Here is a 72,089-nt window from a genome sequence, read left to right as displayed (position 1 = left end):
AATAATCTATTTCACGAAGTCACTGCCGGCAATGGGAAGACGTGTTACCGGAAAAGGTAAGCAAAATCCGTGCAGTTGGTAAAGAAATTGGTGAAAGTCGCGTCCGCCGTTCCTATATCATGCTGTACCGTGTTGCGAAAGTCCTAATCACGAGTAGTTAATGGCACTGGCGGCGAGGATGAGGAACGTTGGTTTTTTGGTGGGGTGGTGGGGGAGGGGTTTCTTTCGCGGAATTGGACGAAACACAAGATGAAAGAAATTTCACGATTCACGAAAAGAAAAAAAAAAACGTTTCAGATGTATCGCTCGAGGTGTTGGCGGTTTGTAAGAAACCGCCAATGGCAACGGCGGGAAGGCGATTAACATGTTCGGCGGTTTTCCGAGAGAAGATAAACAGGACGATAGAAGGTAAACAAGGTTAACTCAGACTGCGCACGGCCACAAATCTGTCATTGCTCGCAGGGTAGCAGGGTCTTAAAGTTGGAACCTTGGGAACTGCAAACCATAGGACGTGCCGTCACTGTGCGCTTGCGAAAGCTCGTCCGTCTCACACTTGAATAGGAAAATCAGAAGAAACTGAAATCCGGCGGGTAGTAAAAAGGTGTACACTGGCTCCAGAAGTTCGTCATCTAGGTGTTTGCCCGGGCTCCGCTCCGCGTTACAGAATCACATCTCTAGAACGTGTTCCACAAGACGAATGAGCTTATTTGAGAGAATGATGGATTTGGCACGAAATCCGGTGTACGGTGGATGCAACGGAAATCTTCCCTGTCCCATTCGCCCGCCGTACATCATTTTATGCTCAGTGCGTGACGTGATTTCATCGCCCGCTAAAGCTTCCTTGCGACAGTTGTGTTTCACGGAGGGCCATACACCGATGACTAGTGGTTTTTTCGCCTCGCGACTCATTTCCGGCTGCTGCTGAGCGGTGCTGTAGGACATATGTGTACGGTTTTTTCCCCTCTCATTTATGGACCGCAGGATGTTTTACGCCAACCATCGGGGAGGACCTCTTTTACGATAATTTTTATGGACTGGAAGAGCTTCTAGTTGGCCGTAGTAGTAAATGGCAAGAGTCTGGAGGCGCTTGTCTGCTCTGGCACCGAATGGCAATGGTGAATCTGTACTCAAATGGAAATAGAAGGTGGTAGAAATTAAATGTTTAAAACAAAGAAATGTACCAGAATACTATAAGTTTTGATTGTATTCATGCATATCGATGTTGTACGCGCGGTATTAAATCAAACTGACCGCCAAACTAGACGCAGAGGATATCTTAGGATGCTTTGGCATCCTTTCAAAACTCTTGCCAACCTTAATAAGGCGAATTTTCTTACAGAAACAAATTACAAAATAGATAGAAATAAATTATGCCTTAAATACCTCAAATATGTGCGTAAATAGATTTAATGGCCATCAGATATTTGAATAAAAATATATTATGTTCAATAATAATAGAATAATGTAAATTTTCTTAAGTAAAGTGGGTAAAGAAATAAAATAATGTAGAATTACTGTACATGATACTAGGTGAGCGTGAAAATTGGAGCTCTATTTTAGTATTAAACTAATCAGGCGACCTAAAGTTACTGTAGCGCTGAGCAGTAGTGAAAGAAACCGTTTGAATTGAGAACCGGAAAAAAAACTAGCAAAGTGCATGTATTCATAAATCACCCAACCACCATTTTAGACTGACATTGGCTACTTGCTGTTGGGCGGCATAACCGTACAGTTTTTCCGTTTTTCCTCGTTCCGGCAGCGCACCGGCAACATTCTTCGGTATTGGTATCGGGCATCAGCAGCGTTGTTCTTGGTAGTGAAAATCCTTTTTAGCGCTGGTAAACGATGAAACGCGCAATGATGGCAACTATGTGTGATGGCGGGAAGGGCAGCTGGAATGTTTTTCATCCGATTCTGGAAATGATGAAAAGGCTTTTCAGTTCGATGAAGCCAAACGAACAGCCCTCCCGGCTCGGTCGCTGCACCGGGCAAAGATTCGCCGGAGTAAGTAGGCCCAAACGGTAGGAGTTATTTATGGAGTTGCTTTATGCTTGATTTCCAGGAGTACATTCGTTACACGTGCATTTTGAAATGAATGCGAAATGGTTGGTCGATTGGTGTGAATGTGAAGGTCGCCGTTAGTGTCGGTGACAGTAACGAAAATCAAAAATGAAAACACCTAGTATTTGTTCTGTTTACACAGTTGAAAAGTTTACCATTCTTTATTTATATAATATCGCTATAATTATTGATTAAACAGTTTAGTCAACATATTTTAGGTGATTAGGTGAGAACATTTTTAACCATTTACCTAGCAGCTTTAATTGCCACAATATGCAATAAACAATATTCAACACGAGGAAGAGGCTCGTGTTACGATGTTATTGTTCGTCTTGTGAACTGCCTCGTATTACACGGTGGAGGCAAATTTGGCAAATTCCCTGGGGTTTCAATTCCGCCAAATACGTTGCATACAAAGTGCAACAAAAATGTATCCTAAACAAACAAAAATGTATCCTCTATGTAAAACGACCAGCAGTGCTGCAACTGCAAGTGCAGTTAAATACCAATTGGTAATGAAAGAGCTAGTTAAACTTAAATTAATGTGATTAGCACCGTGTTAGCGGATTCTTGAACTGTTAGTTTTCGCCTTCTGTCCAGAAAAATCTCAAACTATGGGAATCCAAATCCGCGTTCCATGTGCGGAGCTCTCTTTTAGCGAATGTTATTTGCGTGTTTCTTTAGGTTTATTTTGAGAATTCGAACTCACATTGGGTGCCGTTGTTTGTAAACAATTAGGAAACAGTTGTTCGAACAAATCTGGACGTCCGCCCGCTAACAGGCTCCCGTTACTGTGAGACGAACAAGACGAGCCACGAATTGCTTGGCCGTGACCGGCCGAGGAACGAAGAAATTTGTGCGCAGTCCGACGTGTGGGCTAAATTTGGCGAGGTGTTTGCCGGGATTTATTCGGCTTCGTGCTAGGAATGTTTATGCCTGTAAACAGCGTGGATCGATATTTCTGGAGTTAGCCGACGAACGTCAGCAAAAATTATGACTGCGCTCAGATTTATGACCGCCCGCGCCGCTGAAGACGGAAAGAATCAATTTATAAAAGATGCTGTTCGATTGAAATGAATCACTTTTTGATTTTACTATCTTATGCTTTGTGGTGGTTCGAAAAACACAGTCATTTCGGTAGGCAGTGGTGAAACCCAGTGGATTCTTACTGCTTATTGCACTATATCGGTTTTCTCGTGCTAGAAACGTGCCCTCCAATCGGAAGGAGCTCGCCTGTAGATGAATAATTCATCTCAAGTCGGTTAACATGTTAATTGCAGATTGCATAATATATCACCAGCCGTGCCCTATTGTTTGACAAAGCAAGGGTGCTGTGCACTGTAGTATGCGCAACCCGCAGCCACAACTACCAGCGGGATGTTCAATTGAAAAGCCAATTGTCTCCCGTGCCACTAAAGCACGGGAGTAAGTGTGTAAAAGCTTTATGGGCAGCAGTCTAGAGAAACAAACAAACATATCCTAAGAAGCGGTGCATCTTCCGGCGAGGCTCATCTATACACGAGCCTCTGGCTGCCGTCCTTGGGGTTGTGAGGACAACAACGCGAATGTTTACGAGACGCATGTGTGCGCGTGTTTGTGTGTGCGTTAAGCTGTCCTAAGCACAAGAGAGCATCGGCCTGTGCCTATTTATCTAGTTAACGGCAATTTGCGCAACTCACCCATCGCCTAAAGGGGAGGGTGGCCACTAGAGAGCTACAGCTACGGCCTCAAAGGGAACCGTGAGTCCACCGCTCAATGAGAGACGGAGATTTTCAAAGGATGCTCGAGATTTGCTCGGTTACGGGCTGTGTCTTCGCTTAATTGTGTTTACGTAGGTCTTTTTCTCTGCTGCCCGGTCCAAGGAGCAGCGTAGGTCTATCCCCCCTTATTCGCAATCTGGTGCAGGGGATGTTAAGCAGATTGGCCTTTCTCGGGTGGTTTCCTTCGTCCGAACTCGCACGCTTAGTACCATATATCTGGAAGGAAACTACCGAAGAAATCCGTTTTGGATACAAACAAATCAGTTTCGGTCTTTAGTCAAGATTGTTTTTGTTGCACTGCTGTTGTTGCTCACCGTAGAGCGACGGCTTTTTTTAACCTCAGAGCAACGGGCCGTATTTATAGAGCAACGGTAGTTGAAAGGAATACAGACACAATGTGGCTATATTCTGATAGAAAACGCCACAAGATCAGAGTGAATAGAAAATACTTTTAATTCGATACGCCAATTTCGCTAGCATTCGTTTCTATTTCCGTTCCCGGCATGAACGTGCATGTTGCTCGTATCATATGTCATATACGTATCGTATTGGTATCATAGTATACGGTTACGGCATTTATTGAATTGTGAACATTTTTCGTCCTTAAAAATGTGCACAGCAAAATTCCTGAGTAACTTGCAATTTTGTTCTATGTCTATTAATTAGTGCACTGCTGCGCTCAAAAATATTGCTGTGAACTCACGTAGGACGAAGGAAGCTTAATTTACCCCCGTCGCTGTAGCACCGGTGCGGTCATTTCCATTTCAATGGCCAGGATGCTTGAGTGATTTTTTTTACTACCACCGGCAAAAGTGTCCGGCAAAACAGAGAAGCCATAAATAAATTAGGGTCTTCTTCGTCCTCCGTGAATGATGCTTAATTTATGGTTCTCTTCGCATTCAAGACGAAGAGGTTTCTAGAAAAGGAACCGTTGGGCATGAAGTAATCTGCGAGTGAGCTAGAACGATGAACATTATGATTGTGAAGTTCATGTTCGGTTCCATGAAAATTGCATTTGTTTGGCTGCTAATGCCGCTTAATATCACCTTCGTAGAGGTGGCTTCATTAATAACTAATGAAGTTGGTAGTTGCAACTTAATTTTATTTGTAACCGAAACCGAAGCTATCAGTCTAGACCTGGGCATAGGCAAGTGCAACAGGTCTTCTTGCTACAGCGAAAAGAATTTTTTTTTCTCGTAAACTTGATGAATGCTCGATTTTTCATGCGATATTGTCATAAAATACGAGGATTGTAAATACAAGGGAAGAAAATTGGGAAGCAGCGTGGGAAATTCGTATTTTCTCGACATTTTGGAAATCGCCGTCTGAGCAGTTGATAAAAGTCTTATCAGACCTAAATATTATGAAACACAGAGCCCCGGTGAAACACGCCGCACTGCCCGCTACCGTAATCCTATCCCAAACATAAGTTTCTAGTGCAAATGAAACCTTGCGTATAATTCTTCATGAGCGTCACTGGACGTGGCTTTGCCACGGTCGTTAGATCGTAACATAAAACAGAAGCTGGTGGCATCCTGGCCATGGTATTTTTTAGGTTTTTGCGGCTTTATCGCATACATCCTCCGGGCGCGTCACTTGCCATCGTCAACAGAGCATCGTTTTGGAGTCGTCGTGCTTGTTGGTAGGTGGTGCTCAGCAAAGTGCCTTTTCCCTTTGTCTGTTGATTTTGTTGACGATAAAGTACAGAAAAACGGTGGAAATATTTTGAAATAGAACAAAGTTTCGGACAGGAAACGGCCCGCAACTGGCTATCACGCCCGCATGATTTCGTAGATATATCTCCGCGAAATGGTTCACAAAGTTCCCCCTATTTGGTGCGTCTTTTTGAAGCTCTGCGATAATAGAAAGGGCGACCATCTTTTAATTCGGCAACAGAAAAAGCGCTGGGCAATGAGTAATAAAAATATACAATACAGACCATGAAAACAAATCAAAATGGCAACATGTTGTCTGTGTTGTCATCGTCAACGGTTCGGTAGATTCTGCCGCCCGTTTTCGAGTTGTTGACAGGTTGAACAAGAGTCATGGTATACATCACTCAGCGATAGAGGGAACATCTCGACGACTCTTCGTGCCAGTGCCGGCGGAACTAATTGGCAAATTGTTTGCATGCACAACAAAAAGGCTGTGGCCTGAGGTTAGGGTACTGCTGTTTCGTAAAGCTACAAAAATGTAATTACTTATCACGACGGGCGCATCTTAATTTATGCGACATTAATTACAATACGGCGATACGGTGGCCTTCGCGTTGCCGTGGCAATTGTTACTTCCAGCGGAGTGTAGCATATCTTTCGGGCTGCTAGTGAACGGGCCCATCATTACAAGTAACGTTGGACAGTAACAAGGACCCCTTCGTCCCTACCGCGTTACAACATAAGATTCGACTAAACATCAGTTTCGTCTGTAGTTTCGGGGTTCTTCTTTATTTCGTTGTAAAATCGTCAGAGTACTTTGTCTTCAACCATGTCTTGAAACACAAATGGTTTCTACGAAAGCACGTTGCATAACATTCCACACCGCCTGAGGCAGAATCTAATTGGTCTCTTGGATGGAGGCAACTTGGAAAAAACGAGCCGTTATTTCCATTGTAGTACATAACATAATGAAAGTATATATGCATAATAATTGGTTACTATTTTACTAAATCAATAAAGCTTTACACTAAGTTTGCGATAAACTAAAGATACTGCAAAGCAATTATTTGTTCAAAGTAATAAATTGGTCCGGAAATGCAAGGAAATACTCGCACCGCAATGAAGATTACTGTGCTTTACAATCACAATTTGGAAAAATTCCGCTCGCTCCGTAATTTGTTGTGATGGATTTTATTAGTCGAAGGGGAGGTTTGCAAAAGAGCCCGTTGTGTGGCCTACGCAAAGAGCAATGTGCAGGCAGTGTTTGAGCACGGCCAGAAGTGCGCATCGGATGAAAACGGAAATGGGCCGCGAAGCTCTTGTCCTGAACTGCACGGACGGACGAATGAGGAGGAGAAATAATTTTCTACAAGAATTCGCTCAACCTTCACCTTTAAGGACAGGCATTGCATTCGCATTTGTAGTCTTTGCATGATTTTCATTCATACCCGCATGGTGAGGTGTCTATCTCTCAAGTTCCGGTTTTCCATTTCTCACCATTCGTACCAGTACCAGTGAAAGTCTGGAGGGGTTGTTGTGTGAAGGCAAAACTGCCGCAAAGAAAGAGAACCGAGCAATGTAGGACGTGGTCCCTCTAGAAAGAAAGGAGTACACCTTGCCATGCTCACTGTAATACTCAGGTTAAATGGTAGTAACACAAAACTGTAGTTTAGCGGCCTGGTTTAGATGCTTTCTGCGGAAGGTTTTTAAGTGCTCCTCTCGTGCCACGACTTTTAGCGTTGCAATTTGCCGACGATGCTGTCCCATGTCGCAGTATCAGCACAGCAGAAGCATCACTTACTCGCTCACTGTAACCATATTGTGCTGGCTGGCTGTTGTTGGTCGCTAGAGTGGCGCTCTGTTTTATTTTCATGTTGTTTTAGTACTTTCCGTTACGCTTCAGGAATCATAAATACGAGCAGAGCGGCCCGCGCTATCTTGAACCAGGTACCAGCCACCGGCGGCCCCGGTGGTATTGTTCAGCCAAGATTATGTACTGCAAACGTTTAATGGTTGCAGAAAAACTGGCTTCATTTCGGTCGAAGGCTAGCGACGTGCCCACCACGTGGAGGTGCTAGCGAAGAGGGCACTGAGCGTCTGATTAATTATTCAGAAGCTCAAATTCATAGCCAACAACAGTGTTAAGCGATCAGATGCACGGAGCTTTGGTTGAATTCTGGCACAGGGTTCGAGAATAGGTGCCAACGGGTAGACAGTGTAGTGCAAGGACTTGGTGTTTGCACTGCGAAAAATAAAAACATGCTGAAGATACGATACGAAGACTAGAGCGTGGGAGTGGCCCCTCTTAGCCAGGTGAGATGCGAATCTCTGTTATGTTCGCAATAAATGAGTTTTTACTAGCTTACTTTCATAATAAATGTGCCCCACCACAGTCTGGTTCATCTTCATACCCGCGTGGAGACGATAGAAACGAGAAATTAGAAATTCAATGAGCCCTCCTTCCTTCAGACGATGCGATGTCGCTCTACACGAAACTGCATTGCGGCAATTTCGTATCCTAACTCGATCGAAACAGTGGCCAATTCCACCGAAAAAGCTTTGGCCGTTTATTCGCTTAGAATCAACAAGAAGCGGTGCAGTTCGGGGACGAAATTCTGCTGACCCAGCCGGCCGCAGCTAGGGGGAGAAGGAAGAAAGGGAAAGCTACACGGTCCTCTCAACATGTTGCAACGCTTTCACACGTACATACTTATTTCAGCAGGGGTATCCCCGCGTCAAGGCCGTTAGCAGCGGTTCCATCGGCCACTTCAGGGCCTGCTGGTTGCGACGGTTTGGAGCAGCCAATCGATACGAACCCAAATATTGCTAAAGTGAGAGCAAGCCGTTGTGGCAAAAACCACAACGGACGTGTCGTCCGGTGTCCGTCCGTCCGTCCAGCCTGCCCCCGTCGCTCCACACAGCACGCTCCTGTCGCTAATCGACCTCCGAAGGAGACCTTTGGCAAGCAGCCGCCGTTCGTTGGTGGCCGGAACTGTGAGAGCAGTGCCCAGGGAAATCCTCTCCGATCCTTGCCAACACCTTTTTCAATCGCTCCCAGACCACTCGCACTCCAGCACGGACGCAAGGACACTTGCAGCTGGCCACATATGGTCAAGGCAACTACACGCTAACACGAACTTCCGGTGGCGATTTGCAGATCATGCCGTAAGATATCGGTTACGCTCGGTGCAGAAGTGGCAGTAGTGGACAGTGCAACCTTCGTTATCCGTTGTGTTTTCGTTCCACTGATACAACGACAGGCTACCAATATGACTAGTCTTCCTGACTTGTAGAAAAAAAACCATACACACACACACGAACACACGATCGACTGTCCAAGACACGGAACCGACTTTTGTGCCAAACTGGGTCGACATAATCAATAAATGGTGCACCGTAAAGTTGCAACAGGATTTAATAGGATCGTTTCTGTCCCTGCTTAGGCTCCCTGGTTTAGAATGCATTTTCTGTGTCGACGCCGTCGCAGAACATGGAAACGAGATAGCTAAGATTATAGTAAAATTAGAGAAGCTTTGGTAACAAACAACATCTCAATGTAGCTTTTCCCACCTAAACATGAGGACTGTATTCACAAAATTAAAGTACTTATAAAGTTCTTTCAATGCTACTTTTTACACAGTATATCATCACTTCTTTAAACATTAATGAAATTGTGCAAAATATTAATGCTACTTGATTAATAATCTAAATCCGAAAGTACACGTGACTAGGCGTCTCCATAGCATATCATATAAATATTTCCGATAGTATCTGACTTCTTTAGATGCTAAACCAAACCAAAAAAAGGCACCAAAAAAGTTCAATATAATCACAATTTGGTGGTAAGCAATCATTATATAGTACCTTTTCTTTATACCCGCGAACTTCATCCCAGTAGCAACATATTTATAGCAAAACATAGTTCCGACCGATAACAAAATAGTGTTTAGACAAACGGAACACATTTATCTATATGCAAAGACTTTCAACACATTCAAACGCAATACTTTTACGCTAGCACTTCGAAGTAGTATCGAGTATTTAACAATTCATCTACAAAGTTTTCGCTATTTATTCTAAGTGCAGAGATGATTTGAATCGTGTTCAAAAAGCGAACAGTTCCCGACGGGCATTTCCGCTCGTCTGGTGTAGTTAACAACATTCATTTCAATTCAATTTCTAATCAAACCCCACATAATTGCCAGCGATATTTGGCACACAAGTGTGGCAATCTAGGCGCCATTTAGACCATCCATTCTGCACATTGTATATTGATAATCATAATTATCACCGTCCGTACGCACCGGTGGCCGGTGGCGGGCAAGAGAAATGAACTTTGACCAGGAAATAATTAGCAAAATCGACAATAATTATTAATCAACAAACTCTGGAAACGTATTATTTCCTGTCGCCGGTGGTCTGCGTTTGACAAGTATTTAATTTCGAATATTTCTATTTCGATACCGCATAGGCTCAGGGTTTGCAGTCCATCGTTTTATAACAACTTTTTATTATAAATACGGCCCAGTCCGATTTACTAAATAAAACAAAAACTTTTCTTGTCGTTTGTAAATCATGATCGTTGTAGTTCTGAAATAATTATGATAAAGAATTATCCAATGTTTTTATCGTAAAACATTTTTTCTTATAAAATACAGTATTGTTGATATCCACATATCCACTAAGGGCATTTTTTAAATGTGTTTGAAGAAAACTGACCTTTTGCTAACATTGTGACCACTGTCGGGGATTTCGTAAATTAGTCAAGAGATTTGGGACTTTTGGAACGCAAAAGCTTCTTGTGGTTGAATTAACGATGCTGAAATTATTCCCTCAGGAGTTGTCATAAAAAAACATTCGCATGCCATCTGTTTCCTATTTTCTTTTTTGTAGTTTCAAATCGGTATACGTCTTGTTAACTTTTGCCACACAGAGAAATATCTTTATCTACTTGAACTACAGTACAGCAAAGTCATGATCTATTTTTCTTAATAAATTTATATAAATACTATTAGAGAGCCCAATCAAATCACATGTGGTAGATAGTCATATACTAAAATATTTCAATACTTCAACTATAAATTGTTACTGCCGTTCGTGAATGGGGATACGTTAGCACTGTGTGGTGTACTGTTAATTTGCGGGCGTAGTGTGGTTCACTACGCTATTAAGCTCCCAACCGAAAGCGTTAAGTTGTGTTGAGCGTTCTTTCGTTCCGATGTTGAGGTTTGGATTATCTTTACGCTACACTCATAATCCGCAGATACTCTGTTCAAGATACAACTCATTTCGCTGTGTTGCCTCCAATTTTCGCTAAATGCAATTAACTTACCACCCAACCGACCAACCAACAAACCAACCGTATCGAGTTACTTGCCACAGGGTGGGAAGACTTTCTTCTTGCGAGTTCACTTTAAAACAGGTGGAAACGGCAAGTATGGCTGACGTGGGATTACGCTCCGGTTCCCTTCACTTCCGAGGCCCTTTTCTTAAGGGAAGGATGCGTAGATAATTCAATTTCGCCAGTTGCTAGTGGAGGATGGAGATGATATTTTTGTGGTGACGCAAATTGTACTTCTTCTATTACATCAAAGCTGGTTGAAGCAAAGCCGCGCTGACGTTGGTGGTAATGTTGAAGTCACTCTGATGATATACTGTTCTGAGGCCTAAAACACTAGGGCAACACTGGGCGGTGTGTATAGTTGGTTTCGTTTACGTCTTGGCATTGTGTCTGAGTCTTCCGCAAAGACTTCACGCTTCAATTCAGGTGTTCTTTGAACAGCCGACATTAAAATATGACGTTCGACAGAGTCTTTTAGGTTTTGGCACACATTACTTCGGCAGGTTTAATACACTTGCAGCCTGACAGCATAAACTGCAGCTTGAAAACTCTTTAAAAGTGGTTTTCATGCTCGTTCCGGTTTGGACAATTTTGTTACATTTGGCAACGGCATTTGGGCACATCACTGCAGAAGTCAACTTCATTCAGTCATCTGCTTAAACTAGACATGGCACCAATAATCTATACTTCTTCGAAGCTGTGGGTTTTTTGAACTCTGCGTATTATTTATTTTGATAACAATGTCATGGGCACTGTACTAAATTTGTATTTGCATTCGTTGCTTACAACCACCCAGGCCAACGGTCGGAACGCGTACATTTGAAGCGCGATTGTAAATATAATGAAATTTCATTAACTCCACCACGTGCCATTGTGGCTTCCATTGCTTTCGGGCTAGCAACAAACATATTTGGCGCACGCTGCTCGTGTGCCGCAGGGTAAACTGTTTGCTCGCGAGTGGAGATAGAGCGAAGCTTTCGTGTTTTATTTTTTTTGAAAAAAAAAAAACACATACAACCGCTTTACACTGGCACGGAATGTGAATCCAGCATTGCAGTCGATAGGTGTTTTGTTCTGGCATCGAATTTAATTTCACACATGAATATTTACCGGTTCAAAAGTTCAATTTACGCTCGTTTTCACATCATGCTCAGTGAATGTGGAAAATGAAGCAATTTTGCGAAGGGCCCTAGGGCTTCGGTATTGCGAGACATAGAGAGAGAGAGAGAGGTAGCGAGAGAGCACCAATGTTGGGTCGGATGCGCAGGAGTAGAAAGGATAGCGAGTTAAATTTTTCGTAACTTCAACAAACAAGTGATCACGTTTAGTAGAACCGCGTCGAAGCCATGGTGTGGTCTGTAACTGTGTACTCTCCAAAGTTCACTTAACTCTGTTTCAGTGGAAATCAATGTAGGTCAAAAGGAACGCAATCAGTGTCTGTCATCCAATAGCATTTGCGTTAACTATGTTGGATGAGTAAGCAGTTTTATTTTGATTATTTCCAATCGTTTTCAAACAATTTAACCATTTTTTTGATCATATATAATTGAAGAATCCAATGTAATGACGAATAAGGCTGCGAAAAAGCGTTATGTTGAACATATGGGTCACATAACAGTATCGAACCATGCATACAATGTTCTGTGGGTAATTTAAATACATATTGAAACTTCATCGACTCTTGACACTTTGCACTCGATAACGTGACAGCGTTGACCTGAATTTCTAGTACGGCAGTTAGTCAAACCAAATACTGGTGCGTTCTAACAGCCAGCTCGAAATCGTCAGACAGTGCAGTTTCACGGCACGTTTTTCATCATTTGCACTTTTCCTCCTCAATTGACTGATAATCCGTTTGTCAGTAATGGTTATAAATCAGACACGGCACAATTGGATTGCTTCCCTCAAACACTTCCACCAGTTCGGGCTTAATGGCATTTATGTTCGGTGGGAAATGGCTGCGGTGCAAATGAATCAATTAACGGTGAGCGAAATACCCATTCACTGCCAGATACTTACATTATACAGTAAATTAGTTTACAATGGTTTTGTGAGTTTTTGTACATTTTGTACATTTACTATCACTGTATTTGGTTGGCAGATATGACGTTTGCGGTGCAGCGAGAATGATGACATTAATTACCATTGGCTGGAATTAATTGTAAGAAAATATTTCGTTGCAGATTTTGTTTTGTTTCGTTTGGAAATCTTTGATAGTACGACTCAGCAAAAGATCCTGCTTTAGATTGAAAACGACTGCCCATTTTGTTATGTTCGAAAATTGCTTTGCATCGGTTCGGGCATTTTTGAACGACCCAAATGTCAGAAATTCGTCGCGTATTTCACACTTGAAACTGGACCCTGCAAAGGTTATTCTTTGCACCGTATTCTCGACAGGTGACGTGATGAGGTACAAAGAAGCCCAACGACTTTTATGGTTGGTTTGGCGAAGGCTCCGTTTTCCGTTTCCTTTCTCGCCGACATGGCAAACGTATCCTGCGTTTCCTTGATCATGTTCCAGTTGACATTATCGCCGAGCGCGAAAGCATCTGGATCAACGGCGAAACCCATCACTGCAAGGTTCCACAGTCCATCTGTACCGTCCTGTGTCAAAATGCCCTACACTGTACAATCGTTTCTTTGCCGTTATTTCTGACCAACATCAATGTTACGGCGGGATGGTGTTCGTAACCTCTGACGCACGGCACAAATAGCGTTTAAGCAACCATTAGTCCCGGGCGCTCGGCGAAGATTCGCTTCTGTTTGTGAGTCACCTGAGAAAAGCTTCCGCTGGCTCGAAGAAGATTATGGGGCGACTAGCCGCCAGTCAAAGCATGTTTAGTTGGTGGACAGCGCTCAGACCGGAGCAGGACAGCGTGGTACATGTACACATCTCGTAGCGGTCTCCACTGTGCTTATGGTCGAAACAGCGAGCTCGCCCGAAGAAAAGTGATGAATGGTTTCGCCACCGAAAGCGGACAGCTTGGGATATGGGTGTGAGTCATGTTTGTGCTCAGGATTAGAGGGTTTCATCGTTCTGTCCATGGCTCCTTTTTAGCCGTGCTGGTGGTCATTGTTCGTGCTGATGTGCGTTGTGTGGCCGCAGCCAACTCGGTTGCCGCAGGGAAAATCCTTCGAGGGGCTCGAAAATTAACGACGTCCTGGCGGCGTTAATAATAAATTTGATACTTATCCAGCCTAGATCCAGATTGCTGCTAGTAGTGCACCTGGGGGTTGTTAAGGTAATGAAGAGGATCAACGTGGCATCGTGACTTGCTGGCCACCGGGAAATGTCCGAGGCCTAATAGTTTATTGCATGTTTTTGCAGTTCTGCTTCAAGAATGGCGACACTTTAGTGTTGCAAGAAAGCTTAGCATAGTGAGAATGTATTTTATTCGTTTCAGTATATTCTTGATCAACTATTCGAGGAATGACTTCCTAAATATCTTTCGGTGGTTGAGTTTCTTTTTGTTTTGGACTCAAATTAATTTCCCAAATAAAACCAAATAAACCAAATCATGAAAATCTACAATCAAACCCTCTTCATTTTAAAGACTATTATTGAATCAACTTAGTTAAAGCATTTAAGACTTAGTAGAAGCATTTTAGATTTATTGTATAATTCTACCCTTCTCGTTTTTCGATTGGTTTCGTATGAATGAGTTTTTAGGTGAAGTTAGGTGAAGTTAAAGCTCGCTTAAAGCATTTATTGAAACGGTGGCATTTTGAGTTCAGTAAATTGATACGAATCGTAAGAGGAAGAATGTTACTGAATTTGTTATTGTCCATTTCCTATGCTTTTCCTTTCCTTTTTTCCTCTATTCTGGTTATAGACAGATTCAGAAAAATCGGTTAATAACCGTAGAGCTATTTTTGAGATAATAAATAAAACAAATATATAGGAAAAAGTAGTCGATTTTAAGAAACCACTTTCGCAAATGCTGGATGTATCATGGTTTCTTGAAAAATTGCAAAGTTGTTTTTTTATATAAAACAAAAAATCATTTTGTAGTTATTTACCTATCAACGTTTAGGTAAAAATCATGCCAGTAACTGTTGTAAAGTAAAGATAGTAAGTAAAGATACTGTTGTGTTATCTTTTGAAATAATATCTTAGTTGATAATAGTGACGGAGAGTCCTGGTAGGATAGTGCACATTGGTGGAACAGCATGACGAACAAACCAGAACCAGAATATGAAAAGCTCATTATCGTTATGTTAAATTTGTTTCGGTATTTACTCCTTCCAATTTACGTTTGAACAATTTTTGCACATGAAAATGGAAAATAATCATTCATTCGTAGTACTGAAAGGTGGCATCGAACTTTCATGAGCTGTGTTCTAAGTACTTTTCCTGATGATATTTTTTGCGTATGAATAATGATTGCCGTCTATTTGGTTCTGCGTTCCCCCTTTCTTGCTGAAGGATACTGCTTTGAAGATGGAAATGGAAAAAATCTTCGTTCGAGTGAAAATTTCCTTATTTTTCGTATGCTTCGGCGGAATTGCAGAACGACGGTAATGGCGCTTATTTTCGCTTTTTTATCTAATGATTTGACGCTCTTGTCTTCGTGTCAAGTCTTTTTTCCATTCCACAATATTTTTCCAGATCTGCGTTCCTGCCACGAAGCCGTACTATCGCAGACACTGGAGTTTCTGCTCTGGTCCTGTCGAATGATTGGATTCCTAGCCCGCACGACGCTCGATGAAAACCTAATAAAGATCGACTTTATTAATTTTGCTTCTCGCTTCAGTAGATGGCTTCTGAAGAGTGGAAACGGAAGTGAGAAAATGAATTCAAATGGCTGCGTAATAATAAATATCGTCTTGGGAAAAGTGCGCAGAGAGTGCCGAGTGCGAGTCAACATTAACAAATATTAACGCGTACTGCAGTGGACAATTTCAAGTAGGATCAGTTCAAGTTTTCATTAAAAGAAATGGGAGCCTCTACTTAAACGAATGTAGCATAGCCTATCATGTACCTTGTAGCTTCGTTTTAATACAACGCTATACTCTATGGGTGACTGCTATTGCTGTTACTACTCTTTGGTGATTGGGAATACTCTGATTGGGTGATTGCTGAGTATAATGAGAATAATTTCATTAAATTAATATTAAAAAAATCGGCAACGCTCTAAACCAGAGCAAGCCTACCAAATCACGCATGGAACTGTGGAAAGCAAAGAAATCAATAAGATGGTCTACGGCACAAAGACGCAATCATCATCAATCTAGATCCTATATCGCATCAACCGTGAGCAACGGACATTGAACACCAATGTTTAATACCTTTGTTGATTAACTCATCGGATTGCATGATTCATCGGATAGCACAGTTTTGGAAACTAAATGCTCTACGAGTATGTCATCGATTTGCGTTTAATAGCACGCAGAGCATGGCATGGCTTGAATAGCACAATGTAGAGTTATGATACACACCGGAAAAAGGGTTAACATCCGACGAGTGTTTCACATTTGAACGATCAACCGAGGTACGGACAGTTGGGAATGATGATGTACTGTTCTATGAAAGCAAAATCGGGTTCATTGGCGCAACATATGCTAATATGGCAACCATTAATGGAAGGTGTTCATAGAAATAAGTGTGAAGAAGATTGATATTGCCGAGAATTGAAGTGCATTTGTAAAAATAAAAAGAATGCGAATGTGTTATTGGATGTTGTCAGATGTAGTCGGTATTTATTTATTTATTTATTTATTTATTTATTGATTTATTTAGTATAACAATGGGGCAGGTATCACAATTGAAAGTATGGTAATTAGGATAACACTTTTTAACGTTGTAAGTAACAGATCAAGATTTATATAACGTTTGGCATAAATCTAAAAAAGTGCACCCAACAGATAATAAAAACCCATAAAATTGCTTCACAGCGCAAAACTCAGCATGGTAAAGTAATCAAGAACATATTATTGAGGATTTGTGCACCTCGTCACGTTTGCATAGACTCAAGTATCTTCTCACCCTGACAATATTTAACTATTTTGCCGACATTTTGTCCCCAAATTAGCATCATGTTGCTTGCTGCTCGTACGTTTACGTTTAATCTGTCCATAAACTGCAACAGCAACAGTTTTCCTTTAGTCTAATAACCCGGACATCACTCATACAGCTAAACCTAGAACATCACCATCGATCTGGTAGCGGCGGTGTGTCGTTTGCACAACGGCCTTACATCGGTAGGCTTGGGGAGTGAAAATGCAAAGGATAGACATCGCCTAGCTTCGCCGACGAAGTCGTGGGCTAATCCCCCGCGGAAACATTACAGTGCTGAGTAATGTCAAAACAATAACAATCCCTCTATAAACTTTATCACTGTCGATGTTGCGCTGCGGTAAACATATCCAGGATTAGTTTGAGCTAAATCGTCTACCCTTCAGCGATACAGATTGGCACTGCCACGATGATGGATGAGTCTCAACACTGCCAGCCGACATTCTACCAGCTATATTTAGAGTAGACAAACACTGTTTTACTATACTTTCTAGGAATTTGGCATTTAATGATATGGCATGAAAAAAAACTAAAGCACTGTTTGAAACTATTTCTATTATTTATTATTTATGATGTTATTGTTTAATATTTTACACTTTTGTATCATTCGCAACATAAATTAATACCTAATCTACAATAATACCTTCATGTTAATGTATAACACTCTCTTAACGTGTACTGCTCGCGTTGGTCTAAATGTATAAACCCTAAATACTCTAATAAGGCAATTATTGCAAAATAATAAATATATCAAAAAGTTGTGTAATATGGTTGTGAATTACAATTGAAACTTCACTTCCATTAGATCCCTTTTTACATTCTTATAGTTTACGTGTATGCACATCCTATATTGTTATAAGCATGAGTGAATCATTCGTATCACTTTCATAGAATCACTTCACCACTCCAGCGCTGCAGTCTTCGAGTTTTGCTGATATACGCAAGATGAGTTCTCGTTTAACTTTTCACCGCTTCAGAGGGCCACTCCATACAATTTTGCACTTACATCATCCGCTCAATAGTGTCACGAAATTTGTTGATTAAAAGAGGAATGTCAAAGTGCGAACCACGGTCCCAACGAGCAGCACCCGATTTCTATTGTTTCCATCTCCGAAGCCTGCTCCAGTAAACAAGCAAATACCACAAACTCGAGCACAGTTTTGTGGTATAATTTTAATTTAGCACAATTTTCCTCAAGTCTTCTACGCGGGGTTTTAAAAAAAATCAGATGGTTTCCGCATTGCAAAAAAGGAGTAAGGCAAACAGAGCTGAACGGACAACCGACCCTCGGGGCACAGCAGCGATGCAATTACAAGCAAAAAGAATCGGCTTCCCGCAAGTTCCATAATCGTAAAGAGCCCTAAATTAAAAAGGAGCAGCAGCTCCATTCGTGAATTAGTAATTGTTTCTACCTTTTAGAGTTCCTGTTGCTGTAGGGCGTATTTTTGGCTTGTGGGATGCCGAAATGGGACAACGACTGAAGTCTGAGACTTGAAAGGTATAATTTCACTGTAATATCGCAATTTTTGCTCATCCCCGCAGCTGTTAAAGGTGTCCTGCCGGAGCTGCCGGGCTTGTTTGTTATTAGCCCACAACTAAAGGCAGAAGAACAATAGCAGTCCTTAAGGGAAAGGCTGGCATGACTTTTGTCAACGGGCGTTGCTAAATTGAAAACACAGTTAGATGAAACTGAAGCGTGTCTTAGCAGGGCATGGCTAGCGCCACAATTTTCCCTATTTCAGTGTACTCTGACAGAAGAGAACGAGATTAATAATGGATCCGAACGAATAAGAAAATTGTCATCCCTACCTTCGTTCTATCTTGTCCTTGATATTTTTGATAGTGTTAAAGCCGTGTTACAGACAAGTTTTATTTCAAAACAGAACTCAGTTATAAATGAAATATTTATTGATTTTATCTACACCGTAAACTTTCCGTCAGTATTTATTTAAAAGAATTGAATCAAAAGTGATTCAGTTCAGACATCATAATTTTCAATTTGCATAGGGTTGTTTTATACTTTTACTATGCTAATCGACCGGCCTTAGTCCGGTTCTATGATAAGTCTCAGCCACTGAAACATCATTGCAAATCTATTGACGTAGGAAATTTGGAGTCACTTTTCTTCTCTTCTTTTCTCTTCTCGTCAAACGGCTCATCATCAAATGTATCTTACTTTCATCAACGAACGATGCGCTGCCCACGAAAGGACGTCGAATGAACCAAAGGCGTCCGCAAGGGGTTTCTTTTAGACGCCTTCTAGTTTTCCGGTAATTTCCAAATGATAAGAAACTGTTAAATAATTCAGTATGAGGCGTAGCTTGCAGACGCCAGTTCAAAGTTTGCAATATAAACAACTTCGGGCTGTTGGTTTGCTTTTTATTAAATGCTACCAGCGGAAAGGCGTCGAGTTTTTATAATCAAACAGCAATACGATTCTGACTTTTGATTATAATTCGATAACACTGTTATGCCGCATAATAAGGCCGCGATACGGATGCAGACAACTGTTGTGCTGTAGGTATGCAATAATTCTTGGCATATTCTTGAAAGGTTCCCAAAGAGAGATAAGCCACTCTCCGAGAAAAAGGGTTTTAAGGTTTTACAACATTGCTCTTGGTGCAAGTTACTTGAGTATATTTGTTGTTGGATTTGCACTCAAATCCTTCCGAGTACTATTTTATTTAAAAAGATGCACCAATGTTTGAAATCATTTGAGTTAATGAAAATATACAATACGACAAATACAAAATAAAAATACATAATAAATACGTTCGTCCGTTCAAATTGAAATCATCTGATTACGCAAAATTTGTTCAAAGTGTGCAAAATAAGTATCTCGCACTCTTGCTCCACTAATGCAACGATTTTCCATTCTTGTCTGCACACTCTCCATTGTTAAACATTGTCAAGTTGATGCTTTGAGAAAGGCAAGGTCAAGAGAAACGGCTCCTTTGTCTAAGAATTATTCATGATTTGATGTCAAATATACTAATCCAACGTGCACAAGAATCATCTTAACCGCCGGCTTCGACCGCTAGGCGCGCCTCTTTCAATCGGGTGAAATTCCACTAGCAGTCGATAATTAATTGACGGTTTCTATTCCGGGCATAGCCCATGATTTCGCCCTTTGGGTTAAGTTCTCGGTGTGTTCGTGGGGGTTCTAGAGCTCACGCTGTCATAAATTAAGTCAATGCCAAAGGAAAGAGTAAATAGTAGGGCAGAATGATCATTGATTTGCGATGGTTTCGCGATTTTTAAACGCTCATAAAATTTTGGCTATAGGAATCGTGGACTATAATAAACAAAACCAAATGTTATTGCGGATACAAAAAATGTCAGTGCTCCTTAAAATAACGAATAGTGTTAACTATGTAGAACACTTGGACAGGTATGAAATATGTTCACCAGGAAAAAATATATTAGATATGACAACGAATGACATTTCGTAATTTCGTGGTTCGTGTAGACTTGGCGCTTGGCGATTTGAAATTTGTTTCTTTAGGCTTAGAGACGAGGTTCCCATATTTAATGCTTTGTAATATTTCTGACCCAACTTCGTTTGTCTACTTCCAGTAATGAACATATAATTATAGTCTCCAAATCTGTATTCCTAATTTAATGATTCCCGTTAATTGCAAAGAAAAGGAATTCTCTGGCCAAATTGGACGAAACAAAAGGATAACTTAATATGCAGCCTGCAATTAAGATGTTAAGAGAATTGGACTATATTATTCATTCGAACGCCGTTTCCTTGGGCCTTCCCCGAGCAGTGCCAGCGTTAGTATGAGAGCATCGAAAAGTGAGACTCCTGAAGACACGATAGACACGATAAAAGGCCACAAGAGTCGGATTCACTGTATCTTTGGTGAGCTGTTTTAACCATTCATGACTACAGCGTACAATCTTGCATCTCCAAGAAAATGTCGAATTGAATGTGTGCAAATGTACTTGTGCTTCACGTTTTGCTCTTGCTTTCACCGTATATCTATAATATCGAAAATATTCTTCTCCTTATATTATCTTAACTTTGATTTTACCAATTCAACATTCTTCAGGTGAAGTATTAATTCTAGCTGACTATTTAAAAAATTATACTAGTGATCATAAAATAAGAAGATATTCAACTGACCTTAAAAAAAGCACATTAAAACAATAAATGAGGTATTTCGTTGAATTCCTTAAAGTGAAGTGCGCGTTGCATGCAAACAAGGATGCACAAACACAAACGCGTAACGCGGCAAACGAATGCTTCTCATTTGCCTACAATGAGGAACTACTTACGTGTAATTATGATGACCAAACGAAGAGAAGTTGAATGAAAAGGATAGGAGCTATAATTTCTAATAAAAACCAGTGACGCATTCCGTAGCACACAGGACGCGCTAGACATCAACAACTCTGACTAGTTGATGTCAATGCGACGAAAATGTGCAGTGAACTGCATTGGGCGATTCCATGAGTCGGAATAATTGATTAGTTAATTAAACGCTTGAATAATTATGAGCCCCTTAACATTGCGGCGTAGTCTCCACTTATGTGAAACATAAAGCAAAGGACGCAGCAAGAGCATACACAAAGCATCTCCAGCATGTTCACGGCAGCATGGCATCAAAGAGTTTTCGACCTTGACAATTTTTTGCTTATGTTAGGCGCGTATAATCATCATTTAAAACGGCAATGAGTCGGCCTTTTTCAAACGGAAATGAGTTGCAGATTCATGGCTAGTAACTATAACTCGGACAAAGAATTGATTATCATCCATCAACCTTCACCAGCTGATTTTGTTAGAACATAAAACAATATGAGCAAACCAATACTTTGTCGTATGTATTTTCCATAGCCAAGGGCTTCGACCGAAACACTAGCACCACTGCGAAATTCGCAACTAGTTTAGCATGTACGTGTAAACATTGAAGGTTTTGCTCGAACTAGAGCTCAATCTAATTATAATCAGTTTATCTCACTCATGGGAACAACGCCAAAGTGGCACGTACTTCACGTTCAGCGATGTTAAGTAAAGCAGAGGCTGATATCAAAAGCATCAACCGATACAGCGTTCCGAGGCAGCTTCTACCAGTAACTCACCTTGCCGTTAAGGATTCTTGGCCACGTGGAAAACTTGACCTCACTATGCTAATTCCGCGATGCCGTGTAGGCTACAAGCATCGGAAGATAATTGAAATTAATTTACCATTTTAACCCCAATTACTTCTGAGCCACCTACGACATTATGCGGTTGGTTGTTTTCCAAGGATGTTTTACTTGATGGCAACATCGACATTATGTAGAGCGGAGGAAGGAAGGAAGGACGAATTATGTGAAGGGCTACTAACAACGCAAAGGTGCTTAAACGTGTACACCTGCGGCTATTGTTTCAATAATTGTTGTTTAATAGTGAATGTTTTTCGTACGCTGGGCCGCTGAAAAATTAAAAAATTAATGACATTCAGACTTAGGAATCCTTTGTTTGGGCGGTTTTCAATTATTTCAAAATTTATTCAACTCAATTCGTTAACGATACAATTTTGAGAACAATTATCTTTCACTCCTTCTGATTCAAACTAAATCTAGCTTCAGTCCCTCTCATGAATCCCATTGTTAGAAGAGGAGCCATGCTAATCTAAGAAAGAACATTTTTGTACTTATTTTTTTTAATTTGCTACATATTCTTACATTTTTATCTAAACGTAGCACTTTTAAATGAACCACGAAATCAATAGCAAGTATTTAAAAAAAATAATTTCTATCGCTTCTCTGCAGCACTATTTCGTGCTGATAAAAGTGGCAAATACATTAGATAGTTTATTCGAGTTTATTGGAAATTCACTGAAATAGCACATAATTAGCACAGCCCATTTTTAACTACATTGATGACGAAGAATTTGACAAATTCAAATATGATTCTTCTTTATGCAAAGCACTGGACCGGTTCTCGATTCTTGAGCAAAGCAAAACCATCGCGCTAAAGTTTAACAACTACCTTCGCGACACAATCAAACGAAAACTTAAAAGATGAACATATCAACAACCTCCTCGATCGGTTACATTGTACGTTCATTTACGATTGGACAACCCTTCATTGAACAAAAGATGCGTAGCAATATATGAAAAACGTTTTTTGGCTGCAAACCTTACTCACAACTTGACCTCCCAAGTATCGCGGAAAGACTGGAAAGCTTCTGCGTTACGTGCGAAAATATGAGAAACCGAGCCGACATAAACCATGATCTCTCTATTGTTGCTCATACACAATTTTATTTGGGAACAGAGTTTGAGAGAGATTTTTTCGGCACATTTTATGTGGCAACAGTGTCGCAGGAGAGAATACCGATCGAAACGGACAACCTTTTGGCATATTCTCATTTTGAGGCTCTGATTTTCGTGCTATGTTTAGACTAGGCCAGGTTGAAATACGTCCTGGTTACTGATAATGTTCACGAGAGAACAGCCGGTTTAGGTCTTTGCAACAACATAACAAGCCGACTCCAACGCGAGAGTAACGAATATGCGAGCAATCCACAGTGAACTCCACGGAGAGCCTATGCCTTCGTGCAATTGTAGTCCTTGGCGTCGCAAACATAATGAACACCCGTGGCCAGACTACAACAATACAAAAGAATTCTAATGTAAACAAAAATTACAAAACGAACGAAAAAAATTAATATTTGATGCTTAAAATTAAAACAAACAAAGCCGTTAAAGCTCGTATTTCATAATTCTTGTGTATTCTTGAAAAAAGAAAATGAAACGAATAGAAAGGTAAATTATTATTTCAAATACTACCAAGCAAAACTGATTTGGTTTTCACATCAATTTCAGTAAAATCACAAACAATCAGATTTTTGGGATGTTTGTTCTCATTTTTCTTCGTTGGTAGGTCTTAATTGAAAAATCAAAATGAATCGTCAAAACATTTATAAAAAGCAAATGTTCTGTTTTTTTTTGCATAATCATGTGGCATAGTATCATTGAGCCTTAGTGTCATGCATGCTGGACGATGCATACAGAATTTCTTCACGAATTATTATTTATGGTTCAACATTCTCAGGAAACGTGAGGTCAAAAAGACTGCCGAGTAACCTCAGTAACTTTGTCAATAACAAGCAACTTTTACAAATAGTACTTATTCAAATTTCGTTATTTAGAAATCATTAAATCATCGTTCCCGAACAAACAACCATTAGCACATCGTGTTTTCACGGGCAACGCTTGCAACAGTGTTGACCACACACGGTCAAAAGCTTCATCCTTTTGTGGTCGGTGCTGGTTGAAAAGTAAAAAATAAATACTTTAAATCATTCCATATTTGCTCGTGTTTGGGTCAGGGTTTGTTTGGTCTGGTCCGGTGAAGGAACACTAAATCGTGAATGCTACTGTGGGCAAGCCGCACCGAAACGGACAGCAGATGACGAGTTTCGTTTGCATGGCATATTAACGGACAGCTTAGCAAAATTTTGACTTCCAACCCGTGGTGCCCGTCGTGTTGCCGCTCATTAACCCGTTCAATTCTGCTGGCAAGATGTTCCGCTTTATCCGTAAAATAAATACGATTCCAACGAGTTGCTCCCAAGCGTCGATGTCAGCGAGGGCAGCTTCCATTGAGTTTAAAGAGGTGTTCAAGAAAAAAGCCAATTACACTCCACCTAGCGCTGGTGGGAAGAAACGAACTGTGTGTGCGCCAAATAGGGTAGTCATTAAAAAGTACTTGCATATGGATGGAGTAAAAAAGGCTCCAAATTGGCTCCAGTTTCTTAATTATTCAATTAGCTCAATGAATTAGGTAGCTCAATTATTTCTCCATTTCGTCCTCTCACTATTCGATAATTTGCTTTCCTAATTTGTGAAATGACTTTCAATTAAAAAGACAAATTACTGTTTAATGGTAGTGGTACTTTTCTGGTAGCTAGTCTCATTTTGGTTGATATAAATTGTTCTGAACGAAATGGGGAGTATCCAGTGAAATCCTTGCTTCCGATTCTTCAAAAATATTCGTGCTACCAATTGAAAACTATGTTCAAGGAAGGTATGCTTACAGTCTGCATGTAGACGTTCGAAAACAAAATCGTGTTCTGGGTATTTGTGATGCGCAAGATTAATTTTCTTTCACTTTTATGGTCTCGTAGCGTCAGAGCATTGGACCATCTTCAGACCCAGACACAATTCTGAACTTCGTTGCATGTGCAGCAATTACGGTACAACTAACAGGATCCTATTTATATTCCGCTTGGTTTCATATTCGTTTGTCCGGAGCAGGTCACAACAGTAAACTTGTTTGTAAATACAAACCCAAACAGATGTGTTGCACATTTACAACCATTCGGTGTTTGTTTTGAACGCTCCCTTCTCATTTTCGTCGAAGATGACATTTCAATAAGCGCCATGTGTTCCATTAAATCTTGACCAATGAGAGAATCTTGCAGCATCCCTGTTGATGGGCATTGATGCTTAAGTTTAGAAATCAATTAGGTTAAACTTAAGATAAGGCTCGTTTCTAAGTATCTCTCTTGTGTGGTCGACGCTAGTGTTAGTTTCCTTTAGCTTAGTGTGATTTTGCCGTCCAGGCTATCAATACCGTATGATAATTAAATGGACAAACGTAAACGTTTTCAATGTCATTGCCAATATCACGACATGTTAAAAGCGTGTCTATTTTCGTGGCTGCGTGCTGGTCGTGCATGGTTCATTCGCCATGTGCGCCCCGCAACAAACATTCATTCGTGCATTCATGGTTAAGCAGCATCATATGCTCACGGAATTCTGCTGTTCGTCCTAAAAGGCCGCTCTCGGTCGCTATCCATCGCTCTCCACATCACGGTGCGATGCTCTCGTGTGCTCAAAACTCTCGAAGGAAAACGTGCGTTCGAGAGAGCGCCGGAATACCTTCGCATAATTTCTCGTAAGACCAGTTTTCCGCTGTGGCCGCCGCTCTTCAGTGTGTCCGTGATTCAGTATTCAGTACTCAGTTCAGTTCCCCCGTAAAACCCAAGATGCCGAGACGTGTGTGTGCTTCGCTCAGCCGATCCGCTTAGGAACCGAAGTTTTTGTGAACAATATTCGGCCGCAGTGCAGAGGATCTCGTCTCGTGCGCCATTAGCAGTGAATAAAAGTGTGAAAATCCGTTTCGTGGCCTATCGTGCCTGTCGAGTGTGCATCCTTTTTTTAAAGAATAGTTACGGGCAAAGGATGGTCCCATAGCATCCGTCGTTCCACGGTGCCAAGCAGCTTCACTCCGTTTCAACAATTGTCTCCGGTGAAAATGCAGCATTTTTGCGATGAAAAGCTAATAACGCCGCAACGCCAGGGCACGGCGCTCCGCTTAACCGGCTCCCGGTGCGGGTAGGTTCCCGGTTCAGACGTGTCCTGAATGGCGTCAATGTGTTGGCCTGCTGCTGCCGCTGCGTCGCATAGCCCACAGGACACCGTTTTCTGCCGGTCGCATCCTGGTCGGAAGGAGGGCACAGCTTCGGGCCGGAAGTGTTTATGTAATCAGTAAAGTGTGCGCTCGTGTCGGGTTATGTGTGCCTGGGATGAAAAGTGTACCGACGACGAATATGCTTGCAATCAATTGCGACATGAAAAGGAAAATGAAAGAGCAATAATCAAGCCGCCGTGCGAGCGCGTGTATGTGTGTGTGTGTAAGTGTGTGGCCGAAACGTAAGCGCATCAGAAAGGGATCCGAATGCCGGAATGGTTGGTCGGCCAAGTTGTGGAAGTATCCTCTCTGGCTGAAGTAGTGTTATCGAGTGTGCATACCTATGTGTGTGTGTGTGTCTGCCCTTGTGTGGTAGTGTTGGTGTGTCTGTGTGTGTGCATCAAGTTGAACCCGGGCACAGCCGGAAGTGCGGTGTAGAAAGGCGGCCAAAGCAGGGTAGAAAGGATACATATTAAGGATAAAAGCTTTCCGATGTGCCACCGATGAATGGTGATTATCTGGCGGCGCGGACGTAAAAGTTTCCTGGCAAAAGAAGTCCTTGTCTTCCGGCCGGCCGGCCAAGATCAACAGATCTGCTCTGGTGTGATTCGGTTATTATCGTGGTGCAAAACTGTCCGTATGAAAATGTGTCTCCGCCCTACTTCCGAGCAGTTAACGGCAACCGGAAACTAAATGCTTCGGTAGGTTTTTGTTACTTTCTAGTTAATAAGACTGCCATTTGCGCTGATCACGGCAAACTTGGTGCGCGAGCAAAAGAACCCTAACGATGATAATGAGTATTTGCTTTCAACAAAACGAGTCATTGTTCTTGATTGTTGACGACCGGAAGTGGGTCGATATTAATTGGAACAATTTCGCTCCAAGACGAGAGTGTCGAACGAAGTGTGCACGGCAATAGGAATATAGCGAACTTTGAAAACAAGCTCAAGTCCTTAATTAACAGCACTGGAAACTGGTTAGCGATAAGGATACATTATTTCGTGCAGTGACTGCGAATAGGGAAAACTTTTTCGTCCTTTCAAGCTTTGCATAAACAGTTTGGCAACTTTATGCTTGATTTGCATGTTGTTGCGAATCGTACTTTCTATAAAAGCCACTATATTTTACTACTTTTGAAGTACTTTTACGGACCACAAATTCATCCATCGGTAAGGCCGGAGTATTTCATTTCCTTGGGTTGTTGTAACACATTGTTTACAAGTGTACGAATCAACACCATTAACGTAAAACAAGAACTTTAATAACATAACGACAACACAACACGGAGAACAGAGTCATATTGAATATGGCTGGCAGCGAAAGTCGCACTAAAGTCAGATTGAATTTAATGGAAAACGTTCCGTCCCCAAAAAAGAAGCTAACTTTATTCTCGACAAATCAAATGCTGTTCGAGGTTTGCACAACCTTACGCTGAATTCCAGCGAACCGTGCCCTCGGGGCACAATCTTGCTTTGATCAAAGTTGATTAGGAAAGAGGAAGGATAACGGTGTGTGTTTTGTAAATAACCAATCATTATTTATTTATTCAGCGAAGAAATGGGAATCAAATCTGAATAACTCTTTTAGCTGAAAGTATCGATTGCCCGAAAACCACTCTTAAATAACTGTGTTTAGCAACCCTCGTTTGGATTCATCTGCTACGTTCGGCTCGCTTTACATTTAGCGTAGAAAAGGAACCGAATAAGCGGTTTAGCCTGCTTATAAAAATATTGTTTAGCTCAAACATTATATCAGAATTAGGCAATATTGTAAATTATTTATGTCTCACAATAAGCATATAATAATATGTTAGTTTCATTATTACTTGAATAACTTGAATTTCTTGAATAACGATCGCATGTTGATGACGACATGGATATTGAAATTTAGCAATTACGGTATAGTGATTATTAGAAGAGTTATTAATGTAAACTGCTAAATTTCATAAACAATTTTGGCTTCTTCTGGCTAGAATAGTTACGAAAAATATGAACACGGTGGTGTATGAACCTTCAAATAAACTAAAATTATCATCTACCGAACCGAGACATCTGAAAGCACTCAAAGATGGGGATCCCTGCTGATAACTCTTTAATTAATGTAACCCAGTGGCATACGAATGAGGGTTGGTTGACGCCACATATACTGTAAAGGCATAAGGTCAAACGCATCCTACTGTTTTGCATGATGGGTAACGCCTCTGGAACCGCAGTCACTTTGATTTACAATGTGTTTGAATAGCATTGAGTGGGTGCTTATCTCTTGCTAAATAGATTAGGACGTAAAGGTCGCAGTGCAAACCAACTCCTTTCATCTCGACATCCTAGCTACGCATTGCGCTAGTAGCTTGTCAGCAATATATTTTTTTTTTGGTAAATCAATCCAGTGCATGATGCGGAACTGTCGTTTGTTAGTATCTGCGGAGGCTTACGAAGGTGGTTTACGTCATTGAACGTATGCCGCCCGAGCTGCGGTCGGGTGATAGATCAACGAAAAATTAAATATGCAAATCTTACAAGAAACCGATCCCCAGATTAAACTGCAGTAGATGTCGTTGCAAAGTTTTTTGAAAATGTTTGGCTCGGCTGATCACAGCTTAGCACTTATTTCAAATGATCATTTATCATATCCTTTTTCATGATTTTCTACAGAAAAAATACACCATTTAACACTAACAAATGAACGTCTTCTAAGGCAAGGCCTGATCAGGCCAGCGGAGATAGCCAGGAAACAACATGTTGTCTGCGATGTTTTTGCTTCGGTAGTTGCCCACTTCATGTCGCTGCCTCAACAGGGATTGTCCTAGATATTCGGTAACACGAGTGGCTGCTCTATAAAACACATTCTCGAAGAACTTCGGTTCCGGAAGCCAATCGAAGTGATGTTGGAGGACCTTTTTTTTGCTGCCCCGCCCACCGAGACGGACATTGCGAAGTGTGGCCCATAATCGTTTAATTGCAATCATAACGATAGTGATCAGTGTAGGAACTTATTCCAGACTAGAGTTTCTTGTGCTTGTTGGCCATCTGTGTAGGTGCTTCGGTAATGGCTGGTGCCATTTCCCGCACCGAACTGTGCGACAAACGATAGTTTTATTGCCATTTTTTGTAGCCGTTGACATTGCTGTAGGATGAGGTAACATGTATCCGATACACTTTCCTGAACTGCGATAAACATTTGGCAACATGACGTTTCGTGTACTGTTTTATTACTTTAGATGCATGAATTGCTCCTTTCTGTTGCTAATGCCGATGAATCTTAGATACTTTAGGGATCATTGTACTACTTTCTACGGATTGTGTGTACAGCTGTAAGCTATTCAAAGTGATATTTTGATACTTAAAGGCAAATTCGTCTTTAAAACAACAAGTTGTAGCAATAATTGATCGACATGGAAAGAAATTGTCCTACCAAATACACAAGTTCTGATTCGGCACAAATTGATTTCAAGCTTATTTCAGGGCCATTTGCTGGGCTAATGGTTCAATGGATACTGCGGTACAATTAAGAAAGCGGCAAAATCACCCACAAAGGAGCAACATAAAATCAAACCGGCTTCATGAATATATTACGCTGTGCCGAGGTTCGCCGGCCAATGTTTCTCTGCGGGAAGCTTTATTCGGGGATTTGCTGTCTTTTATTATTTCTTCTTAGAAGAACGGACTGGGCCGTATTTATGTGGATTTGTTGTTACAAGTGGCAGCATTACAAACATTCTTTTGGGTACAGCGCCAGCGAGAGACAACTCACCAGGGGAAACTATGCCACCGTTGGGCGAACGCAATGCGATGCTGTTATTTTTGCCACAGAGAGCAATTTTAGACAAAATCACGAGTGGTAACAGTTTCATGAACAAGTCACCGCAATTGATTCGTTACGCTTTTCCGAACCGGGCCGCTGCGTAAACTTGTGTCGCTTTCGGGACGGCCGCTCATGAATAATCTATTTCACGAAGCAACGGTTAAGGAATGGCCCGGGGTCATTGGGGAAAAAGTCACAACCACCGCCCCCGAGGCCATCGCCAGAAACATTCACGCGACAGGCGTAAGGAATTTTCCGTAACGCCCGGGAGTGTGACAAACCTAATTACGATCATTTGATGGAAAGAGGCGAAAGATCGTCGTTTGTCGAAAAGAAGAAAGCCGACAGTGTCGGAAGGACTTTTATGGTACAATCGAGTTTGCAAAGGGAAGAAAATACTTTTGAGCAAAATTATCATAAAACGTTGCCGAACGTGTTGCTGCGAATGTTTAAAGGGCACTGTAAATGTCGTTCTGCAACGGTGTGTAAATTAGAGAACCTGTCATGTTTGGTCATTTGAGCCAAAGTAATGGTTTTCTGGTTGGAAGAATAATTTTGCAATCACCTAAGGATTCGCGCCTTTGTATACATTGTATAAATGGGATACTTATGTGTCTGCTACTTAACGTAATTTGATTGTGAAATTATGCACGACGACGATTAGTCATTATTACGATAACAATGCAACTGAAATAGGATGGAGCATTGCAGCATTGATAAAATTATTGCCGGTACCGCATGAATATATTATTATCATTTTTCTCCCAGTTTTAGCCGTTTTGCTATTCACAACACTCTGTAGAGTATCTCGCCATAGAAAAGAAAGCAAATAATTTTTGCATGACTATGAAGTGTTATCAGGATTGTCTTAGTACCATGCCAGTGACAGCGCCCGTTATCCAGTGTTTTGTGCATCTTCGAGGGTTTTTCTTTGCGCCAGTTTTATCTCACTATCTCATTATTCTAATGCGATTTCGTCCTTTATCCTCTTTTCCAGCTGGACCCGGTGACTCGAAATATTAAGAGGAAAAAAAACCTTGCACGCCACAACCGCCGCGGTGTCCTTTGCTGACAGCTCAACAGCTATCCATTAGCGGTACCGGGACGGAGAGAAGAACTTCAGGACCTGTACCACGCTGCAATGGCCCGGCGTAGGTTGAAGACATGACAGGAGAATAAACATCAATTTCGGAAGGCTCGTCCCACTGGCTAGCGACTAAGCGGAGCCGGGGCAGTGGGCCAACGCAACCAGGAAGCGTTCGAGAAACGAATCATTGTTTCTCTCGAAACGACCTCGAGGGAAGGTGGTGGCCACAAATTGGTACCCTCGTTTGAAAAGTATGCCGGTAAAAGTTGTGACCGGAAGCATGGAACGGCCCGCGGGAAGGCTCCGTTTTCTAGCCGCCAGTTCCATTCGGTAGAAAGTGACAGGTGCTAGCGAAGTGTGAAGGTTGTAAGAAAAATGCTAAACGGCGGATCGTCCGGAAGGTGAAAATTGTCGCGCTGTCGAGTGTATGTAAATAATGCGTGCGGTGAAAACGGCGTAAATCAGACGGGCTGTGTGATGACATTTATGCGGCCGTCCGCCGGAGGCAATCTCAGCCGACACACGCAGTGTGTGATCGGTTTGTTTGGCCAGCACTCGATGACACCTCGGCGTGGAGGCAAATGTGTAGGGGAAATGGCGTCCAAACAGGTGGGGCGGCGGGCAAACGTTGTGCAGGTTTGCGGTGATGCTGTCGTTAAAGTTAATGATCAAGGAGCAAACATACGTCAACTAATCATCGCCGGGACGATACTGACACTTCGGCGAGGTTTAGTGTTGCACGCTCGCAGGACTTGGTTGCTGTTGGCCACAATCGCTGTACTGCTAACTGTTAGTGTAGGAACCGTCGCAGGATCATACAGCGATACCGACGATCTAATCAACGAACTTGATCGACCTAGTAAGTACCATGCCACTACGTTAAACATCGGATACAAATTTATCAAAAATCATAAAACCACGCATTATGCTTTAAGAGTAAGGGTCAACGCTCGTTGAACCGCTGTTACGGCATCCATCATGACCCCCAGGAGAAAGTTAACCTGGTATTGTAAACCATCGTTAAAGTCGTCTAACAAAACTGTGCATTCATGAATAAAACGTCCGTTCAATGACTGCGATGGAAAGTTCCGGTGCTGGAGGAAACTTTTGCCTGGACGGCCCAACAGCTCGATGCAGATATAGCACCACCACGGCGCACGTGTCCATAAATCAAACACCTTCCGGAACAGCAGTGACATTTGGCTGCTTGTTCTTGGAAAGTTTGTCAGTTTTGTTCTCTAAAGTTGTAAAAGGGAGCGCTTAAGCACGCGCAGTGGAAGACCGTCAAGTGAATTTTCACACAAACGCACCACAATTCCGCCAACTTAAGGCCAATGTTGTTTCGGATATGGCAGAAGATGGCCACAAACGCTGACAGTGCCGTTTAACGAAGTAGGGTGCTAATCAGCAAAGTTTTTACACAGTCTGGAACAATGAAACTGCTCCAATTGGGGAACTTTCTGCGAAACGCTTGCTAACGCTTAACGCGATCTACTTCACGACAACACGGCTTGTGGACACAGTTTAGGCAAACGTTTGATGTGTTTCTTTTCTTTAATTGTTGTTGGAAAATTGCAAATGGAGACTTCCCACCACAGCTGCTGCTTTAAACTCCTGCTGCTGACAACGAAGGCGAAACGAAGGAAACTTTCCCTCCAATATTTTCTCTAGGTTCCACAAAACACAAAAAAAAACGGTTTCCAACCATCGGCAAGAACTCACACACATGGTACCGGAATGGCTTCCCCAGACTGGGGAAATCACAAGAACACGCTAATGAGCTGTCAAATAGAGTAGCTCAACTTCAAACGTTTTCGGCTGCCATGGGAGAAATAAATAATGCTGCTCCGCACGCTATGGTTTGCTTCCGATGAAGCGTAGCTAATGTGGTAAACCACCACTGAGCAGATTAGTTTCCAGAAAGGGAAGCCTCCCGATATGGACATGAAAGCTGCTGATCCGACAGCAGCAAGGAGACGGAACGCACTGTACGTCATGCGTTCAGTTATTTTCAATTAACATTCCCAAACAGTCTGGTCGAAAGTGATGTTCAGTGGGATTTCAAAAAATGTAGTTGGTTTTCGCTTCAGGGAACCCGGTAGCTTGGCCTTAGACTCAACCGGCACTGATCGGGCTAGTGTCTTATCAATCGAAAAAAAACTATCTGCACGTACCTCTCTTTCGTAATTGAATGTTCTAAGCAATCGTGGAACTATTCTCGGCCACACTAGGAGTTGATTCCCTTGGTCTTTCGCGATTGGCAGGGGCAATGATGTTGCTTGGAAAGTGCAAAAGAAAATGACCGCGCGATGAATAATAGATCCTAATTCTCTTAACATGTTAATTGCAGGCTGCATAATAAATCATCATTTCGTTTCCTATTGTTTGGACGCACCAGCGATTCCTTTGCACCAGCCGGCTTCGTCCGTCAGTTCGGGTACAATCGTGTAGGTTTCGAACATGCCTTAAACCATCGTCACAGAATGAATGTAGGAGCAACAACTGTGTTAAAAGCCTCAGTAGCTTTACGTATGAGAAGCTTATTTATGTTGCGCTCAGCGATCGTCCCGGCGATGGCCGGGAGAGACAATCACACCACAGTCCAGCCTTGGGGGGAACCATCGGCCTAATTTTATGTGCTTCTGGGAGGGTGTTCCCTTTTCATAGTCCTACATGTCCACCGGCTTTCTCCAGGATGCCGGTGATTTGCTGCGACAAGGACTATATTCTCTTCTAATAGAGTTTTCGAAGGACTTTTCACCACGACATGCACGTCACAACGAACTGAGCTTGTGCCTCTGAGCAGAAGTGTATCCATATTGAAGATAGCACTCTCACAAGAATGATTTCGCTGTGAAAGACCAGAAATGTATTCTGCACAAATCTTTTAATTTACATTTCTTTGTTAGTTTTTCAGCAAAAACTTTCTGAATTGGAAAAACTAATTTATTTGATGAGAACTATTGTTAAGTTAAAACTTCATCTATTGTACAACGCTGTCTTGTTGTTTGATTGGCTCTTTGAAACTATTGTTATGAAATATCGATTTTTCACGCCTATTTTTCGTTGGTTGATGATTACCTACCTCAGCGACAGATATCTGCATTTTGTAATTATTCGAAACTCTACCATCTTGATGAATTGTGCCGTTGGATTTTATAAATCATCCCAACGACCCATTACACGCCGGGAGCTCATCCGCTGTAACTTGCGGAAACACGGCCCAGTGAAGGGCGGAAATGTGACCACAGTCGTTCCTTCGGGGCGTGAAGCCAGGGATTTGGATAAAACCAAAAAAAAAAAGAAAAGCCGACTCTGGGGAGTTGGAGTTTAAATAAACTTCCGGTGAATTTTCACCAACGTCTGCCCAGTCCAACCAGCAAACACACCGCCTGCGGCGTGTTCACGACTTTTATTCATGATGGCGTGCAGGGGATGATCTTTTATTTTGAAGCGCTTTTTTGTCGGATGTTGGCTTGGCTCGGAGCAGAGCGACTCTGGCCGCCACCGGAATTTGGCAGCCACAACCGAGCGACCGTACACCGGTCCCATTTTGGGCGAGAACCATAAAGGTGTCTCGTTCGCTGTCGTTTTGCGGAAAATTAAAAGCACTCAGAAAAGTGAACCATTCCCCGAAATGGTGCGTGGGCCACCCCGGCACATCCATTGCCATCGTTGGGGTGGGTCCAGACGAAATGGGGAATATTTCGTTGGATGACACAAAACTGTACCTTTAGTCGAGGCGATACCGCGGCAGGATTCAAAGCTCATTTATAGAATCATTTATCATCTGTGTTTCGCCGTTAGTTACCGTAAAGTGTGCCCGGCTAATCATCTTATTTCACTTTGGCCATCTCATCATCTTATTTGCCTTGCCTTTGACACTCAAAATCACATCGAAACGCTGTGTTTTTATTATAAGATCCTGCAGTTAGTTACGAATAGCTTGCATTCCGCAAACACATCACACTTTGATCGCTTTCCCGCACCGCCGTCTTGTGAACTCCAACACCGTTGGAAGGATGTTGCAGCGAGTCCATTTACCATCAACGAGCGCAAGAATGCACTTCTACGGTGGTGCTATGAACCAACAAAGGGTCAGTGCGGAACACAGTTGCGGGCGGCAAGGATTTTCCAATTATCGTCACTGCGCGCTGCTATGTGCCTGCCGAGTGTGCTCTTCCCGAGGCCCGAGTAAACGTGGTGTCGATCGATCGATTGCAAGAGAAAACCGCAAACGGAGCGTTGTTTTGATGTGAAGGTGGTCTTCCTTACCAGGATATCGGGTTGATTCTATTTTTAGCGGTGATCTCCTGTCTCCTGTGTCCTACTCTTTTCCGGATGTGTTGGTCAACACATTTCAAAACCGCTCGTTACTATCGCACTTCTCAAATTGAATGGACACCTACTGTTTGTCTGGCACACGGTGGGTGGCAATGAGTGTACTAACAGGAAACACTCGTCTGGCCGCTTTGAAGTAACAAGCGATACTTTTCGAGACCAATTACTGTCAAATGACTGAAGTCTGCTTCTAAGGATAGACATACAAACCACGCGTTGAATATAGTAAAGAAGGTGGCATTTCGGGTCTTAATAAATTTGTGCCTTGGCGTAAAGATCAATAGTATTTTCGGATTAAAAAAAACACATCAGTGACACACGGGACACCGTCAGCGGACCGCCGGAGGGTTCTAAAACGGCACACCGAATAAAAATCAATCGCTTACACGGAAACGTTCCAATTCAATCATCAGTCAGCCCTACAATTTGGCCTTTCCGCTGGGATTGATTTGATTTATGACAGTACGGCACGGGCACCCCACCCCACCATCAAGGGGGGGGGGGGGGGGGGGGGGGCACAAACCCCCCCCAAATGCGAGACCAAAGGGTAGAACCGGGCGGTCTTTGCGCAACACTGCGTTCGTCAATTAATTACCGCCTGCCGAAGGAGGAAAAGAAAATGTAGAGCACGAGGAAAAGGGCACAACAGCAAACGGGTAGTGTGGAGTTCCGCGGGGCGTGGACTTTATTTCGACTGGATCTTTGAGTCGCATCGAACCCTGTAATCAGGTTCATCGAAACTTCACGCCACCGATCGAGGGGGGGTTCAAACGGACCATCAGCCATCGTCCACAGAGTCCGTAGCTGGCAATTAAAACGGTTCGGGTTTGCTTTGGGTTGTTGTTCGCGTCCGTCCCACGCGAGGACGATGTGGTAGGTAGGAGCACTCCCCACGAGCATACCCCGTTCGGCCTAGCGGATAGTATAGCACCATGGTCCGGGGTTCGTCGAAACGGTTCGTTCTTTCACCTGCCGCCACCGCCGCCGCCTCTGCCGTGTTTCCACCGCTTCCGATACCGCTATGTTTACTTTGAAGCCTTGAAAATATTGATTTACTGCGCGTCAGAGGGCAGGGCTGAAAACGCGAAAACAAACCGTGGCCCCTTTTCGGGTCACCATATTTTTACGATGCCGGTGGTCAGCCGCCGGTGAACACAGAGACCTGCCCCTGCCAATCGCGTTCGTGTTGTATTTTCCTTTGATTGAAATTTAATTGAACCTTCAACGAGGTCTCAGGCAGGGCTCTAATGTAATCGCGAGCTTACGGCTGGTTAGCGCTCAGTTCCGAGCGGCTCCGATACATTCTCTGTTAGAACGTTAGTGAAACGGACGAACTATACGATTGCGGTGTTCCTTCAACAATTTCATCGCCTAGAAGATACAGTTTCCAAAAAAGTTTCTACAGAGAAACAAAACCGGCTCAAATTCCGCTGAATGTTTCTGAGTCCATCACAATGTTGCAGGTTCCATTTTTGGAACTTTTCAACTCTGGCTCCAACAAAAGAATGGATGGTATTTGGCTATTAAAAACAATGTTTTATCGTCTGGTCTGGGTTTCGTGGTACTGTGGTCCAAAAGAAATGCGCCACTTTTCTCGTCGCTTTCCCGGAAAACCTAGCCAACCAAAATTTCGTTAAAATGGCATGAAATTATAATTCAATGCTCGAGAGCGAAATGCTCTCTACTCGGAGCGCCATGAATAGCGCATGAATCACTGCTCTTTGGATTGGTGGCAGAAATGCCATTGCAACCGAGAGTTTCGACTAGAAAAAAGCATTACTACTATCGTCGAACTATCTATCGGATTGTTGGATCGGACGGCAAACTTGCAGTGCGGCAACGGTAAGCAAAGGTCAGCGAAAAATAGGTAGCACCTTCCGCGTATCTAACTTATTTAGTGAGTGGACTTGTTGCGGAGGTTTATCTTCCACGAGGCCAGCACCTGGTAGGTAGCGACCAGAAAAGGTATCGCAGGACGATTGGTCCGACAGACACTGGATCACATGGTGCAGGTCCTGGTATCGATTCCACCCGGCGACCGGCACCCGGGTTGAGCCGTGCTAGAATGAGTAAGCCATTTCAGCCATCGTGCCTGGTGGCCTGGTCAAGGCCGGGCTTTAACAATAAACCACGAGTGAAGTAAAATAAAGTTCAAATGGCGGAACGGCTTCGGTTGAACGATGTTGGAAAGGTTAAAAAAAAAAATGCTGGCTGGAAACCGTCCACCCTTCGGCGAACCTTCAACTAGGACCAAAAGGACTGCGCTTCATTGAACGCCGAGTGGCGGTTTTTTGTTCTCGCACCTCGCACAGAGGAATCTAATCATAACTCACACCTCGCGGACGTTTTGTGGAAAACCTCTTAAAAACTGTCTTTTAACAACAGCCGTCCGCTTATGCAGTATGATACAGCTTTTTCGCATTCCGTATTTTCCAGTCCCCGTTACGACCGTCAGCGGAGTGCTGGGCAAGCAGGCTAGTCTTCCCTGTGATATTACGCCACTGGAGCGCGACGACGCCGTCTACATGGTGCTGTGGTTCAAGGAGGACGACAACGAACCGCTGTACAACTTCGACGTGCGCGGCCGCCAGGTGGCCCAGGCCCGGCTCTCGTCCTCGGACAAGTATTTCGGCAAGCGGGCCTTCTTCCGCGCCACCAGCCACCCGGCCCAGCTGCTGGTGGACGAAATAAAGCTGCCTGACGAGGGCATGTACCGGTGTCGGGTTGATTTTCGCAACTCGCCCACCCGCAACCTAAAAATAAACTTCACTGTGATAGGTAAGGCCGGGCCGGTCGCCTCCATTATAGTAATTACCAAAAACATGCTTTGCCGTTTAGCGTTTAGATGTTTCATAAAATTTGAATTGGCCTGGGCTGTGTTTTATGTTACCAAATACTCGGTAAACGGCACTCGAACGGTATCGAAGTGCGCTTCACAAAACCGGCGTCCCCAATGATAATGGTTCCGCCTTCCATTTTTCCAGTACCACCGGACCGTCCGATCATCTACGATTCGAGGCGCCGAGAAAAGGCCAACACCGTCGAGCCGTACAGCGAAGGAAGTGACATTGCGCTAATATGCGAGGTCAAAGGCGGTAAGTTGTGGTGCGCCCCGTTCCGTCGTTGCCCAGAGCCGTGTGGTGTCATCCGTTTCCGTTTTCCTCGCTCTTGCAGGGCGACCCCGGCCGAACGTCACCTGGTACCTGGACAACAGTGTCATCGATGAGTCATTTGAATCTCGCCCGGACGGTACGACGGTCAATCATCTGTCCTATCCAAACATTGGCCGCCAGCATTTGGACGCCCGGCTGATGTGTGTCGCCAGCAATACCAATTTGACGCCACCGAACAATAAAGTTGTCGTCCTCGATGTAAACCGTAAGTATGCCGGTCGAGGTTGGTGGAACGAGAATATGCAAATTGGGAACTGACACCCTGTTGTTCCTGCCCCGGCCCGGGGTGATTATTGTTGTGGATCCCGTTCGCAGTGAAACCCGTTGCTGTTCACATCATGGCGAAGGAAAAGTTCGTGTCGGCCGACAAACGGTACGAGATTGAGTGCAAAAGTTCCGGCTCCCGGCCCGAAGCGGCCATCTCGTGGTGGAAGGGAACCCGGATGCTGAAGCGGGTCACCAAAAATGTAAGTACTGAATTGGATGGTCGGGTTTCGTGGAAGTGCCAGGAGCCGGAAACTGGCAACCGGTAACAGCCGGGGGGGGCGAGCGATGATTAAAGTGATATCGCAAAAGACTGGCCTAGAGTTTTACGACCCTCGGCGAGATGAAGGGAAATCGATAAATAATGATTTGAATTCGGGCCCTATGAAAATTATGGTGAGTGCTTTCGCATAAATTCGGCTACAATCATCGATCGTGTGGTGCTACAAATTTGTCCGTTCGCCACGGGTAATTGGGTTCCCTAATTATATCTGCAACAGGACGCGCATCGGCGCAACCCTTTGCCAGGCTCACCAAAACGACAGTCCACGGGCAGGAAATAATTAACTAAGCCAGGTGGAAATAATGGATCATAACCCGGTGTCGGGTGTGTGTTTAGGTGCGTTTTTGGCAACGTTTTTCACCGGACAATGGGTGCGCCTTCCATCGCTGTCAATTAGTTGGATCTAATTGTGCGAATTGATTTGCGTTTCGTCAGCGATCCAAATCAGATACCCCAAGGTGGCCGCAGTGTGCGGCAATTTCGGATGTTACTAAGAGAGTGTAAAAAGGCGCCCGTTGTTTGCTCACTAATGAGCGTTGTGCAGATTGCGTAAACAGAGTTGCGTAGTTGACACTTTATTATGATAGAATCCTGTCCATTAAACTATCATTTGTTGGACCGATTTAAAGAAATCTTGTGACAAGCAATGACGCTGTTTCACCGTGACAAGTGAGGCATCGTTGTTCGATTCTATTGATTTTTTTCTCGAAACGAAACGTAGAAAAGGCCCTTCCTTGCGGCACTTTGTACAATGATGCGCTGCAGCAACGAAATGGAATCGGAAGTACTAACAAAACGTGATTGAAATATGAAATGGCGACGGCCCACCGGCAGGAGTTGGAATGGCGCGAGATGGAAATGGCGGCGCCGAGTCCGGTTTCTCACTTCGCCTACATTTTTGCAGGAGCTTTTCATTCCGCCATCTTTTCTCACACGTAACGTTTCTTCGTTTCTTCCGCACAGTTCTCGGAGACCGGAAACCAATCACTCAGCGTTATATCGTACACGCCGACGGTGGACGACGACGGCAAATATTTGTCCTGCAAGGCCGAGAATCCGCTCATTCCGGACAGTGCCATCGAAGACAAGTGGCGACTGGTGGTGCATTGTAAGTAGTAGCTTCCCCGTGGGACGAAGAAAGTCCTCGTCCGCTTCGGAATTGAAATAAATCAAAGCCGTGCACGCAAAAAAAAACAATAATTAAATAGGGTTAATGATGGCTTAAAAGAGTTACGGCCTTCGGCCGCCGTGAGTGCCGGCAATCATCTGTTCGTCTAGATTTCGTCGAGCAATTATGCAAGATATGAAAAAGTTTTTTCCGTAAGATTTACGGCGTTGCTCGGTAGCATGAATAAGTAAATTGGATTCCTTTCCGGCACCGCCGCCGTCGCCAGTGTGCTGTTTACTACCCCGATGGGGCGGATGGATCGGGAAAAAGGAAATTGGATTTCTTTATGGCCAGAAACAAGTTTGTGTCAGTTTTGCCATTTGCGTTCGATCTACGCTGAATTCCCGGGTTGCCCCGGAGCGTTTTTACTACGGCCAATAAATACCGAAATCTTTCTAATGGCCATCATCACTATCAGTACCAATCTGGCTCGGGCTTGTTTGGAAATTGTCCTAATTGAGACGTGGACATAAACATCGAAATGGCAGCGCGGTGCGTACTGCTCCACGGCAGCTGTTATTTGTTGCTACTCACACTCCAGGCGAACGGAAACCGATGCGGAATAAGCTGCCGGCGGGAAAAAAGGACCCGTCGCACTGCTACACTGTAAATTAACTTGTTTTTTTTCGTCTTTCGACAAGAAGAAGAAAAGTTTCCATATATTCTTCAAAAAAACGCTAACTCGAGGCGACGACGCCCGGAGACGATGGAGTTGCCGTTTTTATGCGTGCTGTGGGTATCTTAAAATTCGCCTTTTTTATCACAATGGCTGCGGGCGCGTGGATTGGTGCGTGCGCATGTTCCGGCTATTTATGGTTTGTACCCAACGTGTTTATGCAACCATGAAATGATAAAAAGCAGACACTTGAAGTTGTCTCTTGGAAAGTTTTTATGCTTTTGCTCCACGCACTTCTTCGGGCAGAAACGAGACGCCACTTAACTCCGAGTGCAAGGACGCCTCAGGAACTTTGTGCCATGTCGGGGCCGGGGAAGAAATCGGGCTACGGCGGCCCAAAACAAAACCGAAAGTCTCGGCAAAAGTGCTACGGTTTGCTGGTGCTGCTGGTGCTGCTCGTAAATACATAGGAAAAAAGAACAAACTTACGAACGAACGGCGTGAAACATAAAACTGCCGTCTCCCTGGCCGGTGGACTAGTAGATACTTTAGGGCGCAGGGAATTCCAAGCATGTAACGTAATAAAACTGAGAGCTCGCTGCTCGAGATGCTTCGTGCATACTGTAGGGCACTCCGGGCCGGGCCGGGAGAAATAAAGAATGGTACAACATTTGCATCGCAGGTCAGCGGAAAGGATGCTCCAGAAAGGACGATAGAGTGGCGGATAGAAGCGAGAAGCGTTGCGAAGAGTGCTTAGCCAGCATCACGCGGCGACGCTGCTCGTGGTGCCGTGCTGACCGATTGTATAAAAAAGCCGCATCGGCGATCATGAAATGTTCGCCTTTTTTTTAAATGGATTTTGCATTTTCACCGCCAAAGTTCACTCGGTTGGTGCTTTGCTTTGTTTTGAGCACATCCACGCATAATAATAAAGTTTTGGCCGATGCGATGGAGCAATATCAATTGGAGTAAGCCATTTGGAGCACTATGAGCTTACGAAGGTTGTTAAGATTTTATTGACTGTTTATGGAACGTGCCCCTATCATTTGGTATTATCTCTATTATTTTACTGTTTCTACGATTTATTCTGTTCAACAGACATGCCAATTGTTACGCTACAGATGGGATCGTCCTTGAACCCGGACGATATTAAGGAAGGCGACGATATCTACTTCGACTGTCACATACAGTCGAATCCCAAACCGTACAAACTGGCGTGGTATCACAATGTAAGTATATGTGGCAACCCTGCACAATTATAGGGCTTGAAATCGCAACCGCCAAAGAACACAATAGACTCCAGCGGGATACCCAGTCACTTTGCTATACCAGACAACAATAGTACCAGACAAAAAACGAACCGAATCATCAGCCCGCTACCCAAACAGAGTCTTCCCGGTGGACTAAAAACATTATTAGGGCACCAACGAGGCAAAACTAGGCAAACACAACACACTACTAATCTCTACCAAACTAAACAAACCACACTCCCATCGACGGATCTACCCAATCCCAACCAACAAAGGATCTACAAGCTAGAATACAATATCCTTAAAAAACCAACCTTAATCACAAAATATGAATCAACAAACCAATAGTTTAAAACTAACCAACAAATAATACACAAGCAATGGACCAACAAAACCACTGAAAGAAGCTCCGATTGAACCTGAGAGAAATTACATAGTTAGTTTTAAAGAAGTCGTTAAAGGTTTTAGGACAGCTCGTGAACAGAAGACGTGAATTTAATTAAGTCACATGAATTAGACGTGAATTAATACATCCACTACAAGATCATAAAAATAAAAAGGAACCCAGAATCTGGATATCCAATTATAACTAACAGCGATGCAGTTGTTGATGGACATATTTAATGTTCATCATAAATCGTATATTTAGTTAAACAATCCTGAGGTATTTTTCGTGTTTCTCGTAAAGACAGTTCAACTTCAAATCACCTTTATGGCAACATGACATTCGTCCTAAACGATTTCCATGTTGGATTTCGTCGTTTGAGAAAGTTTCATTGTGAATACGGTTCTTCCATTTCCACAAATATTATGCGCAAATGTTGTAAGTCAAAGTTTGAGTTGATTGCCTCATTAACGTTTGAGTCACAAATTATCCCTCAGAAAAGAACCTAAAAACTAGCATTACGACATCATACGACATGCGACATGAAAGGTCCTCAACCAACGCCACACACTCACACCGTCTATCGGCCCAGTGCCGGGTGCGTAAACACTTATTCGCGACTGTGACTCGCAAAAGTATTAAAAGCAGGTGCCAAAGCAGAAATGTGTTTTATGTTCAAGGACATACAATTAAATTTCGCTTTTCTTCACCATTTCGCGGGGTTTATTAAAAACGGCGCCGAAAATAACGGCTGGTTGGTGTGTGTAAAGAGAAGTACCGTGTTCCCTGTGGTTGATTTTATTTTCACTTTGCCTCGGTACACACCCGATGTAATCAACACGAGGCACGCGTAGCGCCAAATGTTAAGTCGCCCAAAGAGCGGGAAATGTTTAATTTCCCACCTGTGTGGGTGATGAAAATGGTACCGTCACATGCTCACGGTTTCGCTTTCTTTTCTCTTTCTTTTCGCATGGTACCGTGCTGCGTCTTGGGCGACGACTTTTGTGGTGGGTTGCTCCTGGCAGGGAAATGAACTGCATCATAATGTCACAGCTGGCATCATTCTGTCGGATCACTCGTTGGCCCTGCAGAGCGTTTCCCGCAGCCTGGCCGGAGATTACACCTGCATGGCGGCAAACACCGAAGGACGGGGCACCAGCAACCACGTCACCCTCCGCGTGCGCTGTAAGTATCCACCAGTGCCACCTCCTCGTGATAGGTTATTTCATTAATTTTCCTGCCGGCTCAGCGCACCATAAATTTCCTTTCTCATTCACTTACTCTTCCGTTTGCTTAACCAACTGGCTGAGCACTTCGCTCAATTAACTCAGCCCACAAATCGCACCATTTTACTGTCTTTCGGTAATTCGCGCACTTTCGAATAACATTTCCTATGCTTTAATGAGAACGCTTCGTCGTTGGTTTTATAAGGCACCATTATATTTGGCTTCTGTGGCCGATGGAAAGCTCTAGTATCGCCCAAAGGCATCGATGCAGGTGCGGCGTCAATAGCGGAAGAAACATTTCTGCATCGAACGCCAACGGCTGCGGGATGGAGGGTTCGGAAAGTTTCGCAGTCTATAGCTAACTTCCATATGCACTCTTCCGACATCCTGCAGATGCGCCGGTTTGTGCGACCGACCGCGAAGAACTGCTGGGTGCGCTGAAACACGAAACACTGCAGCTGAAGTGCGAGGTCGATGCATCTCCGGCGGCCGAGTCCTTCCACTGGACGTTCAATTCATCCGGCGAACAAACGGAGCTTCCCTCGCGGCTGCACTCGAGCGAGGTGAGTAGATGCGTCCTGGGCGTCACAAGCAAAAAGCTGCACCGCTCTGTGTGTGGCAAGTGTTGCGGCGGATGCGGAACAACCATGTTTTAAAGCGGTAATTTGATGCCTGGTTTCATTCCTTTCTTTCCTATTCATTGTTGTGTGCCCGTGCGCCCGTAATCCTCGGCCCTGCCAACCGGACGGTCCTTATCGGGTGCATCCTTTAGACCGGTTTATCCCGACTTAATTATACGCCAACATCCGATCTCGACTACGGCACCATATCCTGCTGGGGAAGAAACGCCATCGGTGTGCAGAAAAGTCCGTGCATCTTTCAAGTGGTGGCCGCCGGTGAGTTGGAACGAATGAACAACGACTTCCCGGGGTTTTTTTCCCCTCAACTCCACGATGTTTGTGGTGGACCTACCCCTTGGAGCAACACATAATTTCCTACCACGCCGATCAGGATGCACCGGTTGTAATATTGTTTTATTGTCACCAATTCCAGGACGCCCGTTCGCACTCCAAAACTGCTCCGTGTCCAACCAGTCCGCCGACTCGCTGCACATCGAGTGCATCGAGGGGTTCGACGGTGGTCTCCCGCAGATGTTCCTGCTGGAGCTGGTGGAGGTGCCGATCCTGCGGTTAGTTAGGAATTTGAGCTTACAGGTACGTTATTGTCGCCCGCCTTTCGATTCCAATTGCAATTGGTCCTGCGGCGGCGGCGGAGGCGGCGCCGGGCCGGAGAATCGATCGCATTCGCCAGTAACCTTACATCAGCATTGAAGAGCAAACGTCGTAATCGATTGTTGCTCTTGCATTTTTCGTCCGAGTGAGCAAAAATCTCATTTTCATCTACTCCACAACCCTTCGGTGGCCTTACCACCTGCCAGGGTGCCTACGACGACGACGACGACGACGCAAAAAGTTGGTTCCGCAACGGCCATAGCGCCAGAGTTGCGGCTGCCATTGCACCAGTGGGGCCACTACACAACACTTGAGCTTTTCCACTGACCTGATTTCGTTGCGCTCTGTGTCTCGGTGAAATTTGTTCCACGTCTCTATCTCTCTCTCTCTCTCTCGCTGTCTGTCTCTCTTTGGCTCTCTCCTGGCTGGGTTGGCCACTAGCCGACAGGACAGATGGTTGTGCTGACGGTTGTGGAAATTGGAAAATATGAAATCATAAAAATGAAGCAGCGGAAACTCGCCCACGATCCGCGGCTCCCTAGCGTAAATGAGATTTTTTTTCCCAGTCCCGTCAAGACACACCCTTTCAGGAGTGTGGTGTGCATGAAGCGCGGAACAGCAAGTGCACCACCCGGACCCTGGGTATTTGAAATGCTTCTGTTGCTCGCCGGCTCCCGGAGGATTCGAAAACTAAAAACCGTTCAAGCTACCCGCTCCGAATGCGCGAATCTATTGTTTTTGATTGTTGGGTTGGGTTGGGTCCGGTCCGGTGTTTATCCTTCCTTCGAGGAGCATTAATTGCTCCCTAATTAATAATGTTACCGTCCCGGGGCGAAACACGAAATAGTTGTTGTTTCAACAGCAGCGTTGCTCATTTGCTGCTGAAAGGGAGCATTCTCTGGATTCCGGAACTTGCACGAAACAACTCACAACAACGATGGTGGTGGTGGTCTTGGTCTTGGTTCATCCGCAGCACCCGCCGGTACAGTTTTTCATCGACAACCTCGAACCGGGCAGCTCGTACCGGATCATTCTGTTCGCCGCCAACGCCAAGGGTCGTTCCGAGCCTGTAATAATAGACGACATCACGTTCAAAGGGGTGGCCAAATATACAGGTCAGTACCGTGACGAACTACTATGTGGCGGCGGCCTATCGCGGCGGCGGCGGCCGGAGTCCATCGGCGTCCCGATCCCGATCGGTCGCTCGCTCCATCGACACAAATCCGCCTAATGAACGTCGGGTGGCTCTGTTAAATGTGTTGATCCATTTTCCAGGGGTTTCCAACGTTATGAACGTTCCGTTGTCGCCGGTCCTGGCCGCGCTCACACTCACGGTGGCCGTCCTGTTTGCGGTGGTCTGCATCGTGCTGGCAACGATTTACCGGCGACATGCGAACAAGTAAGTATCGGAGCGCTCCATCAATCGCGCGGCCAGTAGTATACCTAGTAATGCACCCGCCCCCCACCGGGCCGTTCTCGTGCTGCCACAGGAATTCGGGCAAAAAATTAAAGTCCGCCAAGAGTGCGCAGCTGACCTCGACACCGGACTGCCAGCTGGACTCAACCGTCCATCATCAGACGCACGATCCGAACGGCATCCAGACGCCCCTGGTGGACAGTGCCGGGGCGCTGGGGCGACGCGGAAGTCCCACCATGGGCGCGGAACCGCCGGATGGTGATGAAACCGACCCGGACGTGATACCGAACCAGTATGGTAAGGCGAGAACCGTTGGCGCACCGTGGCCCAGTTTTGAAGGAAGTGGCGCGCACAACATTTGTGCTTCATAGCGAATCCTTTTTTCGTCCGTGTTCCGACAGAACGGAGGCCACCAAAGACCACACTCCCGACGCCCCTGTTCCGCAGTCCGTCGGCCAGGCTGATACACCGGAACGGCGGTGATCATCTGCTGCACGAGGAGGAGCGCCATTGTGATGGATCTAGCCTAGCGTCGCTGACTGGGCTGAACACCGAAGTACATCATTATTCCTTTAAGCCTAGTAAACAAATAGTAAGTATGTGCGATGCTGTACAAGTCCGTCGGTTCGGTTGGGTAATTGGGACTGCATTCTCTGGCTGGAGTCCATTCTTTTCCGTTACTTCTGGCTCCGGACGTAGACGGGAACTAGCTTTCCACACCTTTTGCGGCGCGGCGCGGACTTGTAATGTAATTCTTTTCCGTTTCGTCACCCGCAGAGCTACGCCACGTTAGGCCGAGCCAATAACAGTAGCGTCACCTCGACGCTCAGCCCGCTAAGTCAGCTGCCGTCGGCGGGGACGCTGCCGCTGCCGTCACTGTCGTCGATGTCGGTCACCGGGGTCGGCGCCGTGGGGAGCCTCCTCAGCAGTCCGGCCTCGCAGTCGCTGGTCACCTCGACGCTGAACGAGTACCGGTTTCGGCCCGAGGTGGTCACCACATCCAATCGAATACAGGAAAGTTGTATATAATGTATGATAGGCGGCGCCCGTTTAGTCTAAGTGTTGTGTCCCAGGCCCCCCGGTGTTCCTCCGAGCCAGGGACGATTGCGAAGCGATTTGTGATTTTCCGGCTCGGAAACGTGTTTTCCTTGGGCCCAGGGTCCCCAACCAAACCATATCCTGACGAATCTCCATATACCACCAGCATATCGTTTGGTCCGCGTTTTGTTTGAAGGACACCTTCGTGCCGGTTTTGTGCACCGTGGATGTGTCCGTGCGTGCGTGAGTGTGAGTAATTACTGTTCGTAGCATATCGTGTAGGGCTATCGTTTCGGGCGGAATAGGTGTATGAAGCGAACTGCAACTGTAGAGAGTCAACATGGGTGACGATTTCCTTGCTCAGGCGATGCTCCCGCTGTATATTCTTTCTGCGTACTCGAAAGGCGGCACAGCCGTTGATTCCCGTCTCACCAGGTCCCAACCACTTGCATCTTGCAGTATTATCATCCCTTTCAAATCCACACACCCCGCGGCGATGTACATATCTATTTTAACGAACCACACCGATCCTTCCGCGCAGTAGTTGATATAATTGTATCTCGGTTAGGATGGACCTCCTGGTGAAGCGAATTTAGACCCACGGTGGCGCACAGGGACGGTAACGGATTGGTGTGTCACATATCTAAAACCGAGCCAGCGGGCAGAGCAGCTCAGTTGCAACATTCAAGATATTGCGTTTATGACTGGACAATAATGACTCAAGAAACTCAGAGAGTAACAGCGGAAGAAAAAAAGCTAGCCGGAAGCACCACAGTGACTGCTGAATGGGGGGAAATCAAGCAAACGGACTAAACTCTTCATCATGCAAAGTGACTGATGGGGGTACGCACCGGAACCGTGACTGCTGGATGACTTCTTACCGAGCAAGGCGACAGCCAACTTCCGGGACCTCCGGGTTCGTCTTTATGAACTCGCCAGAACGTAGCACAATTTCTCAAGACTTATAGGCAAAGCTGCAAAGTGTTTCGCGCAGAACTTTGGGCGAAACTAACGTGTTGCAAATCCTCCTGTGTAAATCGATGTAGTATAAAGCTAAACGAACAAAAAACCCACGTAGGACTGTCGGTTATCTTGAGCGAAGTAAACAAACGTGTAAGTGACGGGGAACGAAGAGCCATATCCGGACGGTTTAGTTACATTTTTAGTCCCCCCAATTAGTCCAATCACCGATATCAGCGAAGCACGAAGGGAAGCGTTTTACAGGATGCGTAGCGGGAAGTAGAGAAAGAATGGGAGAGGTAGAGCAAAAAACCGAAAACAAAAAGTGTACACATCATCCGGAACTGGAAACTGAAAACCCATTAAGATGAAAAATAAAGAACTCTATGGTTTTCCACAAATGGTGCTGCTTACTTGAAGTGTAAACTACCGAAAGAAGGGGCCTGGTAATATTGTTTCATTATGGTTTCGTTCGTTTCGGCGTTGTCGTTTGGTCTTACTAAATTGGAACCACCGGAACAGTTACAGTTCGTTATTATCACTCTACGGATCGTTTGCTATGTAGCATTATTCGAAATGTTCGCCAACATTCAACTTGCCAGCGTCAACTTGAAACTGTTCAACAATCGGGCAATCTGTTTCCAATATTTCAATCGTGTTCCTCCTCTTCAATATCCGGCTAAGCGTGTTAGAGGGTCCGCATGGTCGTTTAGCTTTTATGATCTTGAAAATAAGTACAGTCACCAGTTTGCCATGGGCACCGTCAGCCACGACCGCTTGGTCTCTTGGCAATGGGGGATCGAAAAATAATCAAAATCACTTTGCCTATTGATCACGGGCGCCTGGCGCGAGCGACTGCTCAACTACCGTCGGTTCGGTTCGTCCATTTCCAGCAGCTTGCCGCCATCAAATCTTTCCCGGGAGTCGTTGTTAGCGGTAGCGCTTGCAAAGGAAAACAAAAACAAACGCAAATCTTTGGAAAGTTTCCGTTTTCCACGCCGATACAAAGAACCGAAGGACCGGGGCTGCATGCTGAATTATTTATCAGTTGGAAATTACCCCGGAAGGGTAGGTCACCACCGTACAGCACTCACTGGCGAGGTCGAGGGGCCAGGGAGTCGACGGGGACGATGCCAGGAAGCGAGCGGGCCGTTTTGCAAATTTGCGCTGTTTGCCACACTTTAACAACGTAGCGCCGGGCGTGGTGAAAGCGCCCGTTATGCTCCCGGACTACCCCAAAAGTCTTTGGTCGTCCCCCCACAAAGTCTTGTGCCTTATGCGGTAGTCTGCGGCGACCCGACTACATTAGCCCCGAAGCTTCCCACTGAAGGATGTTGCTTCTGGAATAATGCTACTCCACTCTAAATTACCCGCCCAAGTACGATTTCGTCAAAACATTGACATTTCGCTTCTGCGTGTGAGCTTCGCGGAGAGCTCGGGAGCTCGGGAGTGTGTTGTTCAGCATTCGAGGAGGGCCACTTTCGGGTTAAACAAACGATGAAGTAATCCAATCTTCCGACATCGGCATCGACGGCGTTCGCGTGTCTCCAAGGCACGATTTGGGTATTTCGGTTCGAGGTGTGTTTTTCCCTGTACCGAAAGCATGTGATGTTGGCTTTCTAGCCTTGCGATTCGGCGCGATGTGAGGCACAGATAGTCCAGGAAACTTTATAATTAATACGCTACTACCAGTTTGTGGGAACTTGTGGTTTCGCAGCATCGAGGAGCAACATACCGTGCAAAGTGGCTGCAAGCTGGCACCGCACTGGCTTTGTTCTGTTCTTTGCCTGCTGTTAGGAGTTATTAGATATTGGGAGTGATTTAGTAATAGCGAGTTTTCCATACTCGTACAGCGGTAAAAAAGAATAATACGAAAAACAAGCTAAATAAGGCAAACCCTAGCAAATGCAATGTTTGTTTTATGATCCGATGTATCTTAATGAGCTGAAGCCGAACATTCATCTAAAAGCTTTTCTTATTAAACGATAATCTCACAAATGATACATTACTTAGCAAGTTATGCTTTCGAGCTACGCGGTACGGAAACAATACAATAAGAGGATGGAAAAGTTTTAATTGCTCAATGATAATTGCTTTCCAAGTAACCGCACAACCATTTCAGTTCGCGCAACAGGATTATGGGCGCAACCTACGGGCCGGGCAAAGGATACTTTGAAACCGAGCTAACATCGACGAGCCGATTCCAGCCAGCCGCCCCTGTATCATAACAAACTCATTGAACTTTGGACGCAGAGCAGTCAGAATCGGATCCTTCCAGGCGGGGGGTGGGGAAAGGCTTCACCGGGGCCGGGCTAGCCAGGGCTGGCTTCAACATCGTATGCATCAACTTCATAAAACTAAAATTAAACTGTAAGCGGTGCAAATTCCTTGACAGCTCGACTATAGCCTCGACTACCGGTGCCACCCCGGCCGGCGCCCCAATTTAGATCGACGTGGCTGGCGCATGTCAGGGAAATTGAGAAGTTGAACATTTACCTGCACAGCCCTGCAACTGTTAATAACTCAATTAAGACACTTGCGTGACTGAGGCTTGCGCGCGAGGCAGGGAGCTCTAGTGTGTGCTGCCGGCCACCGATAGTTTCACACTCTGCTCAATGGAACCAATAATTGTGCAGGAAAGCCGTGCGGAGGAAGCGCTTGTGTTGCCTTGCGTTGCGCTTTTCTACGTACGTCCTCTTTGGCCAAAGTGTGTGTGCGGCACGAAGCGCGTTCGGGGCGAAGGAAAAGTTAGAAAAACCAACCCCAAACATCAAACTCACGGAGTTTGATTAGTTCTACCCATAAATGGGTTTATCACGGTATGTGATCATGTTCCGGCGTGCCCATAGGCTGCATGCATTCAACTTGATTGGCATGCCATAATCATGTAACTGATTGCATTCGTCGTGCGAAGCCGAACCTATCCGTCCGTGGTGTGTTATTGTAGTGCAATGTTTTACATTTTATAAATCTCTGTTTTTGAACAGACGAAAACAATGTGTGAAAACATTGATGCGAGCTTCAGCGGTTCGACTGTTTGGTTCGGATGAGTGCGAAACGTATTTTACAATTCGAATACGGGTCGGCTCCGCGGGTTGTTTGACTTGCAAATTTGTGGGGGCTCCATCTCTCGCTCCTCTAATGTTTAATTAGCTTTTGTGCAATGTTTACTTTACAACTGACAATGATAATCATAACTGCAACACCATATCGGATACGGCTGTGGGCCGTCGTTGGGTAATACGGACGGAAAAATCCGACTCTAATCCGTCAACAAATTGTCTTATCGGCACATATAAAGTACGTCGCCGTAAGCCACTGTGCGTATGGCTGTTGTTGTTGTTTGCGAAGAAAAACAAAAGGGGCGCTGCAATCACGACGATAATTAAAATATTAATTATCACACCCACCTTTTAATGATAAATGAAAATTGTCGTTTGTTTTCGCAAATGCTTCCTGGCTGATTTCGCGATCGCATCGCTTTTTTATCGTTACTGCTGCTGTGCGTGTGCAGCGCGGCCTGCAGGGACGACGTCCAAGGACGGGCAAGTAAAGGCGCGCATATAATGAAGGTTGCAATTAATATTGTGGATGCGATTTTATTTATTAATTCCTGATTCATGCTTCGAAGGATTTCGATTCATTAAGCGAGTGGTGTTTGTGGTCGTGCTCGGTCCGGTTCGGTCCGCTGCACGAGAGTGAGAAGTCGGGGACACGGGGACGAAAAACTGTTTCCCCAGCTGTGACAACGCCGGTGGCCGGCGGAAGCGAGTGCAGCGCCAGCATCGGGCAGCGGGTGGCACGTTATTATGCAGGGCACTGCTGCTTTTACTGCTTTTGGGACAACTTGCAGCACGTCGTCGTCGCCGCAGCCCGTGCAGGAACCGTGCCATTAATTTGGGGCCATGTGAATCGGCCGTGGGTGGTGTTGCACGAAAAATGGGACTAAATAAGCGCGCGCCTCTTTTTCCGCGGCTTCGCCCTTGGTGCACCCCCACACACCCCCACTGCGCGCTTCCTGTGGGCCCCGATCCGATCCGGTGACGCATGGCTTCCCGTTTCGGAACGGATAAATGGGAAATGAGAAGCAGTTGCGTCACTAATTCGTTAATTTTCCATTTTCATTTAATGTGGATATTTATATTTATTATTACTGAATAATTCATCGCACCGCCGCACGTTATGGAGGCGCCGGGTTTATAGCCGTTTATTCGAATTCTCAATTTTTATGCTACCGACCCACGGTCGGGGCACGCGGCACCGCGGTCCTGTACATAGCATAGTCGCTGGGGCGCAGGCCGCCCATGCTGTGTGCCAGGTTGAGTTTCATTTTGTTTTTCGTGTCACAATTTACATTTCAAGAGCGACTTGTGCGGTACGCATTTCATTCGCCACATCCGATGGACATTTTATCGAATAGCTGGCCACTAAAGAACGGTGCGTCCGGTGCAGTCAAGCATCGCATGGAACCATTCACTGTCCGAGGGGAAATTGAAAATATATAACCATTATCTTGACCCTAGGCGCATTTGCAGCCATCGGTTAAGATCGGCTTAGAAATTTTGAAAGGATCTCGAAACAAAGCAAATCTGCATGACAAAGGCACCACGGAACTGCAACGTTGCTGTCGGCTTAGTTGGGAATTGTTTGGGAAAACGTAAACATGGCTTGTTTATGTTTAATGTTTTAAGCGATGTTCTTCGGCACAAAATCGGTCAATCTCCAGGACTGGGCTGACACTTTTCATCAATGCACTGGTTGGCTGGACTTTCTTCGGCGCATAATCCGGAACACGTGGTATGGCGTCCGTGGACCTGTTCCGTGCGCGATGATCCGTGAAGGCTTGGCGAACGTCGAAAGTGGAACGCAAAAGAATACGAATTTCACCGACTGACAGATGTTCCGTTATCTCAATATGCAAATATCACCGCCATTCACCCCCACAGCCCCCCGGGGGGCGTGCAACAAGGAAAATCTTGTCCGTAGTTGAATTAAATTTTCCATTTATTATTTCTGCTCCCAGCCTTTGCTGTCTGTCTTTTGGCACCTTCATGTTGCTTCAGCTCTACGCACCGCGCCGCCGATTCTACCGTTGAGTGCGGTTGAGTTAAGTCTAATTTGCGTGCCACACCGGTTGACTGGACCTAATGCTCTGCTCTGATGTAGTACCCCACATGGGTGCACGAATAAAAATGGGTAGCTGCACCAGAAAAGGTCATTCGAAGCCAATTACACTCCGACCGACACTCTCGTACAACGCGCGCCATGTAGCTGTGGGTCACCACCGGACCGAGCCCGGGCCCGGGCAGAGGTAGAAGGCTTCCGGAACAAATTTGGTATCAATTTCAACTGGTTTCCGGATTCTGGACACTAGAAACCGGGAATAATGGTGGCTGACCGGCTGACTGGTTCCACTCGGGGATTCGGGTGACACCGATGCCGGATGGCCGGTGCCAGGGTGCTTTCGAAAGAGTGTAAAATTATTCACGGCCCAACGGGTTTCGCGGTGTTGGATGGATGTTGTTTGAAGTGGTGCAGTGAAATGTGATTTAATTTCATGCCAAATTTAACGCCCCCCCCTTCCTGGCCGGGTCCGACAATGATTGGTGTTGGTTTTGGGGTTTTCGGCAAATATCAGCAAGCGTTGGCTTCTCCATGGAAAGCACGAGGAAACGGTGTCATGAAATATGCGAAGAGACGTTATTTATGATCTGGTTCAATTGTTGAAATTACGCTGGAATGCTTTTTTATGCGCAACTTTAAAGCGCCGCCCGAATCGAACCATCAAGGGTAACTTTCGCTACAACTAGCCGAGCTAGTGTTTGATCCTTTGATCCAAACCCGAATCCTACTGCGGCGCAAGGGACAATATTTAAGTTACGGTTACGAAAAGTGTGTTTACTGAAGCTCATTAAATCCATCTTACGCGCCACGCTGCATGTATTTAATTTGTCAAAACCCGCTCCCGTTCTAAAGATCTCGACCGCCCAAATCGTCCTTGTGGTAACGTCATTAAGCCTAATCACATTTCGTACCCGTTCCCACTAATGTACACAAACATAATAAGTGTTCTTGAAAAGAGACAGAGAGAGCGCCGGTGCCTTGGGGCAAAATCCTGGCACGGAACGGGGGTGGAACGATCGCCCAACGTCATCGACTTACGAACGGTGCCGCGCCGCCCAAGGCGAAGCCGCTACACGAAAATGCCGTCACATTTTCCGACCACCACCACCGAGTCAGAAAGGAAGAGATTTGTGTGTCAATATAACAAATTGATATCCATTTACGTGCGAGCGGTACATCGGTGGACCACACCAGAGTCCGGAGCTTTTTCCTTCCGAAACCGCCCGCCGCGCCGTGCTGGGCCCTCTTAATAGATTGTCCCAAATATATCATCCGGACCGAGTTCCCGGCCCGAGTTCGGGGGGAAAGCATAATCCTCTGCGCGCACACGGAGCACGGTTCGGCCGGGCCGCTAAACACTTTGCGTATGCAGTGTGCTAGTGGTGGGCAAACGAGCAAATAATAACAACCTGGGCCTGGGCCTGGGTCGGGTCCAAATAAAAAGGGAACGGTCTCCCTACATACCGTTGTTGAATAGCGCCACGGGAGCCTGGCTTTAATGGCGGATCGCCCGCACCGCACTAGTCCGAGAAGCCGCGAGCGCGAGTCGGCAATCGGAAGAAAGGCCAAACTCTAATAACATTAGCATAAGGTGAATTATTTCCGCGACATACAGTGCGCCAACATGCATGCGTACGGGGTCAGGGGTCCCCAAAAAGAAGAGGAAAAAAAACCCTCGATGAAATGTATGGCAGTGCCGCTGGGCGCCACACCGCTGGGAAGTCGTCAAAGTCGAAGTCACTGGGGTCCGGGAACTAGTATCCGAACCACATTGTCCGCCCCCGAAAGGACGTCCGGGGAATAGCTTTATTTGTCCCACCAATAATAACTTTATCAGCGGCCAAAGGAAACCGTCCGCTTCCGCTGCGCCCGGACCTGCCAAGGGCCAGCCTTTTGACTACGACCTGCGGGGTCGCACTCCCTCCGCTTCCGGAAAGGTCATCAATCGAGCACCTCAGACGAAAGGACTCCGCCCGATCTGATTGAGACATTCGGTCCATTCGGCTGAGTGTTCCGGGCCCGGTGCTTTGAAGCTCTCGTGCAGCTATTTTTGGGCCGAGCATAAAATCTTCGAGCCCCGGCGGCCCCGGCGTAGCCATTAATGTGGATTGAGCATATTATTTTTATTAGTTTCCGTTCCTGGGCTGGCCGACCCCCGCACGCACGGTGGGGAAACTGGGCGGAGACGGCGCTTCCGGGGGCCCGGAGTTGCCGGGGTTAAGGAAACGGCGGGGTGACAAAAGGCGTCCCTGCGAAGGCGATCGGCGGTGAGACTACATTAGAGATGGCTTTTGAGTGATGATTGCAATTGCGTGGCTCCTTTTGAAAGTGGAATAAACAGGAAAAGGCTTTACTTTACGACCGTTCCAGTTTTGAAGAGATTTCCCTTTTTTTCCTTTTGCTGGCCTCGGGACGACGGGGCTCCGGAGGCAGACTCCGCTCGCGTGGTTTCGGCAGATGGTTGCACCGAGGACACAATGGGAGTTACTTTATGGCCCATGACGAGTTTGATGCAATAAATTTTAATTCACTTTAAATCCAATTGAATTGATTTACGCGGAAACCGCGATGTGACAGGATTGGCCGGCCGGGGGACGGGCTCTCGCTCCGCAGCGCGTGGGTGCGAGAAGAAATGGGACGGAGTGGCCGCTGATGAAAGTGAGTTTATGTGTGCGGATGAGCGCCGCCTGGCACCCGCGGGGTGGGGATGAAAATTTCATTAAACACTTCAAACAGTAAACTTTACCGATCATCCACTCGATACTTCGGAAGAGACGCGGGCCCACTGGAGCAGGACCTGCGGCCCGGCCCGAGAGGGCGAGCGAGACAGATGATGATGGATCTCTTTTTTGCCTCTTCGCGCCAGATCGTTTTTGGCGAGTTGATGATAGTAAGCTTTGATGTAAGCCCCACGCCATAAATTAAATTAAATTAACTTGTTTTATTTACTTCCTCCGGTGCGCTGGCCGGTGAAGAGGTTGTCATTCGATCGGTCAGTAACGTACGGTTTGATTTGCTTTGGTTTTGAAACCGTTCGCCGTGCGTCACGAAACTTGAAGGACACTCCAGATACCGTGGTTACCGTGGAAAACATTTGCTTATCATATACAATTAATTCAATTACAATCGCGCCACGGGGTATCGTTTACCAAAGAACCTACTAATTGAAAAGGATTGGTGAAAACCAAACCGAAAGTAACTAAACTATCTTTTATACCGTGCGTGCAACTCGTGCGAGTCGTGTCACGAGTATGATGAAAAATGCCCTTCCTAGCTTGAGCCACTTCCTGGTCCAGCCGGGGCTGAAGCAGCCCGATGACGGCCTGTTGATGGTAATTATTTCTTGCCCAGGATGTGCTGCCAGCCACTGCTAGGTGAAGCACTATGCAAAGAGTAAGCTGAAACAATACTTCATCAGCATTACATCGCGCTCGTTACGGGTTACGGGTTACACTTCTGCTCGAGCCTTAAGCTAAACGTTTTAAGCAAGTAGGAGATAGAGATAAAAGTACGTCATTGATTCGAACAGTGGATTATGTGGGCGAAACGAACACAATTTCCATTTCTGTTACTTCTTCAATAGGCTTGCGTTCAAGGCAAGGAAACAGCACTCCAAACTGTCACGGGTTTGCACCAAAAACTGACAAAACTGTGCCCATGAGTGTGGCCCGCCAAAATCATCCCGAGAGCCCCATGCGTTGCGGCTAGGTCGCTGAAATCTGGTCACTCATGGGAAATTATCGCCATCCATCGTAAGGGCTGTACGATGCACTCGTTACAGCATCCTGGACCAGGACGGTGAAATGTAGTCCGCATCTTGCTCAGCAACTCCAGCACGGTTTCGCTCGAGCCGCCGGACGACGCTTCACACCAGCAAAGGACGAAGGGTTACTGCGATGTGTCACTCTTTTTTATGTTATCTGCCAGTGAATGTGTCCTTCTAGAGGGATGGCATTCCGACTACAGCTGTTGGGTGGTTTCGCTAACCTTACTACCAAGACCGTTGTTCGAATTGGATTTTTTTAAGCAACGAATCGTATTCAGCGAGAGAGAGAAATCGTCATCCTACGTGAATGGAAAATCGAAACTAATTTACGCTTCACTCACATTTGCAGTGCTTCACTCGGTTTCCCGTATTTTTTCTCTCTCCTGTTTGTTGTTCCTGGCCCCACTTCATTATGGTTGACGTCGACTGAGCGCTCGTGTAGGTTCCGTTCGATAGTTCAATGTCCGTAGTTTTCCAGCTGGGAGCGTTTCCACGCCACCCGGGCCACTGTTTACATCCGCCGCCAGTAGGTTCGTGAAGTGAGAAATCCGCACATCTACCCTTCAAACTTTGTGACGACTTAATTTTGTGGCCCCGCGTATCGATCCAGCGTCCACAGCCGGCAGTGCAAAAGTTGTAAAAAACCAACCGTGCAAACAAACAAAACTTCAAAACAACCAGCCCCTGTCACGAGTCCGTCACCCCGGTCCGGCCCCTCGACCGACCGACCGACCGGTTCAGTCCGGGCCCCCCCGGGCTCCGGGAAAGTGTAACTTTAAAACCTCCATTATAAAAGTGCTTTCGACATTTTCACACTGTTTCGAGCGGCCGACGATCAAAGGCAATTTCCGGTTGCGCGTTGAAAGTGGCTTAATACGCTGCGGCGGTGGTTCCCCCCCCACCCCCAAAGGAACGGGGCCTCCACGAAAAAAGCAATAGAAACATAGCACGAAAAATCAAACGAACCTATCCGACCATCGCGCCTCGCGGATCGAATTTGCATTCCGCGGAACGGTATCGCTCCGGTCGGAAAAAGTGCTGAACGAACGATGAAGGTGATTGGGGCCCGGGAAATACGCGAACAGAAAAAAACGACCCGACACGAAACGAAACGTAAACTGGAAATGGAAACTATAATTTGAAATTATCGTTACCAGTAGATCAATCAACTCCTTGAATTGTTCGATCGCTCGATGGCTACCTCGGCCACACGGCCAAAAGGGTTCCCGCTCGTGCCCTTTAGCATTTGAAATGCTCGCGCCACGGTACGCCCGTGGCCCCGTGGGTCCCTTGCATGTTTCATGTGCCAACGCACGGCGGTGATTGGAGCGAAGGCAGAGTACGAAGGCGGACAGACAGCTCGTCAGCTAGCTAGCTGGCTGGCTGGCTAGTAAGCCACAGTACCGGACCGGACCGGGTAGATGGTGAACACCGATTGTTTAGCATGGGTTGAGCGGTAACTAAGTGTCGCTTCACGTTGGCGGACAATGTTGGAATTTGAGACTTCAGAACGATGGCGATGATCAGAGGCGCCAGCAGATACCGTTGCTGGTACGGTGCACACGGATGTGCGATATAATTGGGTGCAATGTGAGATTCCGTTCCAACTTTTTATCGATAGCTATGAAGTTATCAATCACATGGAAGCTTCTTTATAATGTCAGGCAGTTACCGTTTCAGGCAGCATTTCCGTAGCTTGGTACCTTCGTAAAGGTTAGCTGACAATTTGAGACAAAACGAAACATGTTTGGCTGATATCAGCTAACCGATGGCACCTGCCAAGGACATCAATAATTGCATCGTTGTGTCGTTATTGAAATGGAAAATGTTCTACTGGTCATCGATGGAATAATTAAGGCAGTTGACAGGTTGAAGCTATACATGGTCTGATTAAAAATTTTCGCGACATTTGAATTTCAGCGGGTTACGTATATCCGATTTTCGATTTTATGGTGGCGTTAGGTTGATACACATGTCAGTGACTTCGGCCATTTTGAGTAATCGGTCAATTTTTGACAGCTGATTTGTTTGGGCGTGTTTTGGCTCATCGGTGATGGATCAAAAAAATTGATACCAAGGAATCTTTATGAAATTTTATGTTAAAAAAGAAATTAGGAGGGACGGACTCATTGAAATGTTGACTGTGGCTTATGGTGAAGCTATTAGGACCAAAAGCAGTGCTTATCGGTGGTTCAACATTTTTTCAGAGGGCCGAGAAGATGTGAACGTCAAAAAGCCAAGTTTTGTCGTATGTGAACAGTTTGGCTTACAGTTTTCTTCGATTGCAGGATCGTGGTGCATCATAAGTTGTTGCCAAAGGATAGAACGGTCAATAAATAATATTTTCTGCAAGTTTTGTGCAATTCGCCCGAAGCAATCCATCACAAATCCGGGATTGCGGGAAACTCAAAATTGCCTGTTGCGCTCCTACTCAAACATCGTAGTTTCTGCGCAAATTTTTTGTCAAAACAACAAACCAATGATACCAAAGCTACCGTATTCTCGAGATCTGATCCTCTGTGACTTTTTCTTATTCCGGAAACTTAAGGAGGCCATTAAAGGACGAAGCTACGATACGATTTAGGAGATAAAGACAGCATCGCCGATGAGCCAAAAAAAGTTCAAGCAAATCAGCTGTCAAAAGTTGACCGATTACTCAAAATGGTCGAACTTTTCACCATAAGTCACTGACATCCTAAAGCCACAAAAAATCGTTAATCGGATATACGTAGCCCGCGGAAATTCAAAGGTAGCGAAATGTTTTGATCAGACCACGTAAAACGGCCACTCATGGGATTACCACATCTGGAGGGATACATGAAGAACTAAACCATCCTATTCATCCTGCAGCATTGTGGCTTTAACGTGAACTACAAATAGTTACTAATACGTAACCGGTGCCGTTGTTTTAATTCGTGCTTTTCATCGTTAAAATGCATGGTTTTTGGATTCCACTTTCCACGTGGAACTCCACGGCCGTTTGTTCGTTTCTGGTTACTGTTCTGGCGTTCCAGGCCACCGTTTGATGCAATCGATGAGGATGGGTTGGGAAAAACTAAAATTGTCCCACAAAACCCATGGTATTAAGCTTATTTACTTTGAAAATCACTGACACGGAAGCACGGGACAGTCGGACACGTCGCGGCCTGCTGATGAGCCCGCTTGGTCGTGCCCGGGGAGCAGTCCACTTTTAATACACGAATTGCGTGACATCAGTGGGCGGATGTGGGAAGCGCGAACTAGTGTGCTCGACCCACGGGGCCCGATGAATGATGTAGAGGAGTGCCTCACGGCTCACGGATGTCCGCAGAGCGTAAACACGTTCGCACTAATGCGTCACGAGACACACCATTTTCACGTCCTATTGCGGACTTTCGATGGCGGGCGATGCCGTTTCAATTGCCGTGCACGGAAAAAGGCCGCTTTCCTGCGGCGGGTGGAAAATTTAATGGCGTGAGCGTGAGTTTATTGTTTCGGGCGGGCGGGACTATTATTTGAATGGGCCCCTACAATCCGAACGCCGTAGGTATTTAATGCCGGTGCGACAGGTCTGTGACAAGAGGATGAAAGCAACAATTACACAGGTGGACCCAGAATGAGAAATGGCGCCGTGTGTGCCCCCGGGGGGGGAGGGTTTAGGTTAGAGCAGATATAGAAATTAATTGTATGTGTCTGTCTATGAAATAGTAGGTTTGAAAGTGTCACAGGGTCTCGGGTCTGGGCAGCAGAGTTCGCCGTGAAAGAGAAGCAGACTGTAAAGAACGTGAAAAAGTCAAGCGCCAGGACGGTGAGCTACGTAGCAATTGCGCGGCTCAGGTTACTGCAGCAAATTAATGAAGTAATCAAGCTGAAGTTGCGGTCGTTTGGCAGATAGCTTGTAATTACGGAAAGTGAACGATTCACCGGGCGACACGGAAAATAATCCAACTAGCAACTGAAGGGCTGATGGGCCGTGCTTGCGAAGCTGTGCTTTTCGAACGGGGCCACGTTGTTTGTACAAGTGACTGTAAGTTTAAATCTGACCAGTGACATTTGGCAGACTACCAGTTCCTTTGATCCGTTTCGCTGTTTTACTTGAATGTATTATACAAGGTGCAATTCAAAAATTCCAGGACTTTTATAATTTCCCATCTTCTAGTAGCGCCATCTCTTTGAAATTTGTATCGGTTGTTTGTCTATCCATTAGTAATGTTCTGTCAAATTTTTATGACATTTGGATGTATACAAGCTGAGATATCGCGCCAAATGTGACAGTACATTTATTGTGTCGGTCGAAAAATGAGCATTGAACAAAGAGCCAATATTAAGTTTTGTGTTAAACTTGGTAAAACTTTTACCGAAACTCATCAAATGATGAAACATGTTTATGGTGATGATTGTCTATCTCGTAGCCGTATTCACGAGTGGTTTAAACGTTTTCAAGAGGGACGGGAGGACTTGGAAGACGACGAACGGTCGGGGCGGCCAAGAGATATTGTGAACGAAGAAAACACGGAAATTGTGCGTGAATTCATCAAAAAAGAGCCGAAATCATCGCTTAAATACATGGAATCAGAATTGGGAATATCTGCAGCATCGATTTTTCGTATTTTGACAGAAAATTTGGGCTACCGAAAGGTTTGTGCTCGATTTGTTCCGCACACATTGAAACAACACGAAAAAGACCTCAGAATTCAACATTCAAAAGACATCATTAAAGAGGCCAAAAAGGACCGACACTTTTTGTATTCGATCGTGACTGGTGATGAGACATGGTGTTTTCAATATGATCCCGAAACCAAGCGACAAAGCAGCGAATGGAAGCATCCAGACGAGCCAAATCCGAAAAAATCGCGCCAAGAAAAGTCAAAAATCAAGTCAATGTTGATTTGTTTTTACGATTCCAAGGGTATTATTCATAAAGAATTCGTTCCAACAGGCCAAACAGTTAACGCTGTGTTTTATGTAAGTGTTTTGAAGCGTTTGGTATCACGCATTCGACGAATTCGGCCAGAATATCGCGAAGAAGGAAGCTGGCGATTATTGCATGATAATGCACCAGCTCACCGTTCGACACTCACGACAGATTTTTTGACCAAAAATCGCATTTTAAGCATCAATCATTCACCTTATTCGCCTGACATGGCACCGTGCGACTTTTATTTGTTCGGAAAACTTCATTTGGCCATGAAAGGAAAACGCTATATTGACGTTGATGCCATTCAAAAGGCGGCGACCACCATTCTCAACGCTGTACCAAAAGATGGCCTAAAAAAATCATTCGATAATCTTCTTGAACGTGCAAATCGCTGTATTCAATCCGAAGGGGATTATTTTGAAGCCGACCAATAAAATTTTTCAAAAAAAATCAATGGTTTTCGTTTTTTAATAAAAGTCCTGGAATTTTTGAATTGCACCTTGTACTGAAACAACACTGTTTTTTTTCCTAACAGCATCCAATCATTATTATAATAAAAGGCCTGATAAGTTAGGGTTTCGCGGACGTCATATATTTCAGCATTCCTAATAGCTCTATGTACTTCCCGATACTTCGTTTGTCACAATTAACATTATCATTCACTTGTCAATTTCCAATAATGAACACCATCAAGAGTGCTTCCTTCCAACGACGACGACGCATAATGTGTGCGCCTATTAAAGTCCCATTGAAACCCAACGGAGGGGTTGGCCATTCGCAGCCCATGCTCACAGGTTCGAATGTCAAGCAGACTGACTGCGTGACTTCCACGGCACGTCTATGGTGCTGTTCCGACTGCTCGGCCTCGATCAGCAGGTTTCGATCCGCACCGCGAGCTGGTCCGGTATCCGTAAAACTTATGTGTTTACGTATGTTGTGCGCCAACGACACCAGTCAGGGACCGAGGCCTCGAAGAAGAAACCAATCTAGCCGACGAAATTTATCGTTGCGACCCTAAATAAATAAATAATAATAAATTCCTACGGATGAATCAAAAAAGCATAAATCACAATAAGTGATAAATTATATGTTGGGTGTTCACCTTTGGCCGTGGCCGGTTTCATTTTTTCTGCTACTCCTTCAGCAGTGCGCGCAGAAGGACAGAGGACAGAGGTACTCTTAAAGCCACTTTAGTTCGTTCACCGGTTCGTTCGTGTCTTTGGGGAATTTTCTACGCACACTCGTCGTCAATGTCACGCTCCTTCGCGGTAGCTGATGGGAGACAAACGCTTTCCGTGGCACTCACGCAGCCATCAGCGTTACTTAGAAGAGGACCACAAAAATTTGACCCAAAAACGGAACGGAGCGAAAACCGTAGAAAGAAATGCGCAAAATTATGACGAATTAATACTCGTAAACTCGGTTCACAGTAATTATTTGAGAGAAAGAGCAGCGCAAACGACCCGACCCGAAAGCGGACCAAAGAAGGAAAGGTGCTCCTTCGGATGGCGTGCCAATCATCGCTCTGACCTCGGAGCTGGGCCAGGGTGTGCCATAAAAAATCGTTTCCCGTCGGGGGGCTCGGGTATCCAATTGTCGCTGCCATCGTCACGTTGAAAGAAAAGGCTTAATAATTTAGCACCGTTCGAGGAAGAGGACACTGCGAACCATCATTCAAGGGCACCGCATACCCGACCCGATGGCGGATTCTTTTCTTCCGACCTGCGCATGAATAAAATCACAGATCTGTCGTGCGCTTCTGAAAGGGCACCTAGAAAAAAATATGCGAGAAAAGAAAAGATTCTAGGTTCCGCTATATATCAGTGTCCTGCGATTTGGGCGGATTTTTGGGTGAAGGTTATTTTTGGCGAATCATTTCTACTCTGAGAGTCTGCATAAATTAACAGATTTCTCTTTGCATGATCACAAACACTTGGTGAGCAAATGGCAGCGATCACAACTGGCCCAAATTAGAAGACGTTTCTGACAGAAGCCATATGAAGCCAATATTACGCGTCATTACACCGATCAGCTACATCGGCCGGTACCCCTCCTGTACCGCCTCCGATCTCTAATGAGTGGCGAAAGTGGGGCGTGGGGATGTTCCTTATTTATTACGGTTTACGGTACGGTGAAATAAACTTCATCAACTTCGACCGGCCCTGGGCAGGGCTTCGTTAGGCTAAGCTGCGAACACTCCGGTTGGGTTTTTTTTAATGGTTTGTTTGATTTCGAGGCAGCTAACAAGGATATCCCGCCGTTCGGCGGCAGTGCCTTTGCAGTTTTCAATGAACATCTCGTGGCAGCGCAGCGGGGGAAAAGAGCGCAATGTAAGTATCCTAACGAGGGTGTAAATGTACGGGAGATTCACTAGGTTGGAAAATTTTATGACTCTAATTAATTACTACTAACGAATATTAATTGCAACGTGCTTATGAGGCGTGAAGTGATTAAGCGCGCCTCTCACGGAGTGATCTTTTCCAGCGTTCGCCCGGACTTGTCCGTGTCGGGCCAGGCCTTGGGCGGAGATGCTGTTGCTGCTGCTGCTTGCCGTTGCCTTCCGTCCCGTGTTACAACGAATAGTTGAATGCGAAAAAAACTGGTAGTTTATTTATCTTCAATCCCATTTACGGATGACGGAAGTTTTTCGAATGTTTACACGAAGCAAGATAATTAAGCACACCGTTTGATTTATGTCGGTTGGACAGCTTTGCTCTGGCTTTGTGGATTGGTGCACATTTTATAAGTAAAACCAGATAAATTTACTACTAGACGATAGTTTTTTTAAGCAACTATTCAAACTTTAGCAGCCAGCAGTGGCTCTTAAAACCGATGCAATCACCCCATACCAATACTAAGTAAGTTTAACATAGAAAATGAAGTCGTTCCCAAACTAGCATCAATAACTTACCATGGAAATGGAGTCAAAAACGTGAGATGTACGTAAGGAAGTTTTTGCCCAACAGGAAGAGGAAACATTTATTTATTTAAAAAAACATAGAACAATTAATTTTTATTTCATTGATTTGAAAAATCTTTTATTTTACTCCAAGGAGATTTGTTATAATAACTTTTAAAAATTATATCACATCAATGGCCATGGATATGGCGGCCATTTCTTGGCGAATGTAGTTCCTACGGGCCACTAGAGCCCTTGGCCTGTTAGCGATATACTTTGGACTTCAAATATTCTTTAAATAATTAATTGTTGGTTGAGCTGTGTGGCACCGTTCTGTTAGTTTTGTCCTGTAGGGACATGATAACAGATTACAAGATTCGTTATCATGGCCCGATAACACTGACCAATATGATCCGATGATCATATCCGCGCAAATACTGTTCCAACTTTTTGGTCGTAAAGAGGATGCTGTTGGATTAATTGAAGGTTTTCGGTAGCACAACCGACAATTTTGTTTTTCTCACGCCTCCATTTTACGAAAAATGTGCCTCATCAGGCGATGATGACGATTGAAAAGTTATTTTGAATAAACAGCTGAACAATTTCAGTGCATTCTTTCAGTATGTACTGGTTTGTACAGGGTGGCAACGAGAAAGTGTAACACTCATTCGAGTGCTCATCGTTTTAATTTTTACAGCTATAGGTCCGATCTTTGTTTACTATTTGAAGAAGTACTATGTTTACAGTATATTCATACGTGATTAAGTCTGTGCTTGTGTTTCGTTCACCAGAAAATTGTAATGGATTCTTAAAGAGAACAAATCAAGATCTTGCATCTTCAAAACATCACAAACATTCAGATAAGGAGGAAGTTGTCACATCTGAACTTGACCAGATTATTCGTGTACAGGACCATCAAACGGTTCAAGGAACCTGGTACTGCTGTCTCCAAAAAGAAACCGGGGAAAAACGCGCTGTACGGACTACAGGGGTAATCAAAGCGGTGAAGGAGCGTATTCAACGAAATCGGGAAGAAAAATGGCACGTGAGATGAAAATGAGTCACATCTTCATGCAAAACATAATCAAAAAGGATCTTGGATATAGGCCTTTTAAGAAACAGAGGATTCATGGATTATTTCTCAAAAATATTGCCGACAGGGCTGCCAGATCTCGGATGCTCCTGAAGACGCACGCTGCTCACAAGATAATTTTTCCGGACGAACATTTTTTACTGAAGAGGCAACTTTGAACAAGCAAAATGATCGTGTCTATGGCGGAAGGCTTCGTGATGTACCAACCGAAGAAAAGGGGTCGAGAGGTACCAAAATGCATCAGCTGTGATGGTTTGGGGAACAATTTCAGCAAAAGGGAAACTACCACTGTTGTTCATCGATCGGGGCGTGAAAATCAACAAGAAATACTACTTGCAAAACGTTATCAGAAGCCATTTAGCATCAGAAGCTTCCTTGTGCCATGGAACTTCTTGGAACTGAAGATTTTTGCTTTAAAAGGATTCAGCACTTGCGTATAAAGCATTGGTTATTCAGAAATGGTGTTATCAAAATTTTCCATGTTTCATCAGTTCCTCTGAATGGCCCGCATCGTATCCCGATTTGAACCCACTTGACTTCAGTATCTGGGGATACATGCTAGAAAAGTTATGCGACGTAAAGCATATGAGTTTGGATACTTTAAAGAATCGTTTAGTCAAAATCTGGGATGAAATGCCGAACGAAGTCGTGCGTACGGCGTGTGATGTTTTCGAAAAGCGACTTCGGGCCGTAATCAAACACAAAGGGGAATGATTTGAATTGAACTAAACACATTGTAAGTTTACTACTGTAACATGTTACGAAAACAGCAAGCAGAGAGAAATAAAACATATTCTAATTTTTATGACATAATTTAAGTGTATCACTTTCACGTTGCCACCCTGTATTTAATTGATGTAGGGTTGCCCGATGCGTCCACTTCCGATATCCCACACTCTATCAACTTGGCTCACTTTTTCAAATTCCAATGCGAGTTGCAATTTAATTGGCGCAAGAAACCTGCCGAACCGATGTCCTTTTCCGCATTTGCGCCCCGTTTGTTTACCACTTTAATGGGATCTTGTTATCAGCAAGCCAGTAAAGTCTTCCCAGTAAATCCGCGTCAGCTTCCAACGCAGCTCGGTTGATGCTTTTGTATGCTCGAGGCCATCTTTTTTCTTGGAAAATGCGAACAGTTTTAGTTCCGTAAACAGTCGCTTATGGTCGTGGTGCAGGTGCTACCGTCGTTGCGCATCCCGTGGGCGGATGCATTAGGCGGAATGTTAGGATGCAGATGCAGTGTTGCCGCGAGAGGGAGCGAGCGAACCGCGGACCGTTGGAAAACAAGCGTCCGGCGAAGCGTGCTACCAAGCGGGCGAATATTTACTTCCAATTGCTCCACGCTACAATGAGTTGGCCATTGTGGCGCGTAACCGAAAGCCCCGTGCGGTGCTCGAAAGATCAGCGAAATCAAAACTGGCGCGAGCCGGTCGGGCAAACAGTGGTCGGATTTTCCGGCACCCGGAAACGAAGCATTTGCATTTGGCACTAGATTCGGCTTGGGAGCCGGCATCCAGCTGGCCGGGTTTTCTGGGTCGGCCAACTTTCTGGGCACGGGCGCGCACCGGTGCCCACCGAGCCGCGGAACCGATAATGTGATAACACTGGGAGCCCCGGGAGCGTGCTTATGTTGCGGTGCTCCCGTCCGGATGAGCAGGACTTTAGTTTTCGTTTGTTTTGCTGCTAAACTCATCAGCTAAAGTGAGGGGGGTTCCCGCATGTGTAAGCAAAGGTGCGGGTTCGCTCCGAATGATGGGCGCCGTCGGCCACTTGTTCGCTCGCAGGATGGGCGTGAGCGGGTGCCATTTTGGGGCCGGGCTTTCAAGCGCCACAGGTCGCAATGTTCCGCATAAGTGATGCGTGCGAGGCTGCGATGCGGTGGCGGTGCTAAAACAGGAGCCACTAGCATCAACAAATAATAAAATCGCGTCTAACGCGCGCACCCTGGGCGAGCTTTACATGCGTTGCCCAGGAAGTGCTCGTTTCGGGTCACTAACGAGCCGGCACCTGCCGGGAGGGTCACTGGGGAGAGACAGAGAGAGAAAATGGGAAAGTCACTGTTTGCAGGACGATGGATGGCCGCGAGTTTTCGCACTGTGCGCGATAACTGTACCGTGGGGGGCCCACGGTCCACGGAATGACGCCGAAAGTTTGAGGCCGCGGTTAACCGTGTCGGTTCGTCGGTTAATTGAAACAAGAGACTCTCGGAGGAGCGTCGGCAGGACGAGCCGTGTCATAGGCGTGATTTTTCGCGCCATTCCGTAAAGGTGTCACGTTCCAAATGTCTCTGCTTCTGAATGGCGTTTTGCATCGCAAGCCACTGTACGCTTTGCGGCTCAATTTGTTGTGTGTGGGCCGAGAAAGAAAACTTTCTGCGCCTAGCGCGGGCATGTTAAGGCTTCGAGATTCGCTCGCGCGGAATTATACTACTGTGGTCTAAAAATTCGCTTATAACTCGTAGAATCTTTGTTTATTCTTCTAAATCTCTGTCATTATCTTTAAAGTAGTCCCTGCATTATGCACTACATCTGTGTCTACTGAAGGGCGCCGATACTCGCGATTTGCGGTCTTAGGCCAAATTAGGCTTCAGAAAGGACCCTTACACTTCGACGTCTGTTTCAACCACATAATTCCAATCCATCTGTAGCCACGCGAGGAACTTGTAATCTTTATAAGGATTTGAAACGATCCCCGCTTTGTGATGCACCTGAGTAAATAACGTAATTCTTGCTTCAATCGTGTCGCTGACGTTGTAGTCGTTTTGTCTTTGCATCGTTGCTAGGGTCGAGCTATTTACGATGCATTTCTGCCCTGGTTATTCATTGAGATGCATATTTAGGCGACTGTTTTTCTCATCATCTGGTTTCTTTCATTGGGTTCCTTTGGGTGGGTTATTTCAGGTCAGTGCGAGAGGCGACTTGTCCACAGACCTCGGTTCTGATATTTTAAAATCCGGCTACGTTGGCGGTTGCCTGGTCAGTTTATTTATTTATTTATTTATTTAGTATAAAAATTAGATAATGGGCAAAAGATCCTAGTTGACAAAAAAAACTTAGCTAACTTAAATAAAGCCCTAGCTAACCTAACACTGCAAGTGGCGAAGACGAGGACAAAAAACCGGTAAGCAGACATTAAAAGGACGCGAGATCAAGGAAACTACGACACTGACGAATAGACATGTTATGGTCAATATGAAACGAACAAAGATTATACGTGCGGCACATAGACAATAAAGGATCGTTATGTCCCGCAACAGTAATTGGTGGAGCAGTTCTGATCTTCATGTCATGCCGACGTCTTAAGTGGTGAGCAGGAACTGATGGATCTAACTTGACAAGAAGTTGCGGTGGGTCAATAAAAGCCGACAAATGTTTAAAAACAAACATAGGCTGTTGATGAAAAATAGTTTCAAAATTCGAATCCTAAAGGACACTTTTATTGGTCTACGTGTATTTACCGCGCTCTGTTATTTAATGTTGCCTTCATTCTTATGACCTTCTTTCCGTGATAGGACAGACTTCCTCCATGGTGGATAGATTTTTAAATGAGTAGACCTTGATCTCTGCACTAAGATTGTTTCAATTTTCGGAACGATCCGAAAAGGAATGAGAATATGAATTTTTGAGAAGTATACTTCAACATATTCTTCGTTTCGATTTATCTCTCAACTATTGACAATTAAAGATGACCACGGAACGGACTTTTCAGTTAAGCGAATAGCCAACAGTCACATGCTGTCAATCACGTGAATACGGTAATTATATGATATCGGTCAAGTTTGTGACGAAATGATCACGAAACTGCGCTGCAATGACCAAGCATTGTATCTCCACAAATCAAGTTTTGTTTGACGCACAGAATTTGGAAAACTATTCCGCCGGTTTGGAAACGATTCACAATGCACCAAACCGGACGATAATCGAAGACAACTGGTTCCCTGTTTTTTTTGGCCACCGTAGTACGCTCGATTCGCGGTCGATCGAGTGGTGAGAGTGTGTAATCGTTTACAAAATGAAGCACACACACGAGCCAGGCCCGGCTGCACTCTGTCAAACACACGTTGAACAGGATCAAATATGGAAAACACACAGCCAAATAATATCTTATGCATTCATCAGCTTCCAGCTGGCCACTGCCGATGGGTACTCGGCGGTCGGGATCGGCGGCGTTGTTTACTCGTTGGGACGAACGAAGGATTCGCCGCATAATACCGGAGCCGGGAATATGTTTTCCAGTTCGGTGCTAATGCCTGACACGGGTTCGCGGTCCCGAATTGCAGCGAGCCCTGACGAAGCCTGATCACAGTGTGCCGTTGGGCGTTTGGCCTTTGATTGATATGTTGCAGTCGGTGGTGTAATGTTGCCGCTGGTTCCCGGAAACCTCCCTCCCGACTCCCGACTCGCATCGTCGGCCAGCGTACATTAGATAATTAGTGTGGCTAGTGGCAGTAGTCCCAAATCGGGACATTTGGACAAGGCTGTAACGTGAGAAATAACGGGCCATCTGAATGCAGCGCACTCTCGACATCGAGCAAATGCTGCATGGATAACAGAAATGGCGATAAGACGGAAGAGACGAAAGCGGCACCAAGACGCACCATCTTGCCTCGTAACTCGCGACGTTTTGCGGCCCAACAAGACAAGGCAACCGGGAATGGGAAAACAATACTTTCTCCCGAAAGCACCGAAGGCTTTAATCCTGCTCCATGAAACTCACATTTACAAACGCCTCCCCCCAAAGGTCTAGGTGCAACAGGGTGGCACAACGCACAACGGATTACGTGGCGCTTCGAAGGATCGACCGGGATCGGAGCACCACCGTTTTTTTTTCTTCTGGCGCTTCCCGTACGCATTACACCGCGGATTGAGCCGCCCCCCCGCGGGGCCTGGGATGGCGTGCGCGCAGGCTCCCCTCCCTCCTCGGTGACACAGGAGCCACGTCTGAGGCTACGCTGGTTTCGCTGGAAATCGTTAAATCGTGCACACGGAAAGCGGATTACCGGCGGAGATTTAGATGTTGTGCGAAAAACGATTTTTTGCTCTATCAAAGCGCACCCGACGACGCCGCCGCCAGCACCGCCGTGGCCTGATTTCCGCACCGCGCCACAACTCGTTGGCACAAGATTTGCACCACCCCACACCGCCCACCGGGTTGATTTATGGATTTCGATTCCAGTGTCTTTAGTGTGATACCCAAGACAACGTTGGGCCCCGACAAGGTTAACGGGATACGCGAGGCCCCAGGTGATGGGTGCTTTTCGGTGTGTCCCCGGTGCCGGATTGGTTTGGCTTTGGAAAAATGGTGTGCCATCGCTCACGGAATTTCCCGCGCACCACGGGATCGTGAGATTGGCACCGCTCGGTGGGCCGCTGGTTGACAAGTTAAGATACAAGGCCGGAAATTAAGGCTCAGGAAGCGCGGCCTACACCGACTGGCGACCGGAGGATTTCAATCCGCCAACCGTGCGAGGGGTGGTGGATGGCGTCAAGCGGGGCCAGCCACGTGTGGCGAATGGGGTGCGTAGGGAAATTAATCAAAAATCACGTACCATGTACCGGTTGGTGGAAGAATTAATTGCCACTGCAATTATGCGCGGCGCATCGGAAAAGTGCAACACCGCGGAACACGCGGCCATCGCAAAACCCACTGCCAAATGGTGCCACCTGTTTTTTTTTTGTTAGCGTTTTCTTCCCACTCGGGCTTTCAGCGCGATTAATGGGGCACGCGAAGCGCAAACAGCAACAATCGCGAGATGCATTCGCGGTGCACTTGTTCCGTTGCATTCCTTCCGTGCAACTTGTTAGCGAAAATCAACAACGGC

General features: G+C 45.2%; 1 protein-coding gene across 1 annotated transcript; it reads left to right on the top strand.

Moving 5' to 3' along the window:
- The first annotated feature begins 31,730 nt into the window (after positions 1-31,730).
- Positions 31,731-47,520, top strand: LOC128270481 (hemicentin-1). Its single transcript, XM_053007885.1, has 16 exons — positions 31,731-31,995; positions 37,914-38,255; positions 38,462-38,572; positions 38,652-38,855; positions 38,966-39,117; positions 40,161-40,305; positions 42,080-42,210; positions 43,642-43,801; positions 44,236-44,405; positions 44,615-44,738; positions 44,896-45,056; positions 46,048-46,189; positions 46,350-46,473; positions 46,565-46,788; positions 46,893-47,083; positions 47,269-47,520. Exons 1-16 carry the CDS (start codon positions 31,731-31,733, stop codon positions 47,518-47,520), a joined length of 2,898 nt encoding a protein of 965 aa, XP_052863845.1.
- The last annotated feature ends 24,569 nt before the right edge of the window (positions 47,521-72,089 follow it).

The sequence above is a fragment of the Anopheles cruzii genome, chromosome 3, assembly GCF_943734635.1.
Source record: "Anopheles cruzii chromosome 3, idAnoCruzAS_RS32_06, whole genome shotgun sequence".
In the NCBI taxonomy this organism is placed as follows: domain Eukaryota; kingdom Metazoa; phylum Arthropoda; class Insecta; order Diptera; family Culicidae; genus Anopheles; species Anopheles cruzii.
The sequence above is the reverse complement of the archived record's forward strand: the minus strand, read 5'-3'. Positions and strand labels throughout refer to the sequence as shown.

What these genes read in the sequence shown, in the direction of transcription:
- LOC128270481 (XM_053007885.1), top strand. Translation starts at nt 31,731, where the DNA reads ATGGCGTCCAAACAGGTGGGGCGGCGGGCAAACGTTGTGCAGGTTTGC. An exon ending in CAACGAACTTGATCGACCTA is followed by an intron (nt 31,996 to 37,913) that starts GTAAGTACCATG and finishes CGTATTTTCCAG; the next exon opens with TCCCCGTTACGACCGTCAGC. An exon ending in AACTGGCGTGGTATCACAAT is followed by an intron (nt 42,211 to 43,641) that starts GTAAGTATATGT and finishes TGCTCCTGGCAG; the next exon opens with GGAAATGAACTGCATCATAA.